Source organism: Chenopodium album, chromosome 17 (genome assembly GCF_948465745.1).
Source record: "Chenopodium album chromosome 17, dcCheAlbu1.1, whole genome shotgun sequence".
Classification (NCBI taxonomy): Eukaryota; Viridiplantae; Streptophyta; class Magnoliopsida; order Caryophyllales; family Amaranthaceae; genus Chenopodium; species Chenopodium album.
The window spans coordinates 4,757,541-4,829,629 of NC_137850.1; the positions used below are offsets into that span (position 1 = coordinate 4,757,541).

Sequence of the window (72,089 nt, forward strand, 5' to 3'; positions counted from 1 at the left end):
TAACAAAATTATAAATTAAGAATAATACAGGTTAAGATATTATTTAACAGATATATTTTTAGGACTTAAGTTGTAGTAATACACAAACTTTTCCTATGTGGTTGGCCACACAGTGTAACCAGCCACAATTTTTTTTAATCCTACACCACAACGGCAACCCTCCTCTTTATTCTCTCTCCTCTTTCCTTCTTCTCAAAGCTAGCCCACGCATCACCGATTGGTCTCTTCCATACCAAAGGGATCGATGGACCTTCAGCAATCAATCTCCAATCAAACAGACGTCTCATTGATTCTAATTGGAAAGGTGTTGTCTTCAAATGAAGCAAAGAACAAAAACATGGTAATGTCACCTATCTCACTCCAAGTCGAATTGAGTTTGATTACTGCTGGTTCATCCGGCTCGACTCGTGATCAGCTTCTGTCGTTTCTCAAGTCCGATTCCCCCGATCATCTCAACAAGCTTTGTTCGGAGCTCGTTTCACTCATCTTCACCAACGGTATCGCCATTGGTGGGCCGAAGCTGAGCTATGCCAATGGAGTTTGGGCGGATCAAACACTTCCTCTTAAGCCTACATTCAAACAAGTTGCTGATCATGATAAACGGGCCTGGACCACACCCGTCACAACTGTCCACTTTTCATGACCATGAGGTTCCACCTCAAAACCATATGGCAATGAGGGGAGTAGCCCCTTAGCCTTATAAAGTGGACACAACTTTCTTATTTCTTCAATGTGGGATACACATCCCAATATAAACTCTCACTTATAAACTCAATCAATGTGGGACAACACACCACTCACATGTGGGTTTTCTCATGGGCTCAACAGATCATCTTTACAAAGATGATTCTAATCAAGTTGATTTTTTCAACAAAGTATGTCTTTATTTCCTTTTACTCCGTAATATATTTTTTATGTTTAATGTACTTATCAATTGCTATGATTCTAGGGGAATGATGGACCGCTACCCGGTATAGGCTACCCCGCCCAATACCAAGTGACGTCAGATTTATTTTTTATTTTTTATTTTTATTTTAATTTAGGATAAATAACAATACTTAATGACTTAATAACAGTATTTGATAAATTAATAACAGTACCTTAATCTAAAATAACAATTTTAAATAATACATTGATTTTTACTATAATTCGATCTGATAAGTACTTAAATGACTTTTAACGATACTAGTTATCAGAACTCTACTACTTATACATCAAAATAAATTATTTTAACTGTTTAAAAGCCCACCATGCTTCGCAATAATAGTTATTTAACTAGAGAGTTTTGACCAATACCTGAACTTAGTTGACAATGGAACCTCCGACGTTCTGAGCTTCCGGCTTTACCAAGGTAGCTAACCCTAACCCTGTCTTCCTTAGATCAGGCTCAGCACAGATCTAATTCGTTTCCTACCTTAGACCGTAATCTCTAATTAGACAATCCTTACTGTGTTTATGATGGAACTTTTTAAACAGAAAGATAACTCATTTGATATATAAGGTTCAAGGGGATAACGTTTCCTTCTTGAAAGAAACTTTTATTTAATTTGAAAAGATTACAACACTCATATATTACAACAAACACACAAATTGAAAGCTTAAACAGACATAAGCTGAACTAGAGTTTTCTCTACTTTAAGAGAGATGGAGAACCAATCTGTCTCTTAAGGTGAGTATTTTTCTCTAGAGGACTCTCTAATGCTTTCAGAGCAATTCTCTAGCTAATTCTTCCAACTTTGCCTTCACTTCTTTGCCTAATGCCCTTTATATAGGGGAAGGCTCACAAAGGTCACCGACACTTTCTATGGCTTACAGAAAACCCTGACTTAGCAAGTGAATATCGTTCACTCCTTTTCTAAAGATTCTTTAAAACAAATAAAACGTGCTACAACAGTAAAAGTAGAATACATAACTGCTGGTGTGGGCTCAGGACTCCATCATATCTTGTAGACTACCTTTGTTGTCCTTAATCTCTTCATAATGGACATACATTGGGTCGTCTTCTTCTATACCTAGATCCATCACACATTTAGCAGCATTGGATTCATCCCATGTGACAAAGATCTCCAATAAGTGCTCTTTTCCTTCTAAGGATAAATATCTCCCATCTTCAACTTGTTCGAGATAATCATACACTGATTCACCATGTAATACTCCTTCTTCTAAATAATTTCTTAACCATTCTGGTGCTACTATACAAGTATTTCCCACATGTATTATGATTGGTGGTTCTTCTTTTAAGGCTATGAACTGGTTAAGATACTGAGCAATATAGAAAAATCCATGAGCTCTTGCTTCTGTAGGATCTTTTACTCGTCTCTGCTGGATACAAATTAGATATTTGAGTTTGCGATGAACGTCTTCAAACATGATCAGGAAATGTGAAGAGTTAATTTTTCCTTCAACCATTTTTATGTTTGCACTTTGCACTTGGACTTGTTCAACTCTTCCTTTATATCTTGTTGCTTCATAAATTCTTCTAAAAACATACTTCTGGAATTTTGTGAGCTTCTCAAGGAACGTAGTATTATTATCAGGAAATGGTACAATATTATGAACCATCCCATAATCCCAAGCTCTGTAGTGCTCCGCTACATAAGGTGCCCTCCATTCTTGTGAATGTGGATGAATTGACACAGTACCCACTCTGGAATTGGTGTTGAATATTATTCTACTTTCCCATAGATCATAGACATCATACATCTTGTATGACCTTGATACAACTAGATCATACCAAAACCTAAAATTATTATCTTTTATTTTATTTAGTATTATATCCTGAATATCAGGAACGAGCCTCAAGATAATGACCATTACTTCGTACATTAGGAACCTTCGAACTACTACATGACAACTTTTAATTAAACCATCTCGAGATCTTCTTTTTGATGAAACAATCATGGCCTCCATCAAGGCCCAAGTGGAGGGTGAAACCCGCTCCATTGCTTTATCAGTTTCTTCAATAAGAGTTTTTCTCTCTGCCTCCATCTTTTCTAGTTGATGGGCAGGAGGTTTTTCTGATGTCTTGTGCTTCTTCGTCATTAGCCAATTCTCTGGTTAGACTATCGGCTAAAGAATTCTTTGATGCCTGTATATGTTCAACAGTAAAAGAGAATTGGTTAAGCCATAATTGTCAACGCAGAAGTCTCCGTTGCGCTTGCATATTAGACAAATTCTTTTTAACAAAACCGAGTATGGCTTTGCAATCTGTTCTTATTAAGAACTGTTTAGGGGCTAAGAAGATTAAGAACTTCTCGATCCCTCTAATGACTGCAAGGATTTCCTTTTGCATTGTGGGATAATTTAACTTAGCTTTATTAAAACTTCCACTGCTATATCTGCAAAGTCTTTCTCCTTCTTTAATTTTTAACACATCACTCCAATGCTCATTACTAGCATCTGTTTCAAGGATTAAATCATCTTCACTAGTAGATAGTGTTAGTACAGGAAGATCTTTACACATAGCTTTTAAATTTTGAACAATTTTGGAATCACTTTCCTTCCAGGTCCAAGTTATTTCTTTCTTGAGTTTTTTCTGTAATGGTTTTCTTAATAGAGCAAGATTTTCTATGAAATCAGAAGCATAGGTTAAACATCCTAGAAATCTTTCTAGTTGTTTTCTATCTTCAATTTTATCTTCAAATTTTTCAATCTTTTCTAAAATATGTTTTTGCAGTATTATTTATCATGCTTTAATTTCTAATCCAAGAAACTCAATTTCTTGTTTAGCATAAACACATTTATCTTTTCCAAGGATTATGCTATGCTCTGCACATTTTTGAGTTACTGCTTTAAGATCATTCTTATGTTGTTCTAAATCTTTTGAGAATATTAGGATATCATCTATATAGACCAAACAACAATGATTAAGTTCTCTAAAAATATTATCCATTCTTCTCTGAAATATTTGTGGAGCATTTTTTAATCCAAAAGGCATACCTAGCCATTCATAATGCCCTTGAGGGGCACTAAATGCAGTTAAAGGAATGCTTTCTTCTTCCATTTTAATTTGCCAGTATCCACTTTTACAATCCATTTTAGAAAACCATGTGGCTCCTTGTATTCTATTAAATAAAACAGTTTTATTAGGAATGTAATAGCCATAAAAAACAGTATTGTCATTTAGCTGTTTATAATTAATGACCATTCTAGCTTTACCTCTTTTTTCTTCTGCATGATTTCTTACCATGAATGCTGGACTATTATGAGGACTTTTGCTATTCCTAATCAACTTTTTATTAAGCAATTCTTTTATTTGTTCATCAAACTCCTGAATATCTTGGTAGGTATAGACCATTTGTCTTACTCTAATAATCTTATTCGGATTTGTTAGAGTTATCTTAGCAAATGCCTTATCCTTTTTCCAATGTTCTAAGGGATTTGTTGAATATAATTTTTCACATAACTTTTCTTGCTGCTTATTTATCTGATCTATTAATGATGAATCACACTCAGCAATTCTAAGTGCAACCTCTCGTTGTGTAGGAGTAACCCTATCACCACGCTGGCTGCTCGTAAATTCCATAGTCTGATGAGTATAAGCCTTTGTGATTTTCTGTATAGGAACAGAATGACCATTAATAGTAAAGATTATTTTATCAATAGTTTGAGTGCATGGAGAGTATAATCTTTGAAAATTATTTCCTATTATCATATCATGACTAGGTTGATCAGTTACCCATAAAATAGGAATAACACATTGAACTCCTCCAATTTCTATTGGTAATAATTCAATTATTTCAGTATGCATCATGACACTATTATTAGCAATTCTGACTTGCATAGGATTTTTAGCCTTTTTCCACAAAAATTCTGGAAATAAAGTTCTCTTTCCAAAACATGTAGAACAACCATTATCAATATATGCACATAATTTATATTTATTATAATCCTCAATGCATATATCAATTGGAATATAAATGCTATTAGGATTAGTAATAGATATTTCATTATAAGCTTCCATTTGCATATTAACTTCATCTTCATATACTGGTTCACTCACAGTTTTGGTTTTATATCCAATTACCTTTCTAATAGGATTATTTGGATCTTCATTTAACTCTAAAGTAGAACATGACCCCATATCAATGCTATGCCTTGCCGGTTGTTTTAAGGCTTTTTTACTTTCATATTTTTCATTTAGTTTCTTTAGTAGAACTAATATTTCTTCTTCATCCTCTTCTGTCTTTTCATCACCTTGTTTTTTCATTCTTATTATTGTTGAATTTTGTCTACTTAGACTTGGTGTTCTAAGACTCAGATTTCTCTGTATTTTAGGTTTTGTATTCATTCCAATATGAAGTAATCCTGATTCATCAATTAGCATCTTACTTGATCTATAACTAACTGCAGGGTTCATAAAGAATTCCTCCCAAGTTTTTTCAATTTTAATTTCATTAGGATTTACTTTTATAGGTGTAATTTTCTTCTTAGGACCTCCTCTTTGCTCATATTTTTAAGCATCGACTATTTATTTCTTAAAAGATGAGTCTATAGTGTTTACCAACTTATAAACCACCTTCCATCTTAATTGTATGGGTCGTGTTCCTTTATGCATTTTCACTCCTTCTGTTAATAGCTTGATAGCTAAAAATTTTGATGCAAAGGAATCCTCTAAGCTCACATAATATCTAGGTTCACATATATAGCTTACCATTCCTTGACTTAAATTAAATGTGATACCATTGATTATTTGATCATAAAATTCTTTATGTCTAATATCACAGATAAAACTCAAGCATTTAACATCCTTGCCAAAATCTTGTAAAGGAGTTATGTATACTTGTACTGCACCAATACAAATATAGCTATAATTTCCTTTTTCTTTATGTTTTTTTTAATACTTTTCCAGTTTATGATATTAATTTCGGCTGCTTTTTGTTCACAGTCTTCGATTACTATGCTTCATTCCATTTCTTCGCATACATATTTAGTTCTAGTTTTAAAGAAAGAAGTTTTAAATATTTTATCCTTAGTAATCTGGGGAAAATTCCAACTTTCTTTGTTTACTTGATCTAGGTCATTACCTTTAAATGAATACTCGGCTCTTTTTAGTTGACCTATCGTCATTTTGCTTTTATCTTCCTCATTGTCATATGACTCTGAATTTCTAACTCTTCTCCTTCCATCATATTATTTATTTCTTCATAATTTTCATCTTCAAACTCATCACTAACTTCAGGTTCTTCATTATATTCATTTTCCTCTTCAATGATTTCTACTATTCCTTTATTATTGCTTAAAGCCAATTCTAAAGCCTCGTCTTCTGGTATCTATGTAATCCCAACTTCCTAAGGCTTCCATTAGTTTATGATTAGCTTTCTTACATTCATTAGCATAATGTCCTAATTCTCCACAAGACCAACACTTACATGCCTTCTTTTTCTCAAGACAATATGTTGCCATTCTGAAAAACCTACTTGGTTTTCTATATTTATGTTTATAATACTTTTTCTTAAAAGTTTAACCTCTTGATCAGTCAAATTTATTTTTCTTATAATTCCTTCTTTTATTATAGTTTTTTCTTGCACATCCATAGTTGTTTGGGAAATCCCAACAAGTGAGAAATTGTCTCTTCATTTGTTGAGTTCCTGCAACCTCTATACATTTCTTTTCAATCCATTTTCTTAGAAAAGCAATTCTATTACCTAGGGCATCCCTAGCTAATAATTTCTCTCTCCATTCTTGATATTTTTCACTAATTTCTTCGTTAAGGGGACTGGTTATTTTGTCATAGAACATTCCAGGATTTGTATCATTTTCACCAATATTATAATAATATGTTTCAAATTCCATAATGTAATTATCAACATATTCCATATTACAGATTGACAAATTACTTAACTTCCTTTGATATTCCATTCGTTTTTCATTAGGGTCAGTTCTAGGACCAATGAATTCTAACTCAATGTATTGACATAACTGCCTGAACATTCTAGTAGGTGGTTCACTAGCTCTTAATGTAGTTTTGACTTCTTCCTCTATTCCATCGTACTAGTCTTCTACACAGCCATAAAGACTGTGTTCGATATAGTTTAAGAAATTTTCTGAAGTCCAATCAGTGTTTAATTTAAGTACACTACTCATACTCTTCTTCCACTGATCTAAAACATCTTGTCTATCTCTTACACCGTCTAGCTTAAGTTTATAACCGGTTTGACTTATAGGTTCAAGAGTCACTTCTTCTTGTTTAGGTATATGATTAGGCATAACCTTGACACTAAACCGGGTAGTCTTCCCTGGTATGTATCTTGGTCGTGTGCAACTTCCTTCTCCTTGATACCTAGGTCTTTGGATAACATTGTTTACGTTAATGTTTTCATTAATAATTTCCTCTCCAACATCATTATTATCCATTACTCTTTTTCCTAGTTTATTTTCAATCTTTTGTCGAAGAACTTCTATGGGTAGAAAGTCTAGATCATTTAACTTCATTAATCCCATTTGTTGATTTCATTAATCCCATTTGTTGATATAAATCTTCCTCTAAAGTAATGTAATTATTTTCCTCTATTTCATTATCAGAAGCAATCCCTTGTTTAGAAATTAAGTTCAAGATTTCGTTAAGCTTATTAGGGTCTTCTTCTTTATCGAATAGGGCTTGTAATTCATTAAGTGTTTTCTTCTGAAGATGAGGGTTCATTTTAGATCGCTTTTCCAAATTGATGTCTAACTTCGTTTGTTAAAGCAAGTTGAACTTGTTTAACTTGTTCTTTTAGATCGCTTACTTTTTTTTTTTATTAATATCGGTTGTGGTTATTGATATCTTATTTCGATATTAATACAACGAGCATGTATGTTATCAACTTTCGATCTTAATTCACCAATTTGATCTACTATATAATTAAGGACTGGGCCAAAATTACTAGTATTTTTAGGAATATGATAATAATGCTTAAAATCAGGTTTCTTACACTCAGTAGAAGGTCTAGTATTCTCCAGTTTTACCTAATTATTAATTTAACAACTTAATTTATCTTTTAACCGTATGGCTCTGATACCAAATCACGCAGCTTAACAGTTTTTAATTTATAATAACTGTATTTTCTTCCTTAATAACAGATTTCACTTATATAATAACAGTATACAAATATAATACTTAATTTTTAACACAAATACTTAACCTTTTAATATATAAGTACTACTGAAAGAGCAAAATAACACCTCGAAAACAATATTGAAGAAACATATAACAGTATTGAATTTTATTTTAACAGGCTCAAACTTAAAATAACAGTATTAAAATAGAAAATGACGTTTTTCCAACACTTAGCGAAATTTTTTTTTTCAATGTTGGCATGGACTTTCTTAGTCCCTACCTGGTAGTGGGCAATACTTTCTCATGATTCTAAGCTCTACGATTGCCGTTGACTTTTTTTATTATTTCGGAGAGAGTGTTCAGTGTATATATGTAATGTACAATGTACATGGTGTTCTGGGAATATTGATAAGATTACCCAATTTTTTTTGTACATCTAATTTTATCGTAAATCAAACAATTTCATCTAATTTAGCAAACTATTAACATTATTAACATTCATACGTAGTACTGTAGTAGTCATTTCCGAAAAGTCATTCACCCCGATTCATTGACCGATTTCCCAAGTTCAATTATTGACTTGAAATTTGAAAAGTACAATTTTTTTTTTTGAAATAAAATTATAGTCATGCAGAATCTATTACTCCTTCCGTTCCCAAACGTTCGACCCTTTTGGCCTAATTTTAGTCCCAAAATGATCGACCCATTTGTATTAAAATACCCACCAATTTACAACAATATTTGTGCAAAATTAGTTTTCCATATAAAATTTTGTTTTTTTCATGTATTTTTAACATTTTATCTCTCTAGTTTTTTACAAACCCGATGTAAATTTATCTTTCCAATATGTTTTTATTTTTTTTATTTAACTTTCTTAATAACTGCGAAATTAACGCAAAAGGGTCGAAGTTTTGGGGACGGAGGGAGTAAATACTTTGAATTTTTAACAATTACTTAGGCGTTGTTCACTCTAATTTAGTACTGTAAAAATAAGTTTGGTGAAGTAAAAGTCAATAACTTTAAAGAATAATTATAATAGAGGATCAGTAAAAATAATTTTAGTTTAATATAATTCAGTAACTTTAAACAAGAATTAGGCCCTGTTCACTTCTCCTTAAAAAAAAAATAGTATTGAGTAAAAATAATTTCATTTCAGTAAAAATTATTTCATTACAATAAAATTCAATAACTTTAAAGAAGAAATATAATAAAAAATCAGTAAAAATATATACTTTCATTTCAGCAAAAATATATACTTTCATTTCAGCAAAAATAATTTCAGTTCAACAAAAATAAGGTATATTGAACGGGGCCTTATAATGGAGAATTTAGGAAACTAATTTTAGTTCAATAAAAATAATTTAAGATCATCAATTATAATTTCAATTCAACAAAAATAGGATGAAGCGAACAAGACCTTAGTAAAACTCAATAATGCCCCGTTCACTTCACCTTATTTTTGCTGAACTGAAATTATTTTTATTAAAACAAAATTATATTTGCTGAACTTAAATTATTTTTACTGAACTTAAATTAATTTTACTGAACTGAAATTATAATTGCTGAACTGAAATTGTTTTAACTGATTTTCTATTATAATTATTCTATAAGAAAACTGAATTTTACTAAACAAAACTTATTTTTATTGAACTGAAATTATTTTTACTGAACTGAAATTAATTTTACTGAACTGAACTTATTTTTACTTAAATGAAATTATTTTACTTAATATTATTTTCTTAAGATAAAGTGAACAAGGTCTAAGTATTAAAGATATAATAATGAATGCATTTATGTGGTGGCAAACGTGATGTAATGAAATAAAAAAAGAATATAAAAACTACAAGAGAATAAGCTAAGTTGTGCTTAGATCTTGATATGAATATATATCATGATGTACCATGTTAAAAAAAAACATTTTATTAGTATGAATATATATTTCTTCCTTCCAGATGCGAAAGATGGGCTTCCAGCCTTGGTACATAAAGTAAGCTCTCAACCTGGTTTCCTAAATGAACACCTTCTATTTCCATTTAGAAAAGTTAAAGTGGGAACTTTTAAGCTTCCTAAGTTCAAGATTTCGTTTGGATTTGAAGCTTCAGAGATTCTCAAGGGCTTAGGAGTAGAATTGCCCTTTAAGGCAGTGGCCTTACTGAATCCACAGACTCATCTAAAGCTCAAATGTTATATTTTTCAAGCATTAACCAAAAATATTTTATTGAAATCAATGAGGAAGGTAGTGAAGCTGCTGCTGCTACTGCTTGTAAAGTGAGACCAGTGTGCTTAAGAATATATGAAACATTGGACTTTGTGGCTGATCATCCATTCATATTTCTTATCAGAGAAAACATTACTGGAGTCGTGCTATTCTAGGTCGTGAATCCTCTTGAGAGTTGAAATGTTTGAGTTTTAAGTCGTTTGAGTTTGAGTTGAAAACATGTCTTTCTTTCCTTTTACTCTATATTTTATTTTATTTATTTTATATATATATATATATATATATATATATATATATATATATATATATATATATATATATATATATATATATATATATATATATATATATATATATATATATATATATATATATATATATATATATATATATATATATATATATATATATATTGTGGTTACTGTACTTATCAATTGCATGCTATAGTTTGAATTGGATTCGTCAGTCTTCTTCTTACTGTATGGATTTTTCGAATTTATTTTCTACGATTGCCGTTAACTTTTTATTATTATGGAGAGTGTATATGTAATGTACATGGTGTTTTGGGAATATTGATAAGATTACCCAATTTTTTTTCTACATCTAATTTTTTTGTAAATCCAACAATTTCAGTGTAACTTTTATCTAATTTAGCTAACTATTCAGATTCATACGGAGTAGTAGTCACTTCCGAAAAGTCATTCACCCCAATTCATTGACCAATTTCCCAAGGTCAATTATTGACTTGAAATTTGAAAAGTATCAGTTTTTTTTTTTTTTTTTTTTTTTTTTTTTTTTTTTTGAAATAAAAATATATAGTCATGCGGGAATCTACTACACATTATGAATTTTTAACAATTATAGGTGTTGTTCGCTTTAGTTTAGCAAAAATAATTTTGGTTGAGTTATAATTAATAACTTTAAAGAAGAATTATAATAGAGAATTAGAAAAAATAATTTAAATTCAATAAAAATAATTTCAGTTCAATATAATTCAGTAACTTTAAACAAGAATTATAATAGAGAATTATGAAAATAATTTTATTTTAGTAAAAATAATTTTAGTTCATTAAATAATTTAAGATCGGCAATTATAATTTCAATAGTTTAACAAAAATTGGATGAAGTGAACAAGACCTTAGTATAACTCAATAATTATTAAAGATATAAGAGAAATTTGTGAAAAAGGACCTTTTAAGTGGTCGATTTTTGTAAAAGGACCTTTTAAGTGAAAAGTTGTGAAAAAAGACTTTTAAGTTGTATTATGTTTTTAGGGGTACTTGGGTGATTTTTCTTGGTGGTCAATGCCGGAGCTCCGACGTTGACTTTTCACGTGAGTTTTAAAAAAAATTTATTTTTCCCCCAAATTTCAGAAAGAGAAAGAGGGAAAAATGAATGGGGTAGTCTGAGAAAGAAGGGAAATTTAAGGGAAAAAAATAATTTTTTTTTAAAAAACTCACGTGACGAACAAGTAAAAGTCAACACCGGAGCTTCATGACCATCAAGAAAACTCATCCAAGTATCCCCCCTAAAAACATAATACAACTTAAAAGGTCCTATTTCACAACTTTTCACTTAAAAGGTCCTTTTATAAAAATTTGACCACTTAAAAGGTCCTTTTCCACAAATCTCTCAAGATCTGGTGGTAAACGAGATATAATAATGTAATAAAAAAGAATATAAGAACTACACGAGAATAAGCTAACCTCTCCTTTAATGTGCATACTGGTTAAATCTATATATTCAATTATTGTAGGCAATTGACGTGGTTGCGGATGTGAATTCTGTAGGAGTTTATAGGTACTATAAAGCGGAAAATCATGAATCATATTCATAAAGTAGCTAATCCCAAGATCGCATGCATAACACACAAGACACATAATCATACCTTTGAAGCGTGAATTCCACGAAGCTATTTGACAGGCAAATCAGGGAGAGAATAGAGCCCCAAGCGTTGCTCCTCTACTTAGTCCACGAGCTTCGAACGAGCCGTCTACCAATACTAGATTGGTCGAGTGAAAGGGAAAACTGCGATCACCTCCTTTAATGGACTAACGGACCACCACGAACCACCACCACCACGAACTACCAAAACCGGCGCAAGGGAGGAGGAGAGAGTCGTGAGAGAGAGGAGTATGAAAGGGGTTTTGTCTCGTGTTTGCTAATTAGGGTTTGATCAAACTGATCACTCAATTCATGACTGAAAACCCTAGGCACTTAGTCTATTTATAATCATATTATAATTAGACTAAGTCACGAGGCCCAATAGCCTCCATACTACTCCATGTAGCCGGCCATACTACGGGATGAGGCCCATCATGGGCCTCGTCCTCTCGTGCTCGATCTAAGCCCTTTGTGTGACCTTATAGGATCCGTCCAATTGGGCTTTGGCCTATTTTACTAGCCCAAAGATCGTTAGTACCTCTAGCTATGATATAACGATGACCCAAATGTACGAACATAATTATCTCCATAATTTGATCCATTTATATATCTAGTAATTGCACATGATGAAGACATAAATCCTTCAATCTCCCACTTGTCTGAGATAAGTGTACAATATTCAAATTCCTTAAGTCAATGTATGTCTATTTAATAATATGATTGCATCACATGTCGAGATCATATTAATTTACAAATCGTTTCTTGAAATCTGAGTTCAAATTACAAAACCAAATGATTACTAAGTAATGCATTTGAACGCGGCCACGTATTTTCTGAATTCTCCCTCTTCAAGCGGGCATGACACATTCCTTAAATTAATAGGTAGACTCAATTCAATCTTGTAGCAACAAGGCTCCCACTCAACTTTTGAAGTAACCAGGAAACATCCTTTATAATCTCCAGTTACGGGCAGACGTTTGAATGTAACACAGTTAAATCAATCATTGAATGAAATCAATGTTCCACTCATGTCAAAGGAATCCACTAATATATCCGGAAGCTCTATACTTGAACTTCAAAGTAGGTCAATAGTTCGATCATGCATCATTCATGCATATCCAAGTGATTGACCGAGCATCACCATGCCCCTATAGCCCATGAAACTGCGCTATCCAATCAATCTTACATGCTAGTCCATTTATTGAAATCATTTATGTCCACTTTAATGATTTCGAACTAGGAACTTAAATAATATATGAATTTTGTTCACCTGTGGGGTTTCATTCACTGGGTCATCATCCTGATGAGCCCATCAATTCATAATTATTTTGGACATTTTATTTAATTTTCAAAACCATAATTAAATAAGAGAAATGAAATTTCTATTTTAAAAATAATTCTGCAAATTGATGCATTTCTTATGTAATATGTTTTCTCAAAACATATACAACTTAAATTACATAACTTGCTTCAATCCAAGTCTTTAATTTGACTCTCATATCTTAGTCTATGGAAGGGGTTTAGTGTTTTCTCACTCATAATAAAACTTTACAGATCACGACATCCCGCTTGTCATTGATCTCATAAATGAGGTGATATCTCATATTTATTTGTTTGGATTTGTGATCTGACCCTAGCTCCTTTGTTTTTGGCAAAGGTGTCCTCTTAGTCATAAGACGATTTGATCCAAACTTCCTCCTTAACTACTCATACTGTAGCTAAATACACATATTCTGACATTGAGTATGAACCAACATTCCACTTTGAACTTTTCAAGCTTACTGTACTTCTCCATTCAGACACAAGATGTATCTAGATCAACATCTAAAGTCATCTTGCCTGTTTAGAAAACTTGCAACCGTATAATCTTTTGACAATTTGTTCACTCTTAACACCATAAACTAGAAACATTCCTTTAGTGCTTCTCAAGTACTCAAGGATTTGCTCTTGGCAACTTTCAATATGCTTATTCTGAATATACTTGAAACCTGTTACACATGCACAATTCATATGTAACATCTTGCTTTGTACATATCATGGCACATATAATGGACCCTTTTGCAAAAGCATGAGGTACACTATCCATACAACTCAACTCTACTAGCTTTTGAAAGCATTGAGTTTTACTGAGCGTAATACCATGAAACATGGGAAAACATCCTCTCTTAGAGTCTTGCTTCATGAACTTGTCAATAACCTTATCAGCATAAGTTTCTCGATATTGTCCAATCATTCTCCAAGGTTCACTTTGTGGATCTTGATTCCCAATATGTATTTAACATCTCCTAAGTCTATCATATAGAAATAACTCTTTAACCACTACTTGACTTATTCAAGCATTGATATGTCATTTCATATGAATTGTATGACATCTACATACAAGATTAAGAAGACCAATTTCTCTCACTAAACTTCTTGTCTGTACAAGATTCCTTTTCGCTCTTTGAGGAAATCAAACTGTTTGATTGCCTAATCGAAACGAATGTTCCAACTCCATGATGCTTACTTCAATCCATTAAATGAATTTCTGAAGCTTGCAAAACTTTTGAGGGTTTCTGGATTTCGAAATTTTTATGTTGTATCATATACATATCCTCCATCAAGAACATTTCAAGAAGGTGATTTTGATATCCAATGCTAAATTTCGTAATCGAAAATTTCAGTAATCACTAGAAGAATCCAGACAGGCTTACGCATCTAATAGGTTTGATCCTATTTGTAAGACTACCATGGACTAACACATCTTTACAGACATGGAGTTCATTCTGGATTTCATGGCTTTAAGCCACTTCCTGAGTTGGCACTTATCCAAAGCTTGCTTGTAGGGTATGGGTTCTAACCTTTCCAATAAGAAAATTTTAGAATCCACCTTTTCTCAGAATTTCAACAAACTGTTTTGTTTTGATTTCAAGCGACCTATAATAGGTATGAGCAACAATAGAATTATTCTCTTCAACTCTTTGAAGCCTTTCATTCTAGTGGGACGATAGAAGCCACGCTAGTTGAATTAGCTTGCTTCGACATATGATTTATCAAATTAGCTGATTTCATACGCCCTTGTCTCTAATGTAGTGTTATCCACATCCATATGTTGCTCGTCTCGAATCTCATCGAGATCTAATTTTACTCGCACTTGGCTTTGTAGGAAGAGATTTCTTTCTATAAAGACACTATCGCGAGCAACAAACATTTTGTTATCTACGCGATTGTAGGAATAATACCTCTTAGTTTTCAAACATTTTGATTTAGGGTGTATTATGTCATCTTTGTAAACATTTTACAATGATTCCATAACCCTTAATCTTGTTTAGAAAAGACAACTTTTGGAACATTTCCAAATCATAACTTTTATGACGTCTCTTCAATTGCTTTGGTTTAGTTTCAGTTTAGTGTATTCTCAATTGTTGTTCTAATGTATGTCCTCAAAATGATATTTGTAAGTCATTAAAGCTAATCTAGGATCGAACTATGGCAAGCAAAGTTTGATTCCTTCTTTAAACACACATTTTAATTGTAGTGTTCCTGGATTGTGAATTAATTCAACAATTCCCTTAGATGATAATTGATTTTGAGTTAAATATTTATCACAACAATCATATTGTGGTGTTAAATTGTTTATCTCAAATTGATTTCACATTTCATTTTGAAATTCTTGAACTTTTCAATGATTCCAAGCTTTACTTCATTAAGTAATTATCGATATAGTTACTTAAATCGTTAGTAAAAGCAATGAAATAGTTAAATCTCTTGCTAATTATTGAACTTATTGTCCACACACATCATATGTATGAGTTCCAAAAGGTCATTAGCTCCTTCACCCTTTCAACTAAAAGTTTACTTGGTCATCTTACCTTATCAAGCATGACTTTTAATTCACAAGTGATTCATAACCAAATAAGAGTAAGAGTCCATCCAATTGTTACTTTGGATGTGCAAATTGGTTATGTGACCTAATCTTACTTTGTTATAAGTAAGTTTGCTTTAAATCATCTAATTTTGCTTTTGTGATCTACTTTTATCAATGTCATAAACATAATAACTCATATCTAGCATAAATGAAAACAATTTATTACCTTGGTCATGGATCAACACTTGTCCATGCCAAGTAAAACCCAAATCAGTATTCAACAAGAAAACCGAAATATTGTCTCATCAAAACTAGAAATTGTCTAAATCATCATAAAAATTCAGATTTAAAACTATGAAGCTTTCTTGGTCACTCGAACACTTCTAGTGGACCTTTTAGCTCCATTTCCCATGCTAGCTTCACTTGTTTGCAGTTCCTATCCAACATTAATAATGTTAAACCCTGCAACTTGGTATCACATACCTAAGTGAAAGTTAAAATGTTTATAACATAACACCTGAGGTTGATGCTCCATTCTTCTTGAGGAAATCAAGGTATTTTTGGAAGTTACGCTTCCAATGCCCTTTCTTCTTGCAGTAAAAGCATTCACTTTCACTTGCAGCCTTGGGTTTTAGAGTCGCTTTAGGCTTTTCAGGAGCTTTAGCAACTGACTTGCCCTTGCCCTTAGCCTTTTGCCCCTTCTTTTGAACCCCTTTCCCTTTTGAACCATAAGAACCTCTTTATTATGTTCCTTAGGGATTAGCTTCTCAACACTAACCAACATAACATGCAACTCATTCATGGTCTTTGTAGCATTAGACATGTTAAAGTTCATGATAAATTGGTTGAAAGTTTCTGGAAGTGAATGGAGAATGATGTCTGTAGCCATCTCATCACTGTATGGATGCCCTAGTTTCTCCATATTTTGAATAAGGCCAATCATTTTAAAAACATGACCATAAACTGTGGTACCCTTCTCCATCTTACAGTCCAGAATTTCACGATGGAGCTCGTACCTTTCAACTCTTGCTTGTTTCTTAAACAAGGCTTTGAGTTCTTTCATGATTGTGTACGCATCCTGATCCTCAAAACGCTTTTGAAGACCAGGCTCCATAGTAGCAATCATTAGGCAAGTGATAGGCACAGCTCTGTCATGAGTTTCCTTGTGCTTCTTGATCTCTGCCGAAGTTGCATTTTCTGGCAAAGGTCTTGGCAATGGGGTGTCAATGATATCCTCTCTACCTTCAGATTTTAGAACAAGTCTCAGCATTCTTTCCCAATTGGAAAAGTTTTCTCCTGTCAACCTATCCTTCTCTAGGAATGGTCGAAGATTGTAAATATTGTTGTCATTGTTACGGCTACCCATCTATGTCAAAATAAGGAAAATTTTAATAATTATGTTTAATTTAACAATTAAAGTACCATAAACGAATTAATTTTGGTAACTTTAAAAGCACTTTATTCAATAATTAAATGATCCCAATTGAATTTTAAGTGATTCCAAGACCCTTTATTCGTGCAATAATTGACCGGACTTTGGCCCTACCATCAACCATTGCAATTTCAAGGTGAGTAAACTCTTTACTGATTACAACTCTTGTAACTCTTGGTTGAACAATTAATCATCACATGTTTAATTATTACCCTTTGCTTCAAGGTTCTAAACTCTTTAAGTAACCTTGTTGAGCACAACCAATCAAAATTGTAAAACTTGATTTACCCCAAGTCTCCCAAGATATAAAATGACACCCAGCTTTGGCATGACCTATCATAAAGATCAAAGGTTTATTGGGTTTTTAATTGGAAAATCAAACTCAATATTACTGGGACCTAGATTTATTATGTTGTGATTATTTAGTGAACTCTAGTGCATCATCAATCAACATAAATAAAATCTAACATGCATAATCTACTAATGCAATGAAACATGACATAGTATGGTCCCTTAGTCCTAAGAAAACTAGAAATGAAAAGCTCCCACTTGAATCATCATGGATCTCCATCCACCTTGCTCCTTTGGGCCTTCACTTCATGGGTTTCTTTGGACTAACAGTATTTAAATAACTAATCTATTTATGTTAAATAAAAAGTTACAAAAATACTTAACGGCACGCCGACCGTATTTAGATTACAAAAATACATCACGATGCGCAGATCGTATTTAGAATCTATGGGTCATACTAGTCTATATATAGCAACATAATATCATATATTATAAAAGTGCCATATAATAAATCACTCAACATGCTTGTCTAAACTACAACATCGAATGTTCATAATTAAGGCAACGCATTTCCTAAAATATCTCATATTTTCAATCATAATTAGATAATATCGTATATTATTCATGACCATTCATAAAATATCATATATTTTAATTTAGGCATGAGATAGTATCAAATCATATGTTAATCTAGAAAGATAAATCATATTTAATCTTCCATGATTATCCTAACAAACTTAGGAGATTCTATCCTAATTATTTGCCAATCAAATAAATTTAAAATCAATTATATCCTAATCTAATTATGGGATAATCATATTATTTAAATTAATTATTATCCTTTTGGAATATGCTCAGAATATCCTAATCAATCTTATCGAAAATTAACCACTTTAATTATGGATAATTACCAATTTAACAACTTTAAATATGGATAATATCAAATTTAACAACTTTTGTAAGATTTTATTTTATCCTAAACAAAAGATTTTTATCCAAAATAAAAGATCATATTTTCAAAATATCTTATTTTATCCCAAAATAAATCATATTAATCTTGAAATATTTTAAAATAAAATAATAAATTTTTTTTTTGAAAACTGTCTGCCACCTCGCCGGCCACCGAGGTTGGCTAGCCGAAGCTAGCCACGGTGGCTAGCTGCTAACAGCAGCCACTGCCGCAAAGGACAGCAGCGAGCAGTAGTAGTGGCAGACACGGCAGCAGCGTGCAATGCTTGCACAGCTGCTGCCAGCCACCTTGGACCGTCGCCCTCCCTTCCCCTCCCTCTTGGACTGCCAGCAGGTCGGCAGCTGCCGTGGCTGCGCCACCCAGCCACGGCTACCAGCCTTAAATTGTTTTTTTTGGTTTTTTAATTTAATCAAAATAACTTTTATTAAAATTAAATTAAATCAGTCCAAATTTTAAAATTAAATCATCATTCAATATTAAAATTAGGGTGTATCATAAAATTAATCCCACTTTAATTCTAACTCTTAAAATTAGATCGATGATCATACACAAAACATTTTTATGTAAAATCAATCCGATTAAAATTATGAAACATAAAACAATTCGAATTAAATCAAAAATCAAGAACCAAAATCATATTTTAGGCTATGAATTTTCGAAAATCCGAAAACTAGGGTTAGGGTGTTCGAAATTTTGAATGCTTTAGGGCTTAATTGGTCCTCTTCATGGCTATTTTGAGCATAATTAAATCATATTCAATCAATTCCAAAAGTTTAATCACATTAAAATAATAATTGAACCATAATTAAATTAATTTCTCCCTCTTAATTGATTATAAAATTAACATGGACTTTAAATTAACGTATTATTATCATCAAGCGTGTTCATTAAAGAGCCTAACTGATACCAATGTAGGAGTTTATAGGTACTATAAAGCGGAAAATCATGAATCATATTCATAAAGCACCTAATCCCAAGATCGCATGCATAACACACAAGACACATAATCATACCTTTGAAGTGTGAATTCTACGAAGCTATTTAACTAGCAAATCAGGGAGAGAATAGAGCCCAAGCGTTGCCCCTCTACTTAGTCCACGAGCTTCGAACGAGCCGTCCACCAATACTAGATTGGTCGAGTGAAAGGGAAAACCACGATCACCACCTTTAATGGACTAACCGACCACCACGAACCACCAAAGCCGGTGCAAGGGAGGAGGAGAGAGCCGTGAGAGAGAAAGAGGAGTATGAGAGGGGTTTTGTCTCGTGTTTGCTAATTAGGGTTTGATCAAACTGATCACTCAATTCATGACTGAAAACCCTAGGAACTTAGTCTATTTATAATCATATTATAATTAGACTAAGTCACGAGGCCCAATAGCCTCCATACTACTCCATGTAGCCGGCCATACTAGGGGATGAGGCCCATCATGGGCCTCGTCCTCTCGTGCTCGATCTAAGCCCTTTGTGTGACCTTATAGGATCCGTTCAATTGGGCTTTGGCCTATTTTACTAGCCCAAAGATCGTTAGTACCTCTAGCTATGATATAACGACGACCCAAACATACGAACTTAATTATCTCCATAATTTGATCCATTTATATATCTAGTAATTGCACATGACGAAGACATAAATCTTTCAAATTCCTGGGCTGAGAAGCAAACTAGTGGCCTTATTAAAGGGTTGTTGTCTCCTGATTCCGTTGATAACCAAACTAGACTTATCTTGGTAAACGCCATTTAATTTAAGGGTGCATGATATAAGAAATTTGATGCATTGCTAACAAAGGAAGATGACTTTTACCTTCTTAATGGTAGCTTAGTTAAGGTGCCTTTTATGACCACCAAAAAGAAGCAATGTGTAGGGAATATTTCAAGCATCCCACACTTGAGCCCCACTGTGATCATACACTTAAGAATGGTGGCGTTTAAAGGGAAGGAAGCTAGAGTAAAAAAGTCGCCAACATGTTTTAGGAACTTGTAAACCGTTCACAGGGTGAAGGTTACACCCCTTCACGATTCATGAGATCGCTAACTCCATAGGTCTGGAACCATTACTGGATGTTCGGGGATGAAGGTACAAATCCAACCTAAAAAAGATTGAACCTGCCCTAAATAGGCCTCTACTTTATTCTTCTCGTATTCATGTGCGCTTTCTGACTAACATATAATCAATAGATTAATCCTAAACCTGTTTAATCTATGTTGGTTGAATATTATGCACAAGAAAAACTATTATTGGCGATCACTTGAATTATAACCATGTTAGCCTAAACAAGATTATTAATTATCTTATTAAGCGTGATTACAAGTACAAATTCCCTTTAATCCTGCATAAAAGGCGTGATCAAGCAATAACAATAACAATATATCAAGTAACATAATAATAATCATCTTCAAAATAATAATAATCTCAATCACAAAGCAATAATAATATTAGCAAGATCCTAGGCATGATACTAACAAGATTAATAACAAATCCTAACATATCACTAAATAATAAAGATCAAAGCTTTATCCCTAACATAATACTAACATGATAGAAGAAATAGGAAGCATCCCATAGAAACATACATGATATTAGCAATCTTAGTTATTACCCTAAACATGATACTAGGAAGCAATAAAGACATCCTAACATGATACTAAGAATCAAAATAATCAAAGCATGAATTCTCTATCAAAAGAATAACAACTAAATTACTTACTTGGAGGCCTCGTATCTCTTTCTAATAACAAAATACACACGTTAGTAACTTCAAGGAAGATAATAAACAAACAAATTAAATTAAATAATTAAAATAGAGATTTGGGACCAAACCCTCAGAAATTATAAACCTTTCACATCTAGGGCGAAGGCAACTTCGAACTTGGCCAGGTGTGTCAAGAACTTATGTATGTGGAATTTTGTAAGAGGGAAGGTTTAGAAAAAGAGTAGAGGGAGAAGCTTCTAGCTTTTAGAGAGAAAGAAAGAGATGATTGTTGAATAATTGTTGAGTGCAAACGGGGAGATACGACCCCTGTTTATAGAAAAATAGTCCGAAAATGATAGAAAATACTTCAAGTTCTATACGGAATAAAACTGGCATATGTCGCCAGGCGACAAACATCAGCGCCAGGCAACAAGATTAGCGCCAGGTGACAGACATTAGCTGTCGGCGACAGACATTAGCGCCACACGACAGACTTTGTCGTCTGGTGAAAAAATCTATCGTTTGGCGCTAACTAAAAGATAAAACGCGCTTTGTACGGAATCCTTTTCCCAATATAATTAAGTAATTAGAATCCGCGTTAAACAGTTTCAAGATCAAATTTATCATAAAACACTTATTTTATTCCAAATAAAACTCTTTTAAAATATAATTATCAATCCTAATGCTATTAGAATTTAAAAGAACATATCTAGAAGATTAAAATCAATCCTAATAACTTTAGGAATAATAATTAATAGGCCCTCCTCTAGATCATTGGGCCACATATAAAATTCATTTCGGGCCAAATCTAATTTAATCCATAACTTTCTCATTATTCATCGGAATTAGGCTTATAATGTATCGTTGGAAAGATCTTTTCGAGCCCAATCCAACTACACTATTGTTGGACCCTTATCATGGACCAAACTAAATTGGACTGAATACTTTTATAAATAGAGTGTAAGAAGAAATATTTTCAAAAGCAGAAAGAAAGATATTTTAATAAAAACATCCACATCACTAGACCGTTCACACTTTCACTTTGTTCGATAATCAAATAATGTGAAAGGTATTCATCACTGGGTTTTGTTTTGGGGAGACACATTTGGGTGTTTACAGAAGCCCCCACTTTGACTGAGTTTGGAGAAACGTAAGTTTCGAAAACAAAAGTCAAAGTAGCGATAGGGACAGAGAATGATTCAGAACGTTCTGCGATCCTAAATCATTCTTGTAACGCCGATACCTGCAAACTAGCATTAGTTAAACAGATAAAAGAGTAAATAAACGCGTATCTTGCACCGTCGAGCACACATCTCTAGAGTAACCGATTTTTGTTTAACGATCTTCCTCAAGCTAGGGGATATCGCCTGAAGACTGCTCCGCTTGTAGCTGCCTTTAATTTTCTCTATGATAGTCTTCCACATCTTAAGGAACACCATCGAAGATAACTCCGCTTGTAGCCATCTTCAATTTTACTGCTGTGACGTCCTTCCTCGTCTTGGGAATTCCATCGTGAACCACTACGCCTCGAGCGATCCATTGAACGACAATCTTCCACGCCTTGGGAATTCTACAGCAAACCACCATGTCTTGAGTGATTCACTGAATAACGGTCTTCCACGCCTTGGGGATTTTTATCATGAGATTCTGCGCCTCGACCAACTCATAAATGAACAATGACAAATTTCCTCGCCTCGGGTAACATGTCGTAGACTCCTTCGTCTTGAGCAGTCTTCCGAATGATGATTTTACTCGCCTTTGGAAGACTTATAGTGTAACAGTTTCCATGCCTTGAGAATCCTGTCGTGAGCTCCTACGCCTTGAGTAGCTCTTGAGTGAAATTCCGCTAAGTACCCACGCCTTGGGATGCGATCGCCAATTTCTACGCCTCGGGAAGTGTGCATCAATCGACAATTTTTCTCCGTCTTGAGAAACTTGCCGTGCGAGCCGTCCGTGCCTTAGGACATAATCAATTTTTGTTGAATCAAAGTTGTTTTATTTGACAACCTCCACATCTTGGGGAGCACCATCCAAGATTGCTTCGCCTTGAGCTATCTTCTCAAATAGGGTGACGACTTTCGCATCCTAGGGAATGTCGTCAAAGACCACCATGCCTTGAGCCATCTTGTTCAAATTTTCTCATCTCCTAGCCTTGGAAGTGATAGCTTTGCATGTCTTTGAAAATTTGCGTTTTCTGTCTTAGATCTTTGTAAAAATCACCGTAAAAATCACCTGTATATATGTTTTGGACTGCAAGACTTTGCTTATGTTTTTCTTAGGGTTGACCTAAGGTTTGTTGTGGTTGACATTATGATTGCTTTGACTTGAGGTTAACTCAAGGTGATTGACACGTGTGTTAGACTCAACTCGATGTGATACGACATGACATGACTCACTGTGCATGACTCGTGTGTTCATTATATTGTGATGTGCTTGACTCAAAATTCAGAAAAGAAAAAATTTTCCTTCATTTTTGTGGAGGGTACCGACTTTCTCCCAAAAAAGAAAGACGTAAAAAAAGAATCGAAGTGTTGGTGGTGCATGTTGAATGAGCTTAGTCGAATGTATGTATTAATGTTGTATCTCATAGTGCAAAGGATTAGTTCATCCTAGGCTATCTCAATTGTTGACGCAAGTATTTAGGTAACTTAGGCATGGAGGCTAAGCACTTCATACTTTGTGATGCGATGATGACTACAACGATGAGTGATTTTGATATGACAAGGCATGCTTCAAACGTTGTGTTAAAATTTCATGACAAAAGGCTCCTAAGGGAAGGATTATTTGGTCATATATCTGTGATGTGTGTGAAAGTGACACTAAAGCTAGGCTGCAAAGGCTAAGTGTATGAAAAAATATTATTTCAAGAAGAGTCAAATGATGGTGACTCTTAGGCTAGGTAAGATAATAATGTAGGGATCAAGCCCCCAAGTCTAGCTCTAAATAGATAGGGATGAGTATCAGAGATCTCTTGATATGATCATGTATGAATGTAAATATGAATGTGAATGCATTTTTATTACGGCCGCACCTCAATGTGAGGTTGCCTACGTATCCGTTAGGAATCAGGCCGAATGTAGCTCTAGCCGAACCTCGCACAAGTGTGTGTATACCTCAAATAGGTTTTTGAAGGGTTGTAACGTGGTTAGGCTAAAGGTTAGAGAAGAAAGGTGATAAAGGCTCAAAGACCCTAGATAAGCGCCCAAGGTGTGCAATCTTGCATTTTCACTTTTGAACTCTCTTTTGTTTATATTTTGCTCTCTCTCTTTTTTTTTTTGCTTTTGCATTTTCTTTTTGATAAGTGCGGGCAATCCCGATCATGCGGTCTATCACTCACTTGGCATTCATGTTTCTCAGGCATGGTACCTAGCACTCGATAAGAGATGCAATCTGAGACGTGTTCTTATTAAGGATATATTCATATCAAAGACATTGGAACACTTGCCCTTTTGCACACTTTTATTATTTTTGCTCATTTTAATTTTTTGAAATTTTTTAAAAATCACTCAAGCTTTTATTCTTTGAAAATTTCATAAATTGCACACCATCCCATCCCACGGTTAGGTAGATGTGGGTCGAAGAAAGAAAGGTCTATTGTTAGACGAGGTTCAAAGTGGTTTATCAAGAAAGGATTGTATATTTGAAGGGTGAAAGGTAATATGATATGGCTACAAGGGGTGCCTCTAATCATAAGTATACCTTGTGCTTAGTTCGACATGGATTTATTTTATTTTATTTATTTATTTATGCAATGCGATAATCATATGCAAGAAAATAAACGCTCATTTTATTAAAGGGAACAGAAAGATCCTACAAAATAAATCTAATGGAAAATAAAAGGTGCCTATGCTAGACTTATTGGGGAAAGGATGAATAAAAGAAATAGAAAAAAGAGGTCACGAAATCTTGTCGTTGAAGCTCGCCTCTTGTCTTGTGCCTTATCATTACTCGCTCTTCTTGCCAGATGGAGGTAGGGAAGCTTGTTATTATCGATCAAATGTTGGATGGCCTCTTTTAGCTTCCAACAACTCTCAGTAGTATGTCCCCTACCTTGATGGTACTTGCAATGAGCGTCAGCATTCCAGTTGGGTGATCTATTTTCAGATGCTGGATCTTGAAGAGGTCCAATAGGAGCGATGAGTCCTTTGTCATGGAGTCGATCGAAAGCGGTATCGTAGTTCATCTCAATGGGGGTGAATTATTTCCTTAGCTGTTTCTTAGGTCTCTGACTATCCATGGCTAAGACTTCATTGAGATCAAAGGTACTAACGTTGTTGCTAGAGTGGGTGTTTTCGGAAGAAGAAGGATTGTTGTTCTTCTTTCCTTTCCAGCCACTGTTGTTGCTATTGTTAGTAACTTTTTGTTTCGCAAGGTCATCTTCAATTTCAATACCTATGTCATAGACGGCCTTGAAAGTATTCAAATTATGTTGATATTTCAAATGCTTCGAATACTTGTCTTGAAGGTTCTTAATGAACATTCTTACGGACTCCTTTTCAGTAGGGACTTCAATCATATAAGCGGAAGTTTCCTTCCACTTGTTGAAGAAGGAGGTAAACCCTTCATTTTATTTTTGCTTTAGCATCTCAAGTTGTCTATGGTCAGTTTCAAATTGAATATTACATCTATATCTATCAATGAAAGCGTTTACAATAGCATCCCAAGTAGAGGTTTTTTCTTTGTCAAGGGAAAAGAACCATTATTGACAAACTATTTCAAGAGATAAAGAAAACAAAGAATGAAAGACTTTCCTATCAATCCCTTTAATATTCATTATGGTTTCAAAATCCCTTAAGTGAAAATAAGGATCATCTGTTGGCTTGAACTTAGGGATGTCATTGGCATTGAACTTTTGCGGAAGAAGCTCCTTGTCCACTGAGACCCTTTGTGAGCTAATGCCCTGGAATCTATAGTCATTAGAGATTTTGCTTAAGCTTTCTTGCATGAGCTCCATTTGTTGTTGCTTCATAGGGTTATTGATTTGAAGAGCCATAGCCTTCATCAATTCAGTTAAGTTGGCCACGTCCTTCCTAAGTTCGTTGACTTCTTCCTGAGACGCCATTATCTTCTTAGCTTTTCTTTTCCGACTAATTGGTTTATCAAAAAGTAGCACTTGAACAAAGGTGTTGTCCTTGATAAATCTCCCTACTCTCCTTGACCAAGTGGTGTGAAAAGGGAAGTTATGGATACTTTTATTTGTTAATTATTTGACTTAAACTCTATTTAACATGCAGTAGATGGAAGGAGGTAGGAAGAATGAAGGCTATGATATGGAGAAAGCATGTGGAGAATGGAAAGACAATGTAGATGGAGAGGTATGAAAGAATTAGGAATAGAATGTACCTTCAACTCAAATGACGGAAAAACCGACTCATGCATGAACCTAAGACATGGTCATGGTGACATATTCACAAAGTGTGTGCTAAGACTAGTGAGTGTAGGTGACATGTTTGACTCGTGTCATGACCATGGGATTATGTGCCTAGACTTATGTAAAAATATGACTACTGTCGTTAATAAACTGATTAAACCGATTAAGCAAACTGATTAGTTAGACTCGTCGGGAGGACTTGAGCAAAAACATGGACTGTCACCGGAGCGACAGGACTGTCGCCAACGCTAAGGACCAGCGCCAGACGACAACATTGTCGCCTGGCGCTAATCACTAGCGCGTGGCGCTGCAGTCCAAACCTCTGCGCCATTGCTGGAACATTGGTCTGAGACTGTTTCCAGTATTTTACTCTAAAGGGACAAACCTAAAGTCGTACTAAGTCAAGTTTGATCAATTTATTTAGACTTTAATCATTTATTAATTAATTAATTAATTTAGCAAAGTCCTTTAGTGATTAATTAATTCATTTAAACTCATTCACAATTCAAACAAACGGTTAGTCGAAACACATATAGGTTATGCACAAATAGTCAAATAGTCACAATATGATGCAATGAGTTTGCAACCTAACCATGCCTCTATTTCTATAAAGTTTAGGATATGGGTTAGTCAAAGAGGGTCCATGGTTATGAGTCCGGATGCAGAACGCGGAAGCCTTATGTAATACCCCGTATTTTTATGTACTTTTTATAAAGTATTTAAGTATTAATAAAATGTATTGTTAAGGGCTCAAGTATTTTAATTAAATATTTTAAAGGGTTAAAGTATTTTAAGTATAAGGTTTTATAAAAGTAAAATATATTTTGGACCAAACGTTTATTAATTATTGGGCAATGTAAATTATTCCTACATACTCTTATTGGAATAACCCATTCCAAAACCCATAACTTAAGCCCTATCCCATAACTTAAGCCCACATTTTTATAAGCCCAAATTTAACCCTACACTCCCTACTCTATAAATACACCATGAATCCCCAAAAATTTCCCACACAAAAAGGTTAGTCTTATTTTCTTTCTCCTTTATTTTATTAATTTGTGGTTTTGATTTTATTGTTTGAAATTAATTTAATTAGTATCAAATTGTATTTTGATGATTAAACTTTATAATTTCAGATTTTATAAATGTCATAATTTTCAGATTTTGTAAATTTTATAACCTAGGGTTTTTAATTATTGAAAATCATGATTTTAGGGTTTTTATGAACAATTGATTTAGGGCTTTTATAGTAATGATGTTTTGAAATTTTGGTAATTATAACTAATGATTAGATTAACTTAATTCCAGATTATTTTGAACACGTAAATTCGTGTTTTAATTTTTAGATTTCCGTTCGTTAATATTAATCCCGTTTTAATCCCGATTAGGTTCTGAACTCATCCGATTTTGATAAAAAAAAAGTAGTGTTTTTCATGTGGAAACAACGTTTTAAGAAAGACTCACTACCTTAGGTAGTGAGCACCACCCTCTCGTGGCCAAATTCAGCCTCTAAATATGATTTTCAGGCAGTTTTTTATTTTTAACGAAGTTTTTTTTTATGCTTAAAATATTATCCTTGAGTTTGATTAATAAAATTAATTATGTTTAAAGTTAATTAAGTATAAATATGTTTTTATTGAAGTTTTAAGAGGTTTTTCATCATATTATATTGTTGGAAATTACGTGGGTTAGTAATATTAATTGTTGTTTTTTTTAGGAAGTGATTATTTCCTAGGAGACTTTTAATTGAGTATTAAAGTGATGTGTTGATAAAGTTTTGAAGGGTTTTTTATTTAATCTAAAGTGCTAGAAATAGTTTCTAAGTACTACTTTTGATGTTTTATAAAGAGGGTTTAATCACCCATTAAAAAGGGAGATTATTAGGGGTTTTTAAATAATTTTCAGATTTTTATTAAACTTAAACTTGCTGTAATTTCATGTATAAGAGTATATTTTAAGGTTTTTATGAAGAAAATTTAAAGAACTATATATAAGCCTTTAATTTTAACTAAAGGGAAGGTTTTAAAGTGTTGTTTGATTTGGATTTTGAATGTTTTAAAGTAAGTTAGTATTGCTGTAAATTTGATTGATTGGGTATTGATTGAGATGTTATTGTTTGGTTTAGGAGAGGAGTTTATTGAAGGTGATTTCTAGTTTTAAAGTGGCCAATCGAATTGTTTACTCAAGGTACGTACAAGTTACGAAACCTTGCTTGTAGGTGCATGTTTAAGGACGGATCGAGAACTTAGTATCATGAATAGGATTGACTGGGTTAAATTGTCTGGTTATACATTGTGAATTTCAAATGATGTGCACTAGTTTATAATGCAAGTATTATGTGTGTTTTAATTATGCAAGGTGCGCTTAAAGGCAAAGGTATGTGATTGGTGTAAAGATCAAATTATTACTCATTCATGATTATGTAAACAGGATGAGTAAAGGAGAGATTCAAGTCTTGTAAGATGAGGTAAGGTTTTGGGGTGCCTTATGCACTCAAGGTGTTTATACACCGAGGTAGTAATGGAATAATTAATAAATGTTGTTTATCACTAATAAATCAAGAATCTAAATTGAGAATTTGCCATGTTTGATTGAATTGTTTGGGATGTTTGTATTGAAATGTATATGAGTCATCACCAAGTCTAAACCTGTAAATCACGTAAAGTGTAAGATGGATGAGCAATAAAACTCTGGAATGGTGCACATCTGGAGTAATGACAATCAGGGGTTGGGGTACATGGGGTATTAGCCGTGTACTTTTATCGAGGCCGTCTGATCTACGAGTCTCCTCTTTCAAATATTATTTTTCTAAAACTAGGAGTTAGGTGAGATCTCATACTAACTACGGTCACGGAGTCGCGCCCGTGGTCGTTGGATGTTTATTGATGTTTCCGAAAGGAGGCATGGGGTTTTTCTTTTATTGATGTTCCAAATGGAGTATGGGTTGGACAACCTTATCTATTGCTTAATCCATTGAATAAATAAATGAGTTAGCCACTACCAACTAGTGAAGTCTTAATAAAATTGTTAGATGAGTCGTGTGTTGAGTCTATAATTTAATGATGTATGATGTTTGATTATTAGTAGCACGTTAGGGATTTCTTATTTCATTTCACAGCTTGTATGTACTCAGCTTTGCTGATTGCGTGCTTTTGTGTGTGTCTTTCTTTGGTCACGGCCCTCGCCTTTCAATGACCCTGTGACGATCCAATTTTTACACTTGTAATATTGGGGAGCAGATTAACCACAGGTTCTTACACATGTAGCATCCGTAGCTAGGTGGTGGGATCTTGAGTGGAGTGTTGGTTGCTTTTCTTATTTTTATTGTTGTTTATTTTTGGAAGTTATTTAAACTTAATTTCACTTTTATACTACTTCTATTGGTTTGAGTTTTGAATAAGGGCCTTAATGGTTCCAAGTTGTAAAACTTAACTTGGTTTTGGTTATTGGTTTTGAAACTTATTTATAACTGATTTAGTTTTCCGCTGCTAAATTCTGATATAGCCTTAACTTTTGAACACGTGGCGGTAGTACGCCAGTAATTCTCTTGAATATTGTTCAGGTTACTCCCGGTTTTAAAGAGAGAATTATTGGGGTGTTACAAAGTGGTATCTGGGAGCTTTGGTTGAAATTTTTATTACCACTAAAGACAAAAACGTGTTTTAAAGTGTTTTGTTTTAAAACTTGGCCAAATGCTTATTTAATTAAGCGGTGTTAAAGTAAATTTATTTAAATTTTATTTTTGTTTTTATTTTAGGAATGACCATTTTTTTTTATAAAGAAAAAGGTGCAGAATTTTTTTTTAATGAAGAACTTCCGAAATTTTTTATTTATTTATTAAGGATGTCCGATTTTTTTTTATTAAGAAAGCCGAATTTTTTTTTTTCAATCTTTTTCGAAGCTTATTTTCAAATCTTATTTTAAAAAAGAGGAGTCAAAATTATTTTTAGTTTGTTCATGTTGCAGGAAAGCAAGGATTGAGGTAAGAAATATGTGTTAAAAGATTTTATAAGCATGTTGGTGAGCTTGGGTAGGAGAAGACAGGGCATATAGGCTAGAATTTAATTTCTTTCCTATGTGCATATTTTTTTAAGAGGTGTTCAAGCATGTTGTATGACTAAATGTTTATTAATGACAGCATGTAATATGTGAATCATTATATGTGAGCTATTAAGATTGTTTGATTGAACACCGAACTTAATTTTCTGCAAGAACTGTACTATAGGGTTTACTGTACTATATTGGTAGTTAATTCCATTTTCTTGTAGGATTCCTAAACCTATACCCTGTGAGTTTCTATGATCATAATCTTGAGGAATGTTAAGGATTTTGAGAGTTCAATTGCTTATGTTAGGATGGTTTGCTTCAATGGTCTTATTTGAGATGTTTTTTTTCGAAGAAATCTTGGATGCACGTCATCACATGAGTGTGAGTATTGTTTTTTTTTTTTTTGGGATAATTTGTTGTTGAGATACCTAGTCTAGTTATTAAGAATGAGTTTTTGAGTTTTGTTCACTTGTGCATGAAGACACCAAGTCATAAAGATAAGGAAATTGATTTTAATGCACATGGTTAAAGAGCTTAAAGATGAAGTCATTTGGGATATTATCTATTTTGAGGAATATGTTTTGTCTTTGAGCACGAGTTTGAATTGGAATCGAAATTGAACAAGAGCCCAAGAGAGGTGAGCATAGGAATTGATTAGAGATGAGTAATGATGAAAGTTATTATATGAGCTGAGGGATACTCAATACGGATCAATTGAAGTTTGACATTTTAAGCTTAGTGACTTATCATTTCTTATGATTAAAGTTATTTAATTTGGGATGGAGAATTGAGCGTATATATTTTAATATATGATTGGAGTTTTGAGAAGTCATGATCTTGTTGGAATATTGAGGACTCTTGTTATGTTGGACCTTAAATACATTGTCACATGTTCAACCTTGAGAATATTGACATATGTTATTTAGGAGTTATGAGTATTTATTCTTTCACTTGGGATATGAGGATAATTATTTTACTTCAAGGAGTCATTATGTGTAGCAATGCTATCATTTTGGAGAAAATTCTTGAATTTATTCACCTAATCTTTTAGAGTTGTTCAACAACCTTATGATTTCTATTGTTTTCCAAGTGCTACTCATTTCTTTCTTCCCTTTGTGAGTAGCAGTTAATGGAGATTTTTTTTATTATTTTTGATTGTTTTTTTAACTATATGAACTTTGGTTGTTTATCAATCAAGATTTTATGTATTCGAATTATTGGGAATGAGGACATAAAAAAAAAAAATTTTTTACCTCAAACCTTAGTTCGAATTAAATGATAATTGTTTCTTGATTGAGTTTAGTGGTTGGTGTTAGTTGATTAGAATAAGAGGAAGCTAAGTGTTTCAACCCAACCTATATAGCAACCAGTTTTATCATCAAGAAAGTGTGGTGACAGGAAACAATTCCAGTAATGGAATTATTTGAACAAGGTAGTAAGGCAAGCTTGACAGGTTGCCAAGGGTTATATAACCACCAACGATCCCATAGTGGGAAAAAGGTGTAACAAGATGGTGTTAAGAGGTGAAAACTATATATATATCAAAGGAAGATCAATTCCCGAAGTTTTGACGGTTGAGTTAAAGAGTTATACAAGTCGTTTAAAAACAATTTGTGTCTTGAGAATTTGATGAGAGTGAATAAAAGTTTGTACAGTAAGTACTGGAAAGATTTGAATTTTTTTTACCATGTCAGTGGGAACGAACAAGTTGTGAATACATCCGATCTTATTTGGAAACGTTTGAGATAACAAACCCGAAATAAGTTTTACCAGTTTTACATGCAGATAGAAAGAAAAAAATAGTGAGGTTTAATTAAGTGGAAATGAAAAGATTGCTTGCTTTCAAGAAGTACTCCAAATCGTTAAGATCTTGAAGTTTTCAAGGAAGTGGTGTTGCTGAACGAGATGAAGGATGGTGAATGATGAGTTCCAATGGTAATTGTCAAGACATAAAGTTTTTGGGAGTTGGATTGATTTGTATAAAGAGTGATTAGTTCATGTATTCGCTGAAAGAAAGGTGAGACCAACGATGAAGAAAAGGGATCAAAGCAAGAAAGAAGGTAGGCAAAAGGTCAACAATATGACTAAAGAAGCTTTAAAGAAATATTTTGGAAATAAGAAGAAGCGGGAGGGTGGCTTAAGTAACTCTTGAAAGTTAAGGAAGTTTAAACCATGAAGAAATAATATACTTAAAAGTATTGAGAATATTGAACTATGAATATGAAAATGCCATAAATGAGAAGAATTTATGACAAGATTTACGAATTTGATTGGGATATGTTGATATGATTTAAGTAAAGATTGGTCATGAAGTGATTGAAGTTGAGATTATTTAGGGGTCACGAGATTTATTCAAGGGATGCTAGAAGAAAGATTATGGATTAATTGGGAAAAAAAATGATTTGATAAAGGTGTATTGAGGGTTTAGAGTGATTGAATTATTCGGATTGTGGTGGATAGATTGTCTAAGTCCGCGATGTTTAAAAACCGATGAAGGAGACTTGGAAGATGGAGCAACTTGCGAAGGCTTACATCAAATTCGTTGTGAGACTACATGGAGTTCCTGAGAATATCATGTCGGATATACATTCCTAGTTTCTTTCAAGAAATGGAAGGTATACAGGAGAACTTTGGTGATACATTGAGGACGACTACAATATCCACCCAATGGTATAATGACGAAATAATATTTGACAGGGGAATTTATGTAGAAAACATGTGTATTCAATTTCAGAAAGGATGTAACAAAGTCACCATACAAGCCATCATTGGTATAGCAACATTTTGAGGTTGGAATAAAAGAATAACTTGGCATATTATCGGACCTTGGTAAAGTATAAGATAATTTTCATAAGTCATTGTGAAAGAGCATTAACTAAAGGTATGAGTTGCAAAGGGATCTATTGAGTTCAGCCAATTTGATCATGAAAAAGCTAGACAAAATCAAAGTTTCGATTATCAAAGTGCTTCATACTTTTACTAGAGGATTCGTAAAATATAGTATAGATGGAAATTGATTATTTTTGGTATAATGAGTAAGGAATTAATAAATTTTTGTTCGCAACAAGGAATGCATACAGAGAAGTACTATGACCTTACCAAGGATGGAATGAGAAAAGATCAACATAATTCTAAAGTTGAGTTAAGTGGAGTTACGAGGGCGTAACTCGTTTTCTTTAAGAGGGGTAGAGTGCGATAAAATTACGCGCTTTTTCCTTAATTTTGGCATTTTAAAGTGCTTTTTCGTCAGTTTTACACTGATTTAGTTGATAAGTTTGATTATTTTACACACTAAGATGGTATTACCAAAGTTGATTCTTACACTAATGCTAGTGTGAGTTTGTTAGATAGTCTAATAGTTTACACATTATTTTATGTAAGTTTATTAGTAAAGTTGTTATCTTACACATTATTTTGTGTAACTTGGTTAGTAAGTTGGTTACTTTACACACTAGTTTGTGTGTGAATGAATAGATGAGGTAGAAAGGAAGTATCACAAAAGTACAGCAACTAAAAGTATTAAGAAAAGTTTTTGGGATTTTAAGTATTTATTTGTCTTTAAACGAGCTTTTAAAGTTTTCGTACCTAAGTTTCGAGGACGAAACTTCTTTTAAGGGGGGTAGACTGTAATACCCCGTATTTTTATGTCATTTTTATAAAGTATTTAAGTATTAATAAAATGTATTGTTAAGGGCTCAAGTATTTTAATTAAATATTTTAAAGGGTTAAAGTATTTTAAGTATAAGGTTTTATAAAAGTAAAATATATTTTGGACCAAACGTTTATTAATTATTGGGCAATGTAAATTATTCCTACATACTCTTATTGGAATAACCTATTCCAAAACCCATAACTTAAGCCCTATCCCATAACTTAAGCCCACATTTTTATAAGCCCAAATTTAACCCTACACTCCCTACTCTATAAATACACCATGAATCCCCAAAAATTTCCCACACAAAAAGGTTAGTCTTATTTTCTTTCTCCTTTATTTTATTAATTTGTGGTTTTGATTTTATTGTTTGAAATTAATTTAATTAGTATCAAATTGTATTTTGATGATTAAACTTTATAATTTCAGATTTTATAAATGTCATAATTTTTAGATTTTGTAAATTTTATAACCTAGGGTTTTTAATTATTGAAAATCATGATTTTAGGGTTTTTATGAACAATTGATTTAGGGCTTTTATAGTAATGATGTTTTGAAATTTTGGTGATTATAACTAATGATTAGATTAACTTAATTCCAGATTATTTTGAACACGTAAATTCGTGTTTTAATTTTTAGATTTCCGTTCGTTAATATTAATCCCGTTTTAATCCCGATTAGGTTCTGAACTCATCCGATTTTGATAAAAAAAAGTAGTGTTTTTCATGTGGAAACAACGTTTTAAGAAAGACTCACTACCTTAGGTAGTGAGCACCACCCTCTCGTGGCCAAATTCAGCCTGTATATAAGCCTTTGCTGATTGCGTGCTTTTGTGTGTGTCTTTCTTTGGTCACGGCCCTCGCCTTTCAATGACCCTGTGATGATCCAATTTTTACACTTGTAATATTGGGGAGCAGATTAACCACAGGTTCTTACACATGTAGCATCCGTAGCTAGGTGGTGGGATCTTGTGTGGAGTGTTGGTTGCTTTTCTTATTTTTATTGCTGTTTATTTTTGGAAGTTATTTAAATTTAATTTCACTTTTATACTACTTCTATTGGTTTGAGTTTTGAATAAGGGCCTTAATGGTTCCAAGTTGTAAAACTTAACTTAGTTTTGGTTATTGGTTTTGAAACTTATTTATAACTGATTTAGTTTTCCGCTGCTAAATTCTGATATAGCCTTAACATTTGAACACGTGGCGGTAGTACGCTAGTAATTCTCTTGAATATTGTTCAGGTTACTCCCGGGTTTAAAGAGAGAATTTTTGGGGTGTTACACCTTACCTTTGGAAGGGTTGGCGCGAGTAGATGGGACCCCGCGAGTTAAACTCGCTTCCACGGTTTTGTGAATTCAACAAACTCGGATGTACCCTTCGTTGCCAGGAGCGTTCGGTTGGGTAGATGGAGCGTGAACCCCCAGAAGGTTATGGCCATATGTAGAACACATATGGGTTTCAGAAAAAAAAAGGGAAAAACTCAATCAGGAAGTAATACCGAGTAAACAGTACTAGAAACTAGTCGAAACAAGAAAGTAGATTTCTGGCTCGGTATTGGAAGTGTTCAGCGCGAGACAACAGTGCCTGTCGCCAGACGACAATTACTGTCGCCAGGCGACAGAGCCACCACTTGGCGATGGCACTGTTTTCTCAACGCTAATTCCTACATGCCTCGGCTGCTTTCTGTTCTTGAATTTTCCAGTTTTTCGCAGTGTTATTTCGACTTTAGTTGTGAAAGATATTTCCCTAATTTCCTACGTGTAAAAATCCTATGTTTTTGACTCATTACGGATGGTTTTTCCAATGCGGACGTTTTTATGCTTATGCCAATAATGTTAATCAAAATTACGCACATGAAATACTTAGAACTTTTGGAGTCTCCACTCTTTCTAAATTATTGCCAAAATAAATTTCAGGAATTAAAATAGAAATCCTTCCCCAACGGAGTTGCCAAAAAACTATAGGGAATATTTAAAGTATCCCACACTTGAGCCCCAATGTGATCATACACTTAAGAATGGTGGCGTCCAAAGGGAAGGAAGCTAGAGTAAAAGAGTCGCCAACAAGTTTTAGGAACTTGTAAACCGTTCACAGGGTGAAGGTTACACCCCTTCACGATCCATGAGATTGCTAACTCCATAGGTCTGGAACCATGACTGGATGTTCGGGGATGAAGGTACAAATCCAACCTAAAAGAGATTGAACCTGCCCTAAATAGGCCTCTACTTTATTCTTCTCGTATTCATGTGCGCTTTCTGACTAACATACAATCAATAGATTAACCCTAAACCTGTTTAATCTATGTTGGTTGAAAATTAATGCACAAGAAAAACTAATATTGGCGATCACTTGAATTATAACCATGGTAGCCTAAACAAGATTATTAATTATCTTATTAAGCGTGATTACAAGAACAAATTCTCTTTAATCCTGCATAAAAGGTGTGATCAAGTAATAACAATAACAATATATCAAGCAACATAATAATAATCATCTTCAAAATAATAATAATCTCAATCTCAAACAATAATAATATTAGCAAGATCCTAGACATGATACTAACAAGATTAATAACAAATCCTAGCATGTCACTAAATAATAAAGATCAAAGCTTTATCCCTTACATGATACTAACATGATAGAAGAAATAGGAAGCATCATACTTGACATTTAGAAATCTTAATTATTACCCTAAACATGATACTAGGAAGCAATAAAGACATCCTAACATGATACTAGGAATCAAAATAATCAAAGCATGAATTCTCTATCAAAAGAATAACAACTAAATTACTTACTTGGATGCCTCGTATCTCTTTCTAATAATTAAATACACTTGTTAGTAATTTCAAGTAAGATAATAAACAAACAATTAAATTAAATAATGGAAATAGAGATTTGGGACCAAACCCTCAGAATTTATAAACCTTTCACGTCTAGGGCGAAGGCAACTTCGAACTTGGCCAGGTGTGTCATGAACTTGTGTATGTGGAATTTTGTAAGAGGGAAGGTTTAGAAAAAGAGTAGAGGGAGAAGCTTCTAGCTTTTAGAGAGAAAGAAAGAGATGATTGTTGAATAATTGTTGATGAGTGAAAACGGGGAGATACGACCCCTATTTATAGAAAAATAGTCCAAAAATGATAGAAAATACTTCAAGTTCTATACGGAATAAAACTGGCATCTGTTGCTAGGTGACATACATCAGCGCCAGGCGACAGGATTAGCGCTAGGCGACAGACGTTAGCGCCAGGCGACAGACTCTGTCGTTTGGCGCTAATTAAAAAATAAAACGCGCTTTGTACGCGGAATCCTCTTCTTAATATGATTAAGCAGCAAATTCCGTGTTTATCAAATTAAAATAAGGCTTATCATAAAACACTTATTTCATTCCAGATAAAACTCTTTTAAAATATAATTATCAATCCTAATGCTATTAGAATTTAAAAGAACATATCTAGAAGATTAAAATCAATCCTAATAACTTTAGAAATAATAATTAATAGGCCCTCCTCTAGATCATTGGGCCATATATAAAATTCATTTCGGGCCAAATCTAATTTAATCCATAACTTCCTCATTATTCATCGGAATTGGGCTTATAATGTATCGTTGGAAAGCTCTTTTCGAGCCCAATCCAACTACACTATTATTGGACCCTTATCATGGACCAAACTCAATTGGACTGACTACTTTTATAAATAGAGTGTAAGAAGAAATATTTTCAAAAACAGAAAGAAAGGTATTCATCACTGGGTTTGGTTTTGGGGAGACACATTTGGGTGTCTACACAATACATCAGAGCTTTCGACGGTTTTAAAGTACTAGGCCTACCTTATAAATGAGAAGATGAGCGTCGATTTTCTGTGTATTTCTTCCTTCTAGATGGGAAATATGGGCTTCCAGCCTTGGTACAGAAAGTAAGCGGCTCTCAACCTGGTTTCCTAGATGAACACCTTCCATTCGGAAAAGTTAATGTGGGTGATTTTAAGCTTCCAAAGTTCAAGATTTTGTTTGGATTTGAATTGAAGCTTTTGAGATTCTCAAGGGCTTAGGACTAGAACTACCCTTTATGGAGGGTGGCTTCACCGAATTAACAGACTCACGTTAAGCTCAAAAATTATATGTTTTGAGCATTAACTAGAAATCTTTTATTGAAATCAATGCGGAAGGTATTGAAGCTGTTGCTGGTACGGCTGGTAAATTGAGACTAATGTGCTTAAGAAGATATGAAACATTGGACTTTGTGGTTGATCATCATCCATTCACATTTCTTATAATAGAAAATCTGACTGGAGCCGTGCTATTCTGTGGACATGTTGTGAATCCTGTGGAGAGTTGAAAAGTTTGAGTTTGAGTCGTTTGAGTTTATTTGAGTGTGAATCAATAATAATCCCTAACACTTATAAACCTATCTATGCCACAAGGCTATAACAATAACATTTCATGCTTTGTTTTGATTAGTATATTTGGCAGCATTAATTTAAGGTTTTTTTTGTACTTTTACCAGCATGAAAAAATACGAAATTGTTTTTTACCACCAAACTTTTCAAAATTTTTATTTTACCACCAACTAAAAATTTTTGTTGCACTGTGCTAATTTTCTTTACTTTTTATTTTGTTTTATAGTTCTTCTTTTCAATCGCTGTATAAAATTACTATGGGCCTGTTCTGTAATACCCGGATATTTTACGATTTTATATAATATATTTTATAGAAAAAATAAACAAAGCAATTTTTAATTTCTATTTTATGTCTAGTAGAAATCTTGTTTACGAAATATAAATGACCTTAAATCCTAATAAAGTTATTGTATTTTAGAAAGAAAAAAAAGGGAGTAGCCGTTTTCCTTTCTTGTGCGTGGTATTTGTTAACCAAAACCAAAACTTTGATTCTTCTTTAATGTTTTTGTTTTATTCTAATCTCCACCATCATATTAATTGATCTATATGTTAATTGCATCACGAGAGAAGCTGCACAGAATTGTTTGTGGGGTTAATCCCGTGAATTGCAAAGTTTTCCACCTAGTTCGTCCCATGTAGTGTATAACATGTGCGATTCCTCGAAAGGTAATCACACAATTTTTTTTCTTGGAATTTGTTTGATTAAATTGTTTGTATTAATCTTACTCTATATTATTATATGTAATTTTATGATTCATTATTTGTATGATCAAGATGTATATATATGTGATTACTGATTAGTGTGTTATATTATATAATTTAATTGTCTTATTGTTTGATTGTGTTATTATGTTAGGTTTTTATTGTTGTTGCTCTAGGGAGTATTATTATTGAGGTTTTAGGGTTACTAATATAATCTTGGGTTGAGAATTAATTATGATTGGGAATTAATATGTTTGTCCTACAAAGTTGAGATATTTTATGAATCGAATTGTTATGTTATTTGGGAATCTATGCCATTTTTGAGTTATTATTATTAGTTGTGAATGATTATTTGATCGAGTATGAGATCAAAAGGTTGAGAATGATTATTTTGTTCTTGGTTTGAGGCTCGGCGTTATATACCTCAGTCCTTGGCATGTTGGTAAGAGAATGATAATCATGAGTTAAGAATAAGGTACAATATTTATTATTTATTCTTCAATGGTCCCCTCTAGTGGGAATTGGCCCGTATGTGGTCTGGGTCAACGCGTTTTCTGGTTATTGAGAATATTCAAGCTTTTATACTTGTTGGTTTTTTGTTCGAATTACTCATGTCCAAGGCTAGGTATAAAACAAATAACGTGGCACACTTATTTGTTAGATGAGTTAATTAAGCAGAGTATCATATTATTATTTTAAAGGTGGGATTTTATCGAGGTTAGTTATATGGAGTGTCGTATTTAGTTTGATATTTTGGTGAATGTAGTTTCGAACTACATAGTCAGTGAGCTAATTATATTATTAAATATTATATTACTTCATTGTATATTTGATAAGTGGTGATTACTCAGCTTTTTGCCGACGTGTGTGTGTTGTTATGTTGTGCTACTTGTGTTTGCAGCCATGTCTTTTTCTTATGGTGGCCCTGCGACGATTTATTTTAGAATTTGTCCTTAATGGTTAGCAGTCAAGTTTGTATAAGTAGGTTAACTAAGTGATCGTAGCTAAAGGAGCTCAAGTGTTTCGATTAGTATGGTATAACGAGTTTGTAAAGTTGTATAAATAGCTCACCTAGTTTATTGAGTTGTAATTATAGAGATTTTCTAAGCCTTAGGATTTGACAAGTTGTCGAGTGTGGCAGTAATACCTCCGATTTAGGTGTATGCTTCCGCAATTTTATTTAAAGGTTGTCTATTTTTCCTTTTTTTATTGTTTATTATTAGTTAGTAAATTGGGGGTGTTACATGTTCACTTTAGCTTAATTTCAGTTCAGCTCCAATAAGTTCAGTTCAGTTTAGCTCCTAATTTCCTTCTCTCATAAAATATTCATTTCAGCTTTATTAAGTTCAGTTCAGTTCAGTTCAGCTCCAATTAGTTCAGTTCAGCTCATTTCAGTAAATGTGAACAGGCCCTATATTTGTATTGTGCTTTGCATGACCATTATCCATACCTAACCGACGCATATATAAACCATTGTCTGTATGTTTGTAATTGATGTTGATGTTTTTTCACCATTAATTCCCTTAAATAATAATAAAAAAAATAGTTATTGCCTTTCTAAGGGCTACTGTATATCTTAAGGCATAAACCTTTTTTTTTTTTGACAGCATGCTACCAGCAATACAGTTAAGAAATGTCAGCAATTACAACGTTCATTACAGCAATAGGGGCTTCTTCAAGAAATACATTAAAAACTTCTAAGCAAAGACTATACATTAAGAAATGTCATAAATTAATATCTTCAATTTAAATTTATGCTTAAGTGGTAGTGTATGGGATAGTACCGACACCGTTAGTAATTAGTCGTTACTGTACATTACGTTCCTAATCATTTATGCTTTAGCATATCAGCTTAACGTCCATAACGGTCATTATCTTGGCCACATCGAGAGCTGCTTCCGGCCACGTAGGAACCTGCTACCTACAAGGTCGGTTTGCCACCATGCTGATAGGTGGCACAAGCTTGGTTACCTTCCTAAAAATACCCAAGCATATTTTCATTGTCAAGGTACAATCTCTCTCTCTCTCTCTCTAGAAACACTCTCTTACTCTTTTATTCATTCTTTTCGTCAGATTACTAATTTTAGCATCGGAGCGGTTATCCCCAGATAATCCCTCGGGTTAGCTAATTTGTGCTGACTGTGCAGGTGCTTAATCGGACGGTAAACCTTTACCAACCCCAGGACTTACGGTATCGGAGCTCACTCGGAACAATTGGCGCTAGATTGAGGGGAAGTAATAACTTTTATCATCCAAAAGACCTCCAACGGTCATGGAAGGAAACAATGAAACTGCAACACCAATGACAACAACCAAAAATCGCAATTACGATATCGGCATTCTTAATGTTGTTGCGAGCAAAACTATAAACAGTATACCTGAGATCGTGGTTGAAGTTGAAACTTATCTCATCCAGAATGACCCTGCGAACATGTCGATAACACCCAAGCGAAATCGAGCACCAACCCCAGACCCTCTGGATGAGTTCACTCTAGAGGAGTTGGAGTTAACGACCAAGGTGATGCGAGTAATATCTCGGAAAAGGAAGGAGGTTGCCGAAACCACGGTCGGCAGGGCCAGAAAGGCATGTACGCCATCGGCGCCCATGTTTGTCAACCTGGAAAGCCAATTCAACTAGGAAGCCCGCAACCTCAACTGCAATCTCAGCTGCAACCTTAAGAGATGGTAATACCGCCGGGACGTCAACCGACAAGAGGCCAGTAGTTGGCCGTCAAGACATGCAGCCAAAACTGTGGTTAGGCTGAGGATATCCCCATTCACCCAGGAAATCCTTGATTAACAGATAAAAAAAATCAAAATGCCATCATGCACATATGACGGCAAAGGGGATCCCAAAAGGTATGTGGCAGCCTTTGAAAGCCACATGTTACTTTACACTAACACAGACGCTGTGTGGTGTAAAGTCTTCTCGACGACGCTAATGGGAGCCGCCTCATATTGGTTTTCTAACCTAGAGCCAGGTTCTATTGATTGCTTTGAAACCTTGGTGGAGTTGTTTACAGGCAAGTACATAAGTAACAGTACAAGACAGGGAATCTCAGGGGAGCTTATGGCTGTCAAGAAAAGAAAGGATGAGTGGCTTAGAGACTTGATTAAGCGTTTCAACAATGAGGCCAACACCATACCTAGGTTACAGCAAGAAATAGCCGTAATGGCCCTCATGAATGGGTTGGGCGACAGTGACTTCGAGAGATACATGGCGCGAAAATCCTTCTTGAACTTGGGTACAGCGTTCAGCAAGGCGCATGAGTACATAAAGAGCGAGGAGCTCTTGAAGACTAGTAGCCAAGTAGCATCGGCAGAACCATCTCGGCGAGGAATGATAGCGCAGTGCCTAACATTCATACCGGAGGGATAAATAGGTCACATCAGCAGAATCAGCAAAGGGTGAATAGGCCCGGTAAAGGTTTAAGCCAGTTCAGCAATTATACACAGCTGAACACGCCTAGAGCGGCAATATACTCGATTAATCAACACAGGGAAGACTGGAATCGACCAATGTCTATGAAAACTAAAGGCCGGGATATAAAAAAATATTGCATGTTCCATAAGGATGTTGGTCACTACATTGAAGAGTGCATTCAGCTAAAAGAAAATATTGAAGACCTCATTAGGAAATGACACTTATCTCAATATTGGGCTCAGGCGAGGCCAAGCCGACAACAACCCCTACAGAGGAGACAATCGGAGTACCGATAGCAAGGTGACTTGTCCATGCAGGACAACACCTACCGACAGGGCCATGCGCCCCCCAATCGCAAAATAACTATATATGTCATCACTGGCGGTCCGGTACACGGAGGGTCGTTAGCGAGGCTAAGAAAAGCTTGTCGGAGCATAGGCATTTGGTAAACGCACTAGGAAACCTGGGACTTGAATATCGTCCTCGGCCTTCCAAAGTTCCTGTTGTGTCTTTCTCCGAAGCGGATATCAAGGGGATCGTCTTTCCTCATGACGACCCATTGGTATTGATATTGACAGTTAACAGGTGCGACATCAAGCGAGTATTAGTGGACGGAGGAAGTTCCGCCAACATATTATTCTCCAAGGCGTTTGACGCCATGATGATAGGAAGATAGTACTTGACACAAATACTGTACCCAGTTATCGGTTTTAATAGTTCCACAGTCAGGCCTAAAGGCAGTATCACCTTGCAGGTGCGAATTGGAGGGGAAATTGCAGCTAGGGACGTCATGACAGAGTTCCTAGTGGTTGACGTACGCTTAGCTTATAATGCAATTATCGGCCGACCCATGATTCATGATGTACAAGTCTTGGTTTCAACATATCACTTAAATATGATATATGTCTCAAACAAGGGCAAACCAGAACGCGTTCAGCCAAACCATGGCCAGAGAATGCTATATGATGGCATTAAAGTAACCAAATCGACAACCGGGACTGGATAACTCTAGTTTGAAAAGAGAAAGGAATTCTGCAACCCATGATCTAGCTATGGAGAATTTTGAAACAAGACCCATGACGGTTCCATGACCGTTGCCGGGAGGGGAAACCACTGAGATAGAGTTACAACCTGGAGTCCCAAACAAGACGGTGAGACTTGGATCTAACATGGACACCGACATGCGATGTCATTTAATCGAGCTTCTACGAGAAAACGCATATGTGTTTGCCTTTTTGGCCGATGAAATACCGGGAATTCACCCTGACGTAATTGTACACAAGTTAAATGTGGATAAGGCAGAAAAAAAGGAATTTCTCGACGGAGAAAATTGAAGCCATACAAGCTGAAGTTAACAAGCTACTAGAAGCAGGGTTTATAAAGCCCTGTACATATCCTGAGTGGTTAGCTAATGTGGTCATGGTGAAAAATCCTTCAGGGAAATGGAAGATATGCATCGACTTCACGGACTTATATAAGGCCTGCCCTAAAGACTGCTATCCATTGCCGAGGATAGACCAGATGGTAGACTCCACTTCCGGCCATGCTTTACTAAGTTTCATGGATGCTTTTTCAGGATACCATAAAGTCAGCTTATATGAGCCCGATAGAAATAAAGTGAAATTCATAACGGACGCTGGCGTTTACTGTTATAAAGCGATATCGTTTGGGTTACGAAATGCGGGAGCAACATATCAGAAGTTGGTTGACAAGGTATTTGCAGATCAGAAGGGGAGAAACATGGAAGTAAATGTAGATGAATCCATTATAAAAAGCCGATTGGCCGCAGATCATATCGCAAATTTGAAAGAAACCTTTGATACTCTTCGACAGTACCGAATGAAATTGAATCCTTAGAAATGCGTCTTTGGCGTTAGGCCAGGAAAGTTTTTGGGTTTTATGGTTAGTGAAAGGGGAATAGATGCAAATCTCGATAAGATTGAAGCCATTCTCAGCTTACCACAACCAAAATTGATGAAAGACATACAAAAACTAACTGGCCTCATGGCGGCATTAACAAGGTTTATCAGTAAATCCGCTGATAAAGCCTTACAGTTCTTCATAATCCTTCGTCAGAGTAAAACTTTCGCCTGGGGCAAAGAGCAATCAAAAGCGCTAGAGGAGGTTAAGAGCCACCTCCGTTCGTTGCCAATGATAGCCCGCCCGGAAAAAGGAGAAACGCTACAGCTATACATCTCAGCCTCTCCAAAGACAGTAGCGGCGGTATTGTTGGTAGAGCGGAAGAAAGTGCAAATTCCAAAATATTTTGTGAGTCATGTATTGAACGCTGCGGAACGGTGGTATCCGTTAGTAGAAAAAATCACATACGCCGTTGTGATGGCGGCACAGAAGTTAAGACCATACTCTGATGCACATACAGTCAAAATTTTGACAAATCAGCCGTTAGAGAAATCTCTTCAGAAAATGGAAACCTCTGGCCGTTTACTTAAATAGGCAATAGAGTTGTCGGAATATGCTTTAATTTATAAACCGAGAGTGTCGATAAAGGCTCAAGCCTTGTCCGATTTCATTGTTGAGGCATCCAACACTGAAGACGAGGATGACATTGGAACCTAGAAGGTATCCGTTGACGGCTCCGCAGCCTCAACTGGATCAGGGGCTGGAATTATCATAACGTCTCCGCAGGGAGATATATTTGAGTATGCAATAAAATTCAAATTCAAGGCCTCTAACAACGAGGCCAAATATGAAGCAACATTGGCAGGGGTCCAGTTATGTCTAGCGGCAGAGGCTAAACGAGTTTAGTTGTCAACATATTCGCAGCTGGTAGCTAGTCGATTCAACGGCGATTACAAAGCTCGGGAACCGGCGATGATAGCTTACTTAGTAAAATGAAGAGCAAAACGACCATGCTAGATCACTTTGTAAACAATTTAATCCCACGTGCTCAGAATGCACAGGAATATGCACTGGCAAAGTTAGCGAGTTCAAGCTTCAACGACCTGGAACGTACAATTATGGTCGAGATCCTAAGTCATAGGAGTACTGATGAGGAAATTCACAAGGAAGTTAACTGTATAGAAAGAGGCCGAGAATGGTACGATGACATACTGGCCTATAAAATACACAATGTCCTTCATGCCGACAAAAATAAAGCGCAAAAAGTCAAGAAAGATAGCATTTGGTTCATTATGTTTCGCGGGATGCTATATAAAAGAGGTTTCTCATTACCCTTGTGCCGATGTATCATGACATACGAGTCTGCTAGGCTAGTCGAAGAAATTCACGAATGTGACTGTGGAAATCACGCTGGTGGCCAATCAATGTCCCTGGAGGCAATGAAAAGAGGATGTTATTGGCCGACAATGAACTGAGATACACTTGCTTATGCTAAAAAGTGTGATAAATTCCAGAAGTTTGGGCCGGCAATAAATCAGCCGCCAAACGACTTGACGCCTATTCTTAATCTAATCCCTTTTGTGCGATGGGGAATGGATATTGTCGGTCCTTTCACATCGGCCACTGGGAGTTGTAAGTTCTTAATAGTGGGAATAGACTATTTTACAAAGTGGACAGAAGCTGAGCCGGTAGCAAAGATTACAGCAAGTGAAGTTAGAAATTCATCTGGAATAACATATTTACTCGATTTGGATTCCCAATAGCCATGGTCTTTGATCACGATTCTCAGTTCGATTGTAGCCTAGTTAAAAATTTCCTCGGCATATATAAGGTAATATTTGCCTACGTAGCCGTGTGTCACCCACAGTCAAATGGTCAAGCAGAAGCCGCTAATAAACAGATCCTTAGTGCCTTGAAAAAGAAAATTGAGGACGCGGAAGGATTGTGGGCCGACCTGAAATATTGTGGGCCAATAGGACGATAACAAAAGAGACAACGAGGAATCACCTTTAACCTCGATTTTGGTACAGAGGCAGTTATTCCTGCCGAAGTTGGCCTTCCTAAATTCCGTATCCAACATTACTGCGAAAATCAGAATGACCTCTTACTAAGGCAACAGCTGTATTTTCCGCCGGAAATAAGGCTAAAAGCTGCAATTAAGTCTACCGCGTACAAGAATAGAATGATCCATGCATATAATAAACGCGTCAGCTACCGACCCCTTGAAGATGGAGATTTGGTTTTGCGAAGAACGGCAGCAACGGGCAAGGGGAATGCAGATGGAAAATTCACCGCCAACTGGGAAGGACTGTACCAGATATACGAAACTATCTTATCGACTTATGAATTTGGAGGGGGTTCCGTTAAAAAATGTCTGGAATGCAAGTGTTCTTAAGAAGTACTATGTTTAAGTGTTTTTTATACTATTTTAGTTTTATATATTTACTCTCGGAATGACATTGGGTCATACATTTTGTAACATTGCTTTTTATTTGGAAGCCGTTAATAAAAGTAGTCAGCGGCCCATTAACTGAATATGGAACCCCCCCACCCACTTTCGATATGAACGTGCGATCAGCCTAGCTAGCTGTCTCACCCATTCAAGTGAGGAGGGAGCTGAGGTTGGATAACAAATGCACCTAAAGGCGAGTTGAACTGATGGTCTGATCCACTATCTCTGCTCGACCTGATAAAGGTTGCAAGTATAATATCTTTGCTCGGCCTGATAAAAGTTACAATTATAATATCGGCCTGAAAAAGGTCGCAAGTGTTACTGTACAACCTTAATTTATAATATCGGCCTTGAAAACCTGCAAATACGGTACCAATTGTACAGATGAAAATAAACTAATTTAAGTTGTTACTACAGGTAAACAACATCAGTTTTACAAATTAAACATTCATAATGGTTACTTGTAAAACTAGGGGGAATAGTGGTGGTGATACGAAAAGCAAGATGAAGAAATAAAGTTAAAACAAGATTCTGGAACTACAGATCATGAGTTATCGGAATATAAACAAATTAGAAACTTGTAAAAATGAACAGTGCAATATAAGTTATAGGAATGCAGGTAATATATGATAATAAGTCAAAGTTAAACAGAAGTTTCAACAAACCGACAGCCATCACCCAAAATGAACAAGGATCGGACCGGCTAAAAACGGACATTGTATAGTAGTCGAAAGCAAAAATAAATTTTTCATCCATTTGCATGATGAGTGCATGACAGAGAAGATCCACATGATGAGATTGGTGATGGCTTCCCAACACTTTAATCTTTCTTTGCTTTAGGGCCTGTTCACATTTACTGAACTGAGCTGAACTGAATTGAACTGAACTGAATGGAGCTAAACTGAACTGAACTGATTGGAGCTAAACTGAACTGAACTAAATAGAGCTGAACTGAACTGAACTGATTGGAGCTGAATTAAACTGAACTGAAATGAAATATGGAAAAATAACTATGGATTAATATATATATAAAAAAAATAAAAATACATAAAAATATATAAAAACATCTATGAAAATTAATAATAATATATATAGTGGATTATGGAAAAATATAAAAGTGTTAAAAAATAAAAATAATTCTGTATTTTAAAATATTAAATTTTGTAATATTGTATTTTAAATATATATATATATATATATATATATATATATATATATATATATATATAAATAAAAAGTAATCTTTCAATATTTTATTATATAATGGTGCGCATATGGGGGAAAAAAATTGAAGCGCGCTTTTAATATTTTATTTCGCAAATCTTTCAAAACTCCCGGTCCAAACTCCAAACAAAATCTCCAAAACCAAATTTTTTTATTAGCTTCCTCATCTATATATATAAGGAGGGAAGAATGAGGGAAATAGGAAAATTACCACCAAAGTCCATCTCCTACTACTGCTGCCATATTCTTCCTTAAGTTGTTGAGCAGCAATAATTCATCCTTCATCCAGGTAATTCTTCTTTTTTTTTAATTTAATTAAAATCTTGTTCTTATTTTATGATAATTTCCCCAAATTTTTTATTCACTTTTTCCCAAATTTGTTGTATAATTATTCTGGTTAGCTATATATTGTGATCAAAGTAGTCATCTTTCGTGTGAAATTTATTGAATTTTATCATAATAATTGTATATATTTAGCAGATTTTTTATTAACTCAAAAAATAATGTTCTCTGTTTTTTTCCCTAATTTTATTTGCATGTGTTGTGTTTAATTGATTTATGAACCTGCTAAATAGTATATATATTGATAATCTATGTGACACTCTAGTAACATCTTATGGGTTTGGATGGTCGGTGAACCTGCTAAGAATGGGATAACAAGAGAAGAATGAACTTGCTAAGTAGTATTGAAAATAAAATTAGAAAATTGTGCCATAATTAAACAAGAGAAGAATGTTATAATGAAAATGACACTGATGCAGGCCTCCGAAACGTGATTATTGAAACTGATAATAGCAAATTGTTTCATTACTTGAAGAGGCAAAAGAAGGAAGTTTCTGGTTTTGGTCGGATTGTGAGGGACATCCTTCTCCTTGCTACTAGTTGCTCTTTCTTTAATATTTCAAGCATCCCACACTTGAGCCGCACTGTGATCATACACTTAAGCATGGTGGCGTCCAAAGGGAAGGAAGCTAGAGTAAAAGAGTCGCCTACAAGTTTTAGGAACTTGTAAACCGTTCACAGGGTGAAGGTTACACCCCTTCACGATCCAGGAGATCGTTAACTCTAATAGGTCTGCAACCATGACTGGAAGTTCGGGGATGAAGGTACAAATCCAACCTAAAAGAGATTAAACCTGCCCTAAATAGGGCTCTACTTTATTCTTCTCGGATTCATGTGCGCTTTCTGACAAACATACAATCATTAGGTTAACCCTAAACCTGTTTATCTATGTTGGTTGAATGTAATTCACAAACAAACCTATTATTGGCGATCACTTGAATTATAATCATATTAGCCTAAACAAGATTATTAATTATCTTGTTAAGCCTAATTACAAGTACAAATTCCCTTTAAACATGCAAGAGAGGGCGTGATCAAGCAATAACAATAATAATAATAGCAATATCCTAGGCATGATACTAACAAGATTAATAACAAACCCTAGCATGTCACTAAGCAATAAAGATCAAAGTTTTATCCCTAACATGATACTAACATGATATTAGGAAAGAATAGGAAGTATAATAATATTCATAAATATTAGTTAATCCTAAACATGACACTATGAAGCAATAAAGCATCCTAACATGATACTAGGAATTAAAATAATCAAAGCATGACTTCTATATCAAAATAACAATAATTAAAGCAATTACTTACTTCGATGCCTCGTATCTCTTTCTAATAACAAAATACACGCGTTAGTAACTTCAAGGAAAGTAATAAACAATTAAATTAAATAATTGAAATAGGATTTGGGACCAAACCCTCAGAAATATTAAACCTTTCACGTCTAGGGCGAAGGCAACTTCGAACTTGGCTAGGTGTGTCTAGAACTTGTGAATGTGGAATTTTGTAAGAGCGAAGGTTTAGAAGAAGAATAGAGAGAGAGCTTCTAGCTTTTAGAGAGAAAAAAAAAGATGATTGTTGATGAGTATTGATGATGGAAAACGGAGGTCTAGGCCCTATTTATAGAAAAATAGTCCGGAAACAAATCAAGTCCTCGTGAACGCCATATGAAGGTAACAATGCCTCGCTATCTTCATTTGTTTGTGACAATCCTCCACAGTGCCTCGAGAACATCGTCGAAGGTGACTGTGCCTCGCCATCTTCAGTGTTGTGGCAGTACCTCGCCACGGCTTCGCCTCGCCGCTATAGACAATCTCCTCTCTACTTCGGGACATCGTCGAAGACCGCTGCTTGTAGCTATCTTTAGTTGTGGCCATACCTCGCCACAGCTGTACCTCGCCGCTGTAGACAATCTCCTCTCTGCTTCGGGACATCGTCGAAGACCGCTGCTTGTAGCCATCTTCAGTTTTATGATGATAACCTTCCAAGGAAAGTTATCGAAGACCACCGCTTGTTGATCCTCAGTGCTTTGCTTTATAGATGTTGATTTTGCTGCAGTGCCAGTACCTCGGCGCATTTTGTGAATGAGCCAGTACCTCGGCACTTGTGCTTATTTGTAAACCATTACTTCGGTGCTTGCGATAAGCCAATACTTAGGCGCTTTAAGCTAAGTGAGACGATCAGTTGTCAGGTCGATCACTTACTGTGATTGTAATCGAGTCGACTAATAAATCATGTTAAATTTCTTATAGGGGCTAACTGGCGTACCAAGGAACCAGAAATTGCTGTATAAAGTTCGCATAATCATTTATGGGGGCCATGCATCCTGTCGCCGCACCAGCGCACGCTGATACGCTTTGTCGCCAGGATTCAGCTCTGTTGCCAGGCGATAGGCATTAGCGCATGGAGAAAAACTTGTCATCTGGCACTGATGTTGGGTTTTTTGAATAAAACCCCTTTCTTCTTCATTTTGTCGTTGCTGTTGCTGTTTTCTCGCGATTTCGCTCGAAAGTTCAACTTGCTCGTTCTCCTTCGTTTCTCAAACAAATTTGCTCAAATTTGTTGCAAATCAAAGCTTATTTCATCTAGTTTTCCGATCCATGTAAGTTTTCTTCAAACTTACTTCGGTTTTACTGAATTTTGCATGCTTTGTTCACGAATTTTTGAGAAATTCAAAACTTATATTGCTTAATTTTCTTTGTTTGTCGAATCTTATGCCATGAAATTGCTTGATTATGTTTATATATTGCCTTGGGAGCATTTTAAAACTTGTTTGACTCAATTTGGTGAAGAAATGAGCGAATTGCCATTGTTGAGCCTCTTGAGTTCGTGAGAACAATGCGGCTTGTTCTTCGTATTTTTGCTAGCCATTCTTGTCCAATTTGTCACAATATTTGTCATAGTATTGCAAGAAATTGTTTGATCGCTGAAAAAATGCTATTTATGCATGTATTGGAATTGTGCTCTAGTTTAGTAGTACGTACTCTGTTTTGGCGAACATAGTATCATGCGGTTAGGCGAACCTTAGATACTATAGAACCCTTAATTTACTGCTGCTTTGCATAATATAGTATGACTAGACGATGCGGCTTTGGCTCTCGTTCTAGAGAGGCTCATCGGGAGGACGATCCCGTTGATGCCGGCGTAGGGAGCTCTTCTTCTCTGGGGGAGTTCCCAGAGTGGGACGAGCGCACTCTGTACTTTGCGCCAGAGTTCCATATCTCGGAGCGCGTTCGGCGTGGGATTCATAGTGGGAGAGTTCGTAGCCATGGTTCTGGCAACGATGCTATCGGTTCCTTGTACGATACTTACTTTCGCGACCACGACGGTTTGCGTAGATTGTGGGAGTCTTGTGGCTTGACTCCTCTGCTCCAAGCTACTCGGGCTCTGTATTCTTTCGGGTCGAGCCGTTACATGGTTCGAGCTTTGCTGGAGTTCTTCTGGGACACCACCAACACTTTCCATTTCCCCTGGGGTGAGATGACTGTTACTCTTACCGACTTCAGTCTCATTATAGGGTTGGAGTTTCGTCCGGTCATGCTTCCATTTGATAGCGAGATCTTAGTCTTTTCTCCAGTGGTATTGGAGTTGTTGGGCCCTATCACTGTTCGGGCTTGTAGCGAGGCTGAGCCGACGCATCTCAGCTCTCTATGTATCCGCCGGTCCACGCTCGTGGCGACTTTTCAGGATGGTGGGACCACTCTAGAGCAGCGGGTGCGCATCTTTGCTCTTATTTTGCTGTCAGGGACCTTTTTTTCTAGACAGAGGTAGTCGAGTCTTACTCTACTACCTGCCTGCTCTTCGCGACCTTCACATGGTCGTGTCGTATGATTGGGCCAGCTTCCTAGTCGGATTGCGACTTTCCAGTCGTCATAGTTCCTTCGAGGGAGATATCGTGATTTCCAGCTTTTGGAGACTCGTAGAGGTATACTTTATTTCCTTTACTAAAGTTAGCTTTAGATTTGCGTTAGTGTTTATTGACGCTTCTTTATCCTTGTAGATTTGGATCTATGAGTATTTTCCGTTTCTTGCGCCGGCGAGACCTTCGCCTCGCGAGCTCCCTATTATGCCTGTTGGGGAGGTCGTCTCAATGACCAGGCTACTACTGCTCGTGTTCGAGAGTTGATCCTCTCGGTATGTTCCTTAAATACTTGTCTCTTAGTACCTTTTTGTAGGATTTTATCTCATGAATATGCATTTTGTAGGAGTCGGCTGTAGAGTTTCGGCTGTGGGCCGATTTGGACATTCCTGCGCTTACTGCGCAGTACACTGCTCAGCGTCAGTACTTCCAGGGGACGTATGATGCGGTAGTGTACTTAGGTGAGAGAGTGGCTATTCAGCACTCCTCAGAGGCTTTTGTCGTTCCTGCTCGTCCTCCTCGGCACATGTTTGACCATACTAGATTGAAGACTTTGGCAAGTAGGTCATCAGCGGGTACGCTGTGGCGGACTCACGCTCGAGCGGAGTAGTGTTATGTAGAGACATTGTTGCCACTTCTGGATCCACCACCTGTTTAGCCAGAGGAAGGAGAAGTATTCCTTGTTTCCTTTGTTTATCCTTTAGATAGCCCCCAAGTAGATATTAATAATTTGGATTTGTTTTTCCAAGATACGCGTGCAGAGTTCGTTCCTCCACCGGTATCCATCACCTATCAAGGGATGTATGGCCCGGTTGAGGAGATGATTCCACTGGCTCCTCCAGAACATCGTTTCATTGAGCAGTCGATACCTCGGCATCAGACTTGGGTGAGTCACTTGTTCATTGTTTACTTATATATCTTTGATTGTTACTAACTTGTTTTCTTAATAGTTTACTAGCGAGGTGGTAACGAGGATGGCGAGGGTTATGGATGCCTTTCGCTACCAGCTGATGAGATTGAGGGACCGAGCCTCCTGTCGTCGTGACGACACTGCTACAGAGGTATTTCTCTTATCCTTATCACATGTTTTATTTGTTTATTTTTGCATCTAACTTGATTTATTTTTGCAGGGGCAGCCTATCCCTCCGCCACATACTCGGACGAGGCTCGAGGCTAGTATAGAGAGATCCGGGTTTGGCTTGAGACATCGTCGTACTTCTTTTGGTGGCCAGGGTGGCCAGTCGGAGACAGCTCCTACCGAGAGATCAGAGGGTTCGGGCTCTTCGTCTGAGGGTGCACATTTTAGGCCGACAAGCCAAGGAGGCGTGACCTCGGCTCCTATAGGGGGTGGTGGGACGTACGAGGTTGGCTCGTCGTCGAAGCAGCCACAGCAGCCTCAGTTGTTAGTGATTCAGCGTCAGGGTGAGCCTGGAGCTAGTGAGGAGCATACCCCGCGATCCACATTGTCCTTTGACGCTTTGGGAGTTCCTTCCCCATTTGCGTCCTCTGGCACCGTAGCTGTACCTGTATTTATTTTTATTTGATTTTGTAGGACTTTGCTAGCTTGCATTATATGATTCTATGTTAAATGCGTTGAATATATAAACTTTTATGTGTTTATGCTTATTTTATCTCTGCATTTTTATTTTTCCGTTTTATGTGCATGTGAGTGTGTGAAAAATGTGACTAACTTTGACAATTTTGCGCAAAAATTTCCTTCACTTTTATTATCAATGGAGGATATCCGACTTTCTCCCCCAAAAGAAAAAAAAATGAAAAATAAATTTTGACTAAAATAAGCCTAAAATTACTTAAGCTCAAATTAATCGAAAAAGAAAGTTTGAGATAATGTTGGATAAGGCCTTGAGAAAAGAGGTCAAAAAAAACCATAAAGTCAATGTACAAAATCGAGTCATAATCGAAAAAGAAATGGTTGCATAGCGCGTCAAGCTGGCATCGTGCCGGCTTTCTGTCGCCAGGCGCTGATCTTTGTCGCCAGGCGACAGGACTTGTCGTCAGGCACTGCACCTGTCGCTTGGCGCTGATCCCTTTTCTCCGAATCCTTTCGGGATTCGAATTGTACCAGTTTTGTGCATAAATAGCCCCCAAATCTGCCGATTTTGTATTTTTCGAACAGATAAAAAATTTACAGTTTTAATTCTCATGAAGGAATCATGTCTAAGAGTTTTAGTGATTTTACTCGTGAGTGGTGTCAGTCTTTGACTGCTAAGGAGAGAAAAAAACTTGACTTTTTTCACTTGGGAGGTATTTATGGTATTAAGGAGGTAGACATAGATATAGATTTTATTCATACCGCCTTAGAATATTGGGATCCAGACACCCACTGTTTTAGACTGGGCTATGATGAAATTAGTCCTTTACCAGAAGAATTTGGTGCCATTCTAGGCTTCCCTTCTTTCGATCTTGCGGTAATTCCTAATGTGAGTGAATATTATTATAAAGACTTTAAGCGTTTATTTAATCTTAAGGACAGGGATCTAACAAATATCGTAGAGGGGAATGTAGTTAATCTGAAAGAATTTGCACGCCATTATTTTGATAGACCACATTCCAAATCTTTTCATGTTTATAGGAGGAGAGCTTTCCTCTTTTGCATGTTTAGCCAATATATCCTCACTAGTGGTAATATTCGTGAGGGTCAAGCAATTTTAGTATCTGTCATGGAACAAATTGAATCAGGGAGGAATCCAATGTCTTTAATCATTGGAGAAACTATGCTTATTTTAGATGAATTAAAAGAAAAATCCAAAAGCACCTCTTCGAGGTTCTCCAATTATATTACAGGTAGAAAAACAATATTTTTAATTACAGAAATCAAAAATATATATTTTTGTACAGTAATACTAATTATTTGCATTGAATTTTTGCAGATGTGGATAATGGAGAGGCTAGAATTAATTAGTCCTCCTGATAATATTGACAAGTATACGCCAAATTGCTTTGTAAGGCGAAAGAAACGCTTTTCCATAAAGATGGGCCATCGGGAGTAGAGCAAAATATTTGCCTCTTGTGATTTTGCCATCAAGTGAGTTATTCCTTGGTGGAAAATTGAGAAGATGGTTGGTGTCAACAAACAACCCTTTTGCCGTCTTCCTAGCTTGTCAAAGTTGACCTTTTATTACCCCTACAGGGTAAAAAGACAGTATGGCCTTGCTCAAACCATTCCTTCTAGTGATCTTCGTCGCCCTTATGAATTTCCTGTTTCACAAGACATGGAGAGGTTTGATAATTATTGGAGTGCTAGGCCTTTATGGGAAGTTGTTACCCAAAAGGTTCCTCCTTCTTTGTCTAAAGATGTGAAGCAATGGATATGTGGTACATCTAAAAAGGACTAGAACAAAGTTTAAAATAAGACCAATGTGAAGAATCGTCTTGGAGACAAGAAAGCTCTTGTTAATGAACACCTAGGTGAAAAGGTTGAATTCAAGACTCCTGTTATGCCTAAGAAGAAAAATACTGCTAAGAGAAAGGATAAAAGAAAAGCTGACTCTGCAGAAAAGAAAGTGTGGGTAGAAAAGAAACATGGAGTGATGGCTAAAGGGGAAACTATCGTCACCAAGATTGAATGCAGATCCTCTAAGGGATGCTTGCTAGCAAAAGTGATGGATGATGAAGAAAATGCTGACAAGAATTGGAAGAGGGCTAGAAAAGAGAAGACATATTAGAGCATTGCTTTACTTTCAATTTATTAGACATTTTTAATTTTCAAGTTGAATTAATTTTAAGCTTTAGTTAAATTCCATTAATAATGTAATCTTTACTTTATCTTATTAATGCAATTTTTAGCTCTTTAAATTAATTCACATTTACATTAAATTCTATTAAAGCAATGAAAACGCTTTAATAATTTTCTGAAAATTATTCGAGTACGGAAGTCAAAATTTCCGAAATACACCGAACTTTGCCCAGATTATCGCAAAAAAAATGGCGTCGCAGTTTTAAATCTGTCGTCAGACGCTACTTCTTGTCGCCTGGCGCTACATTCTGTCGCCATACGCTATAGTTGTCGTTCGACGCTGATGTCTGTCGTCAGACGACAGATGTTTTCTGGGATGCATTGGTCTTAAATTTTCCGCGCCGATCGTACTGAGTTGACTTGTCAATGCTGGGATGCGAAATTTGTAAAAAATTAAAGTGGTCGCACCCCATAAGGGTTGCCTACGTATCCTTTCCTAAGGAATCAGGCCAAACGTAGCTCTCTTGAGTTATCCTATTCAAGTGATTATGGGTAGTACTTCTTAAGTTGGTCAAGATTTGTCATGTTCGAGAATTCATTGCCATCCATATCAGTTAGTTTTGCAGCACCTCCTGATAAGATAGTTTTGACAATATATGGTACAGACCAATTAGGCCTAAATTTACCTCTTAGATCCAAAACATTTTTCCTTAATGCTTTTAACACCAAGTCTCCTACTTTGATGTTTCTTGTCTTGACTTTCTTGTTGAAGTGTCTAGCCATACGAGTTTGATAGCATTGAGCATGATGTAGAGCTTCTAGTCCCTTTTCATCGAGTAGAATTAGCTCCTCATATCTTGCTCTAGTCCATTCAACTTCATCGAGTTTACTTTCCAACGCAATGCGTAAGGAAGGTATTTCTAGCTCTACAGGTTGTACGGCATCCATTCCATAGACTAAGGAAAATGGCATATTTCCTGTTGATGAGCGAATTGACGTGCGTAACCCCAAAGAGCAAAGTGGAGTTTGTCAGGCCAATCCTTGTAGTTTTCTGTCATCTTCTCAGTGATAGTCTTTAAATTTTTATTAGCTGCCTCAACTGCGCCATTTGCTTGAGGTCTGTATGGGGAGGAATGATGATGTTGAATGCCATACTTTTGTAGCAATTCTTCACATTCTTCTTTAAAGTGAGTTCCATTATCACTCATCATTTCATGTGGGACTCCGTATCGACAAATAATGTTTTTTTCGATAAAGAGTGCTACATGCTTTGCAGTGAGCTTTACGTATGATGCTTCTTCGACCCATTTAGTGAAGTAGTCAATTTCTACTAAGATGTATTCGTGACCTCCTGTTCCCAGAGGAGTAATTTTTCCAATGATATCTATTCCCCATGTTGAGAATGGCCATGGTGATGTATAGGTGTAGAGAAGAGATGGAGGAACATGTTGTAAATTAGCGTATATTTGGCATTTAGGGCATCTTTTGACATATTGATGACAGTCCCTATTCATGGTAGTCCAATAATACCCTTCACACATTATCTTTTGGACTAGCATTTTGCCATTTACGTGTGTTCCACATACTCCTTCATGGACTATTCTCATAGCCCTTTGGGGTTCCTTTTTGCCTATACATAGCAGAGCTCGACCTTTAGGTACCCTTTTGTGTAATTCGTCGTTTATGAGCACATATTGGGAAGCCAAAAGTCTTAAGGCTCGTTTTGCTCTTTTGTCAACATGGAGGGGATATTCTCCTTTTGTGATGTAGTTGAGGATGTTTGTATACTAAAGTTCTTCTTCTTGTTCTTCTTGGATCACTTCATCATCCTCTATAGCTTGAATATAAGTCGGTTTATGCCTTTTTTCTATCGTTAAAGGCATTTTCTCGATTTCCGTAGGAATCCTAACCATTAAGGCTAGTCTTGCCAAGGCATCGGCAAATTGATTTTCTTCTCTAGGTAGATATGTGTACTCTACCTTCTCTAGTTGGTTCGTGAGAGTTTCCAAGTATGTTTGGTAAGGGGCCAAGCTTTCACTCCTTACCTTCCATCTTTTGGAAATTTGGTTGATGATCAATGAAGAATCTCTGAATATTCGAAGTTTCTTTACTCCCAATGCCAATGCTGTTTCGAGGCCTACCACGCATTGTTGGTAACGTTGTTGGTAACGTCGAAATCTAGCTTTATGGAGATTGGAATATGTTCTTCTTTAGGTGATACTAATAATACCCCTACGCCACATCCTTTTTGGTTTGAGGCTCTGTCGAAGTATAGAGTCCAGGTATCATCTTCTGTGACCATCAAGTCTTCGTCTGGAAAGTCATTCTCATGTATTGGTGTCGTATCTTCTATTGGGAAGTCTGCTAAGAAGTCTGAGACCACAAATCCTTTAATAGCCTTTTGAGGCATGAATCTTACATCAAATTGGGCTAAATTGACTATCCATCTTGATATTCTCCCATTTAGTGTAGATTTCTCGAAAAGATACTTAAATGGATCCATCCGAGATACTACGAAGACTGTGTGAATGAGAATGTAATGTCTTAACTTGGTTGTGGCCCACACTAATGAGAGGCACAATTTCTCAAGTGGTGTATAGCGTATTTCATACTCGAGCATCTTTTTACTCAGATAGTAGATGGCATTCGCTTTTCCTTCTACTTCTTGTGCGAGCATAGCCCCCATTGTCTCCTTGGTGACTGTTAAGTACAACCTAAGAGGGATTCCTGGGAGTGCTGGTGCTAATACAGAGAATTGGCGAGATAAGCTTTGATCTTTTCAAAGGCTTTTTGGCACTCGTCGTCCCATATCACTGGCACATTCTTCTTGAGAGTCTTGAATATTGGTTCACATATCGTTGTTAATTTGGATATGAACCTACTTATGTATTGCAACCGGCAAATGAATCCTCGAATTTGTTTTTCGGTTTTGGGCGGTGGCATTGACATGATTGCCTTGATCTTGGTTGGGTCTATCTCTATTCCTCTAGAGCTAATGACGTATCCCAAGATTTTTCCTAAGGTGACTCAAAAAACACACTTAGATGGGTTCGGCCTCATGTTGTATTTTCTTAGGCTTTCAAAGAATTTCCTTTAGGCTACCAAATGTCCTGGGCAATCCTTTGATTTTACAATCATGTCGTCTACATAGACTTCAACTTCCTTGTGCATCATGTCATGGAGTAAGGCGGTCGCTGCTCGTTGGTAAGTGGCACCTGCATTTTTCAACCCGAATGGCATCACCGTGTAACAGTAAGTGCCCCAAGGTGTTATGAATGTCGTCTTCTCCATGTCTTCTTGTAGGGAATTTTTCAAGCATTACCCCAAACTTGAACCCCACTGTGATCATACACTTAAGTATGGTGGCGTCCAAAGGGAAGGAAGCTAGAGCAAAAAGAGTCGCCAACAAGTTTTAGGAACTTGTAAACCGTTCACAAGTGAAGATTACACCCCTTAACGATCCATGAGATCATCAACTCCAAAAGGTCTTGAACCAAATAGGGTTCGGGGATGAAGGTACAAATCCAACCTAAAAGAGATTGAACCTGCCCTAAAAATAGGCCTCTACTTCATTCTTCTCGTATTCATGTGCGCTTTCTGACTAACATGCAATCAAAAGATTAACCCTAAACCTGTTTATCTATGTTGGTTGAATTTAATGCACAAACAAAACTATTATTGGCGATCACTTGAATTATAATCATATTAGCCCTAAACAAGATTATTAATTATCATATTAAGCGTGATTACAAGTACAAATTCCCTTTAAACCTGCAAGAGAGGGCGTGATCAAGCAATAACAATAATAAGCAATATCAAGCAACATAATAATCATCATAATCATAATAACAATCATAATCATGTTAAAGCTAAAGCATAACAATAGCAAGATCCTAGGCATGATACTAACAAGATTAATAACAAACCCTAGCATGTCACTAAGCATTAAAGATCAAAGCTTTATTCCTAACATGATACTAACATGATATTAGAAAAGAGTAAAAGGCACCCTAAACATGATACTAGAAAGCAATAATAAAATCCTAACATGATACTAGGAGTTAAACAAATTTAGACATGCTTTCTACAAGAATAGAGCAATAAGATTACATACTTTGATGTCTCGTACCTCTTTCTAATAACAAAATACACGCGTTATTAACTTAAAAAAAAAAATCAAACAATCAAATTAAATAATTAAAATAGAGATTAGGGATCAAACCCTCAGAAATTATAACCTTTCACGTCTAGGGCGAAGGCAACTTCGAACTCGGCTAGGTGTGTCTAGTGCTAATGTATGAGGAATTGTGTTTGAGGGAATGTTTAGAAAAAGAATAGAGAGAAAAGAAAAGCTTCTAGATTTAGAGATTGAAAGATGATTGTTGATTGTAGATTGTTGATGAATAAAAACGGAGGTTTAGGACCCTATTTATAAGAAAACAGTCCGGAAATAGGTAGAATTTGATAAGGAATAAAACTCCACGCTGTCGCTGCAAAACCGACCTTGTCGCCAGGTGACAGGGTCTGTCGCGTGGCGACAAGGCTTGTCGCGTGGCGACAGGCCTGTCGCGTGGCGACAGCCTGGACTTCTACGCGCTTTCAACACGGAGTCCACATATGAATCAAAATTGATTTGTAAAGTCCGTATGAAAACTGAAATCGTATCTTTCATAAAATAATATTTTATTCCAAATAAAACTTTATCAAAATATAATTATTAATTCTAATTCTATTAGGATTAAAGAGAACCCTCTAGAGAATTCTAGAAGACTATAATCAATTCTAATAACTTTAGGAATAATAATTAACATTGGGCCCTCCTCTAGATCATTGGGCCGCATATAAAGATCAAACCGGGCCCACTTTAGTATTTTGGCCATAACTTCCTCATTATTCATCGGAATTGGACTTATAATATATCGTTGGAAAACTCTTTGCAAGCCCCATCCAACTACACTATTATTGGACCCTTGTCGTGGACCAAACTAACTGGATTGGCTGTTTTCATAAAATAGAGTTGTTTTCGAAAACAGAAAGAAAGAATTTTAATAAAAACCAACCGCAACACTTAACCTTTCACACTTTCACCTTATTCGATAATCATTCGACGCAAAAGGTATTCATCACTGGGTTTGGTTTTGGGGAGACACATTTGGGTGTCTACACTTCTTCTGCCATGAGGATCTGGTTATACCCTGCGTATCCGTCCATAAACGAGAGAAGTGCGTGATTTATTGTATTATCTACTAGAATATCAATGTGTGGTAAAGGGAAGTCGTCCTTTGGACTTGCTTTATTTAGATCTCGATAGTCGACACACATTCTTACCCTTCCATCCTTTTTTGGAACTGGGACCACATTTGCGATCCATTCAGGGTATTTGGATACCCTGATAAAACTTGCAGTTTTCTGTTTCTATACTTCTTCTTTTATTTTAAGAGCTACGTCGGGTTTCATTCGACGTAACTTTTGTTTTACAGGTTTCATTCCTGGAATTAATGGTATCGTGTGTTGAGCTATTTCTCTATTTATTCCTAGCATATCTTCATATGACCAAGCGAATACATCGATAAACTCTTTTAGTAGATTAATTAAATCGATTTTAACTTCTCTTTTAATGGTTGGATCTTTTGAGATATCAACCGCTTCAGTATCTTCAATTACCAGTGTTCTATTTTCAAGTGTTGCAGTTGCTTTAATTATTTCTTTGTCATTTTCATTGTTAGTTGAGCAATGCTCGTCATCTTGGGTTGAAGAGTGACACGAGGAGTAAGAAAATGAAGAGATATTATTGAACTCGGAAACCATTATATCAAATAAAGATATGTCCGTTGGGGCTTTACTACTGAATATTCTAGGAGAGGGTACTAAAACAGAAGAATTGGGGGAAGGTGCTATAGCTAGAGACTTACAAAACTCAATAGGGGAAGACTCTGAGTCGGACTCTGATTCAGACGATTCTTCGAACATTGGTCCTTGTCTTGTTGTTATGGCGATTTTTCTTCCACTTGGAGTAGTCACCTTCACGGTCTTTCTCCATCCTTGAACTAGCCCTTCTGCTGGAGTGATAAGCTTAGAAGGATCAAAGTTATCACTTTGTAGTACCGTTTGAATGAGCAAGGAGTCATCTTCAATGTATGTTGGCTCATTCTTCTCATGCCCAAAGAGAAGTCCCATGACATTAAAGTCAAAGCATAGAGGTGCTTTCTCCTTATGGATAGGAGTTGGGATATCATCCAGAATGTTACAATCCAAGAAGATTTCGAATCCGGGTTGTCTTATCCCATTTTTGACAAAGGGTTCAGGAAACTCATAGCATGGATAATCCTCTCCTTCTCTCATGAATTGTCCATTTAGGGTGGGAGGATAATGATCCATTGGGATTGCTTTCTTTCGGGTACGAGCGTTCCTACGTGCATTTGCTTTTTCCCGGGCTCGCTTAAGGTCTTCTAGAGTCGGTTCAAAACCAATTCCAAAAGTGTCTAATTTAGGGAGGCCAGGTAGTCCCATTTGTTTTACTATCCTTTCTTCTTTCCAAGAGTCATTCCAGGAAAGTGTCCTTGTTTTCTGAGGATAGCATTTACTGTCATATTGGAGTGGAGGTCATAATGAAGAGGGGTCCTTTCATCTTCCTCGATTAAGGAGACCTCTTCGTTAAAGCCCCATAAATCTTCGTTATCTTCATCGTGCTCCACACTTATGATCGGATTCTCGATGGCTTTAATTCTCATTGGTGAAGCATCGATTGTAATAGGGATCCCTCCAACTATAGCTTTCACTTGTTGATGAAGGGATGACGGGACGGCCTTTAGGTCATGAAGCCAAGGGCGTCCCAATAATAAGTTGAAGGATGCTTTAATGTCTACCACTTGAAAAGTAGTTGCATGTTCGATGACTCCTGCCGTTACATTCATGGTGATGGTTCCAAGAGCTTGGCGGCGAGTGTTGTCATAGGCTCTTATTCCCTGTGTAGATGGAGACAAATCTTCATCCCTTATTCTCAACATTCTCGCAGTTCGGAGTGGACAGACATTAATTGTTGATCCATTATCTACAAGAGTCATTGGGACATTCATTCTCTTGTAGACTACTGTGAGATTTAATGCTTTGTTGTGTTTGTCACCCTCTGGAGGTAGATCCTTGTCAGAAAAGGTGATCAAGTTGATAGGACTGGGAAGATCACTTGTAAGAAAGTTAGCCAACTCTCAGGAGTGGTTTCAGAATCTATTCCTATCTTATCTAAAGCATTCATCACTGCCATCCTGTGTTGATGGGATGTGGCTAAAAGTTTCCATACATTCATTTCGACCTTAGTCTTTTTCAGTTGCTTGACAACATCGTTGTCTTCTATGATGGGTATAGGAACTTGCTGAGTAGTAGGAATAGGTTGTTGTGCGGTAATGGGAGGTTGCATTCTCCCATATCTTTTGAGAACATCTATGGGTGAATCTTCTTCATCCCAAATATCGTCCACGGGATATATTGTGGAGAGTGGGGTTTCTTCAATATCCTTGAGGTAGACGTCCTCATCATCACTGTCCCAAACTCCATTAATGGCAGCATTTTTCTCTTAAGGAATTTGGACTAACTCTTTATTATCAATCAGTTTTTGAATTAAATCTTTGAATTTAAAACAATGTTCTATAGTGTGTCCCCCTTATTGATGATATGGACAGTAGAATCTGTCTGTCCTCTTTAGTGATTCAAATGGTCTCGATTCGAGAGGTTTGATCTTGCCACTCTCGGAGAGCATTTTGAACATATTTGCATATGTGGTCCCAATTGGAGTGTAGGACTTATTGCTCCTTTTGGGTGTTTCGACCACTTGGAGAAAAAATGACTTCCTCTTAGGAGTCTTTATAGGTGTCACCTCTTCATTGACATGTTTACTTTATTCTTGCTTTGTGCGTTCAACAACTTCTCTACACATGCCTATTGTTTTCTCCATTATATATATGAAGATCAACACATCTTCTTTAGTGGCCGGTTGCTGAATTGGGGACCAATCACTTATGGCATCGAAAAAGATTTCCTCTTCTTCTTCAAGGGCATGAGTTTCTTCGACTGGTTTGATTAAAGATGAGGATCAACACAACTTTCCTCATCGGAAATAGCCAAGGAGTCAGAAACTGGTGCATTGTTGATACTTGGCTTCTTGCTTGCAAGAGGCACTGGAAGCTTATTGCTATCAATCAAGTCTTGGATAGCTTCCTTTAGCTTCCAGCAATCCTCAATAAGATGGCCCCTACCTTGATGATATTTGTAGTGTGCATTGGGATTCCAATTAGCCGTTCTCCTTTCGACTGGTGGATCCCCAAATGGTCCAATAGGAGTTATAAGACCTTTTGCATGAAAACGGTCAAATGCGATGTCATAACTCATACCAATAGAAGTAAAGTTTTTCCTAAATGGTTTCTTTTGTCCTTGATTTTTTATAGTGAGGACTTCATTCAGATTAAAGGTGCTAACATTATTTGAGTGGGTGGTTTTGGAAGAAGAAGGATTGTCGTTCTTCTTTCCTTTCCAGCCACTGTTGGAGTTAGTGTTAGCAGCTTTTTGCTTTGTAAGGTCATCTTCAATATTAATTCCAATGTCATAAACGACCTTGAAAGTATTCAAGTTGCCTTGGTACTTGAGATGTTTGGAATATTTTTCCTGGAGATTTTTTATGAATAACCTCACAGACTCTTTTTCAGTAGGCACTTCAATCATCTTAGCAGAGGTTTCCCTCCACTTATTAAAGAAAGAAGTAAAACCTTCATTCTCTTTTTGCTTAAGTATCTCAAGTTCCCTATGATCAGTTTCAACTTGAATATAACATTTATATCTATCAATAAAAGCGTTTACAATAGCATCCCAAGTAGAGGTTTTCTCTTTGTCAAGGGAAAAGAACCATTGTTGACAAACGGTTTCAAGAGATAGAGAAAATAATGAATGATAAACTTTCCTATCAATCCCCTTGATATTCATTATTGTTTCAAAAGCCCTTAGGTGGAAATAAGGATTTTCTGTTGCCTTGAACCTAGGGATGTCATTGGCATTGAACTTCTGCGGAAGAAGCTCCTTGTCCACTGGAACCCCTTGTGAGCTAATGCCCTGGAATCTATAGTCATTGGAGAGTTTGCCCAAGCTTTCTTGCATGAGCTCCATTTGTTGTTGCTTCACAGGATCATTGATTTGAAGAGCCATGGTTTTTATCAATTCAGTTAAGTTTGCCACGTCCTTCCTAAGTTCGTTAACTTCTTCCCGAGACGCCATTATCTTCTTAGCTTTTCTTTTCCAACTAACTAGTTTGTCAAGAAGTAGTATTTGAACAAAGGTGTTGTCCTTGATTAACCACCCTTTCTTTCTTGACCAAGCGCTGTACATTAAACCATTTATTTGTTTTAATGACTTGACTCAAATTGACTTTGACTTTATTGGTTTTAAAAATAAAAAAGCAAAAAATAAGATGTATTTTTGAGGATCAAGTAAGCGTTCAAACAAGTATGGTTTAATTGGAGGATTTAATATCCGACTTACCCCCCTAAAAAAATAACGGAAAAAACACGCGCCTACAAGACTCTCTAGACATGGTCAAGGTGTGGCATGTATATTGGGTGTGTGCTTTAATAGTGAGTGTGAGTGACATGCTTTGACTCTTGTATGAGACCATGGGACTATGTGCCTAGACTTAATTAAAAACATGATTACTGTCAGTAATAAACTGATTAAACCGATTAAGCAAACTGATTAATTAGACTCGTCGTGAAGACTCGAGCAAAAACATGGAATGTCGCCGGACGACAGGACTGTCGCCAAACGCTAAGGACCAGCGCCAGACGACCACATTGTTGCCTGGCGCTAATCACTAGCGCGTGGCGCTACAGTCCAAACCTTTGCGTCATTGCTGGAACATTGGTCTTGGACTGTTTCCAGTATTTTTACTCTAAAGGGACAAGCCTAAAGTCGTACTAAGTCAAGTTTGATTAATTTATTTAGACTTTAATCATTTATTAATTAATTAATTAATTTAGCAAAGTCCTTTAGTCAATAATTATTTCATTTAAACTCATTCACAAGTCAAACAAATGGTTAGTGTAAACACATATAGGTTATGCACAAACAAATAATGCACAAGTAATCAAATAGTCACAATATGATGCAATGAGTTTGCAACCTTACCATGGCTCTAGTTCTCTAAAGTTCGGGATATGGGTTAGTCAAAAATGGTCCATGGTTATGAGTCCGGATGCACCGCGCGGAAGCCTTACCTTTGGAAGGGTTGGCGCGAGTGGATAGGACCCCGCGACTTAAACCCGCTTCCACGGTTTGGTGAATTCAACAAACTCGGATGTACTCTTCGTTGCCAGGAGTGTTCGATTGGGTAGATGGAGCGTGAATCCCCAGAGGGTTATGGCCATATGTAGAACACATATGGGTTTCAGAAAAAAGGGAAAAACTCAATCAGGAAGTAAAACCGAGCAAACAGTACTAAAAACTAGTCGAAACAAGAAGGTAGATTTCTGGCTCAGTATTGGAAGAATTCAGCGCGAGAAAATAGCGTTTGTCGCTAGACGATGCCTCTGTCGCCAGACGAAAAGTAGTGTCGCCAGGTGACATAGCCATCTCTCGGCGATGACGTTGTTTTCTCAGCGCTAATTCCTACATGCCTCGGCAGCTTTATGTTCTTGAATTTTCCAGTTTTTTCGTAGCATTATTTCGATTTTAGTTGTGAAAGATATTTCCCTAATTTCCCAAGTGTAAAAATCCTATGTTTTTGACGCATTCGGATGGTCGTTCCAATGCGGACCTTTTTATGCATATGCCACAATGTTAATCAAAATTACACACATGAAATACTTAGAACTTTTGGAGTCTCATCCACTCATTCTAAATTATTGCAAAAATAAATTTTAGGAATTAAAATAGAAATCCTCCCCAGTGGAGTCGCCAAAAAAATGTAGGGAATATTTCAAGCATCCCACACTTGAGCCCCACTGTGATCATACACTTAAGCATGGTGGCGTCCAAAGGGAATGAAGCTAGAGTAAAAGAGTCGCCAACAAGTGTTAGGAACTTGTAAACCGTTCATAGGGTGAAGGTTACACCCCTTAGCGATCCAGGAGTTCGTTAACTCCAATAGGTCTGGAACCATGACTGGAAGTTCGGGGATGAAGGTACAAATCCAACCTAAAAGAGATTAAACCTGCCCTAAATAGGGCTCTACTTTATTCTTCTCGTATTCATGTGCGCTTTCTGACAAACATACAATCATTAGGTTAACCCTAAACCTGTTTATCTATGTTGGTTGAATGTAATTCACAAACAAACCTATTATTGGCGATCACTTGAATTATAATCATATTAGCCTAAACAAGATTATTAATTATCTTGTTAAGCCTGATTACAAGTAAAAATTCCCTTTAAACATGCAAGAGAGGGCGTGATCAAGCAATAACAACAATATCAAGCAACAATAATAACAACAACAATCATCAATAATAATAACATTCTCAATAAAGCATAATAATAATAGCAAGATCCTAGGCATGATACTAACAAGATTAATAACAAACCCTAGCATGTCACTAAGCAATAAAAATCAAAGTTTTATCCCTAACATGATACTAACATGATATTAGGAAATAATAGGAAGTATAATAATATTCATAAATATTAGTTAATCTTAAACATGACACTAGGAAGCAATAAACCATCCTAACATGATACTAGGAATCAAAATAATCAAAGCATGATTTCTATATCAAAATAACAACAATTAAAGCAATTACTTAATTCGATACCTCGTATCTCTTTCTAATAACAAAATACATGCGTTAGTAACTTCAAGGAAAGTAATAAACAATTAAATTAAATAATTGAAATAGGATTTGGGACCAAATCCTCAGAAATATTAAACCTTTCACGTCTAGGGCGAAGGCAACTTCGAACTTGGCTAGGTGTGTCTAGAACTTGTGAATATGGAATTTTGTAAGAGGGAAGGTTTAGAAAAAGAATAGAGAGAGAGCTTCTAGCTTTTAGAGAGAGAAAAAAAGATGATTGTTGATGAGTATTGATGATGGAAAACGGAGGTCTAGGACCCTATTTATAGAAAAATAGTCCGGAAACGAATCAGGTCAGGCGACAGACATCAGCGCCAGGCAACAAGATCAGCGTCAGGCGACAGATGTTAGCTACAGGCGACAGACTTTGTCGTTTGACGCTAATTAAAAGATAAAACGCGCTTTTGTACAGAATCCTCTTCTTAATATGATTAAGCAGCAAATTCCGTGTTTATCAAATTAAAATCAGGTTTATCATAAAACACTTATTTTATTCCAAATAAAACTCCTTAAAATATAATTATCAATCCTAATACTATTAGAATTTAAAAGAACCTTCAAAATATTCTAGAAGATTAAAATCAATCCTAATAACTTTAGGAATAATAATTAATAGGCCCTCCTCTAGATCATTGGGCCGCATATAAAAAATCATTTCGAGCCCAATTTAATTTAAGCCATAACTTCCTCATTATTCATCGGAATTGGGTTTATAATATATCGTTGGAAAGCTCTTTTTGAGCCCAATCCAACTACACCATTATTGGACCCTTATCATGGACCAAACTAAATTGCACTGGCTATTTTCATAAATAGAGTGAGAAAAAGAAATGTTTTTAAAAACAGAAAGAGAGATATTTTAATTAAAACATCCACATTACTAGACTTTCCACACTTTCACCTCGTTCGACAATCAATGACATGAAAAGTATTCATCATTGGGTTTGGTTTTGGGGAGACACATTTGGATGTCTACAGACATTAATAAAGTAGGATTAGTTTGTGCCATAATTTATGGGTTTGGATGGCCGGTGAATGACATAACATAGACAAGTAGTTCTTACTAATAGTGACACTCCAGTAACAAGAGAAGAATGTGGAAATTCAATTTAATATTATTTTGTTTTATTTGTTCTTGAATATTAATGGAATAAAGAAAAAATTTTGAATGTTCTCTGCTAGTTTTATTGCTAGTTACTTATTTTAGAAGCGTTGTCACGCAGGTTGTGCTTTAATATCTATTCTTTCACTTTGGATGTTGTCTAGCCATATCTTGTTTGCAATAAGTACCCAACGGGCATCTTTCACTTCGAATGTTGTGACCATACTTTTCGGAATCCTGCAGGACCATGTCTCCCCAGCTAGTGGGAAAACTGATTGGGATATTGTTGCTAGAATTTTAAACACCCGAACTAGAAAGAACTTTACACCCCTTTCTATTATGAATTGGTTCACGAATATGAAAAATAAACACAAAGCTTGGAATGAATTAAAGAACTGGACTGGTATTGGATGGATCAGTGGTTGCCCTGAAGTTGATGTTGAATCTGAAAAATGGCAAGCCTTTGTTAAGGTATTTGTTAACTATTCAGATGATTTAATTTGTATATTATAGACATATATTTTTTCCTTCAACTAATATATTTCCTTAAAACGTTATCCTTTTTTAGCGATATAGAGCGATAGCAAAAGCGTTTCTTAAGACTCCATTAGAGAATAAGGATGAATGGGATAAGATTTTGTGTAGTGTTTATGCAAAGGGTGATAGATCTTTTACACTGGCGTCACTTGGGATGAAACCGAAGGTAGTAGTAAGTGTTGAAGATGAAACATCTTGTGACTCTGATAATGTTCTTGATATTGAAACCCGCAACAATGACATCCAGACTTGTATTGTCCCTAGAGAAACAAAAAAGTGTAAAAGCCTTGACAACCAACCCTCTAAGATATCTAGTAAAAGGTCTAGGGAAGAGGATATTGATGCATGTCTTGATCAATTAAAGCGATCCTCTAAACCCAAAAACCCTTTTGATGAAGTTCTCAATATCTTGGAGTCCATGGGGATTATTGCAAAGTATGGGGAAGCCTTTGTTGTGGATATTTTTGATAGCTTTCGTAGTACTCCCGGTGCCATCGATCTTTTTACCTCTTTGCGTTCTGATGTTGGGAGACTTCATTTCTTGAGGAAGCATTGTAAACTTGAAGATGATGTGTATAAGCTAAACACTTCATTTACTTCATTACTTGTGGAAGGATTGTATGACAACTAGTATTTTAAGTTGAAATTGTGTGACTTCATGGTTAGTTTCATGTTTATGATCAAATTTTCATTATGGATTTCAATTAAAACTTATGTTATTGTAATAAGATCGGATGATTTCGTCTAAATTATTTCTGTTATATGTGTTTATATTAACGTTTGTTACTATTATGTATCAACTTATTTATTTTAAATCCCTCGGTTTTTTTAAGCTAGTCTAAAGCAATTTGCAATAAATGTTTTGGTTGTTATGTAGAATGGATGATGACTTGGTGGAAGAAAGTTTGACACGTATAGCTTTGCATGAGCTAAGGAGATTGTTGTCCCAAGTTGAATAGATACCTTTGCATGTTGGTGGGGAAACGGGAAATCAATGGATTCATAGGATGCTGACAGGCCATCATAATTTGTGCGAAGAACAACTTCGGCTAAGTAGAGAAATATTTATAAGTCTTGATAATGTCCTTAGAGCACAACAATTGTTGACAGATGGTAATGGTAAACCTATAAGCATTGAGGAGTAACTTGGGATATGTTTGTACATGCTTGCCAAACCTGCTTCCGTTCGTGATGCTGCTGAAAGATTTCAACACGGTATAGCTACTATTTCAAAGTATTTCCACGAAGTATTAAAGGCATTGCTGACATTGTCAACTCAAATAATTCGACCATATCAAAGTTTGAATGAAACACCTCCTAAAATTCAAAATAACAACAAATATTGGCCTTTAAGGTACTTATTCACATTAAATTTACCTACATGTATAATGTCCATGTAATGACCATATACTTTTGTTCGTAGGATTGTGTTGGTGCCATAGATGGTACCCTTATACATGCAGTTGTTGCAGATGCTGTAAGCAAGGCCTTTAGAGATTGAAAAGGGGGAAAATCATGGAATGTGACGGCTGTGTGTTCACATAACATGTTGTTTACTCACATCAATGTAGGTTACGAAGGCAGTGCACATGATTCAACTGTTTGGAGGCGAAGTTTAGGAGATGTAAGAATGGGATTCCCTCATCCATCGCCTAGTACAAACTAAGTTACATTGCAATGAATAAGATAGGACAATCCATTACTTTGGTTAACTAACATTATGATTGTTGTACATGAAAATACTATGTGGTCGATTCAGCATATCCTAATACATTCGGGTACTTGAGTCCACATGGAGGACCTGAGTTGAGGTACCATTTGCCTGATTTCAAGAGAACAGGTCCTCCACAAGGAAAGTTTGAGCAATTCAATTACTTACACTCTTCTTGTCGAAATGTAATTGAGAGAATTTTTGTGGTTCTAAAAAATAGGTGGAAGGTTCTACAACCTTATTCGATGCCGCAAATGGACTTTTGCTATCAGTTGGAAATAATCATTGCTTGTTGTACTCTACACAATTTTGTTCGTTTACATGAACTAGGGATTATATTCACGCAACAAGTTGAAGTCGTGGGACCAACAGAAGATCATACTATGTACGATGATGACAGAAAAGCAGCTATGGATAGTGTACAAGAGCAAATAACTGATGAGATATGGGAGTCAATTCAGAGGAATGTCGAGGTAATGGAGCAACTTAATGGAGAAGAAGAA

At 35.8% G+C, this 72,089-nt stretch overlaps 1 protein-coding gene and 1 pseudogene across 1 annotated transcript; both read left to right on the plus strand.

Moving 5' to 3' along the window:
- The first annotated feature begins 244 nt into the window (after window positions 1-244).
- Window positions 245-38,781, plus strand: LOC145587458 (serpin-ZX-like; annotated as a pseudogene).
- Window positions 38,782-45,838: 7,057 nt separating this feature from the next.
- Window positions 45,839-46,303, plus strand: LOC145588543 (uncharacterized). The gene has a single exon (XM_081645183.1). It carries the CDS (start codon window positions 45,839-45,841, stop codon window positions 46,301-46,303), a length of 465 nt encoding a protein of 154 aa, XP_081501309.1.
- The last annotated feature ends 25,786 nt before the right edge of the window (window positions 46,304-72,089 follow it).

What these genes read in the sequence shown, in the direction of transcription:
- LOC145588543 (XM_081645183.1), top strand. Translation starts at nt 45,839, where the DNA reads ATGCTAGATCACTTTGTAAACAATTTAATCCCACGTGCTCAGAATGCA.